At 32.9% G+C, this 72,089-nt stretch overlaps 1 protein-coding gene and 2 long non-coding RNA genes across 3 annotated transcripts; 2 read left to right on the top strand and 1 right to left on the bottom strand.

Moving 5' to 3' along the window:
- The first annotated feature begins 16,397 nt into the window (after positions 1 to 16,397).
- On the top strand, positions 16,398 to 17,234 carry LOC123655539. Its single transcript, XR_006743423.1, has 2 exons — positions 16,398 to 16,506; positions 17,203 to 17,234. It is a non-coding gene; the product is annotated as an uncharacterized LOC123655539 (long non-coding RNA).
- Positions 17,235 to 17,473: 239 nt separating this feature from the next.
- On the top strand, positions 17,474 to 33,427 carry LOC123655622. The gene is made up of 3 exons (XR_006743435.1): positions 17,474 to 17,688; positions 25,965 to 25,977; positions 33,418 to 33,427. It is a non-coding gene; the product is annotated as an uncharacterized LOC123655622 (long non-coding RNA).
- A 2,382-nt stretch (positions 33,428 to 35,809) lies between these two features.
- LOC123656089 lies at positions 35,810 to 38,413 on the bottom strand. The gene has a single exon (XM_045591812.1). It carries the CDS (start codon positions 38,411 to 38,413, stop codon positions 36,101 to 36,103), a length of 2,313 nt encoding a protein of 770 aa, XP_045447768.1. The 3' UTR covers positions 35,810 to 36,100.
- Between the last annotated feature and the right edge of the window lie 33,676 nt (positions 38,414 to 72,089).

Below are 72,089 nucleotides of genomic sequence, written 5' to 3' on the forward strand. Positions count from 1 at the left end.
AGTAACCGACATAGCCCACAGAATTAGCAAGTTGAAGTGGCAGTGGGCTGGCCATCTGTGTTGCAGGACCGATGGTCGTTGGACCAGACGGGTCCTGGAGTGGAGACCGCATCTTGGCAAACGTAGCGTGGGACGTCCTCCGGCCCGTTGGACCGACGATCTACGTAAGATTGCCGGTGTAAGCTGGATGAGGATTGCGGAAAACCGGGATGTCTGGCGCGAGCTTGGGGAGGCCTATGTCCAGCAGTGGGCTGCAATAGGCTGAGCTGACCCTGAATTATATTAATGAAACATTATTATTATTTTTATGTAACTAGATCGGCAAATAAGCGTACAGCTCACCTGATGGTAAGCGATTATCGTAGCTTATTAGTCTGCAACACTAGAAGCATCGCAAGCGCATTACCGATCCATCCCCAGTCCCCCCCAGGAAATATCTGTAGTTTATGAAAGTATCAAATGGAGTATATCACACGGTGCATGCTGAATTGTAAAGATTGTTTATACCTGTTTCGTGGTTATTTGTCCAAATCGTTTTTTTTAATAACAAATTTTGATTATGTGTGTATTCAAAAATCAAATTCGTTAAGTCGTTCGTAGTTAAGTAACAGTACGCCAATTATATTTTTGCATCTAAATACAGCCTTACTTTTTTTAAAGATACAAAATTTGTTAATTAATCAAATAACATTAATCCAACTCCAGTTTATCATAAAAATGATCTCTTACAAAGCAATCAGGTCTTTTTAATGAGTTTTTAATGTAGATGTTAAATTTAGGAAATGGAAAGAGTAAATTATTTGAATTTTATTATATACGGTACGGTACGATACGGTAGGTACGGTATACGGTGTAGGCTGGATGAGGATTGCGGAAGACCGGGATGTGTGGCGCGAACTTGGGGAGGCCTATGTCCAGCAGTGGACTGCGATAGGCTGAAGTGATATTATATACTAGCTGTGCCCCGCCTTCCTCGATAAATGGGCTATCTGACACTAAAATAATTTTTCATATTTGACCAATAGTTCCTGAGATTAGCGCGTTCAAACAAACAAACAAACAAACTCTTCAGCTTTACAATATTAATATAGACTAGCGGTGTCCGCGATTTCGTCACATCAATTATTCAATTATTACTCATTAAATTGATTATTAAGGGCACTTAAGATGAGACATGCGTTGGTAGAATTTTGTGAATCCCGGTTCTAAACTATTTTTTATTCTTGAGGCTATAAATTACGTAACATGAGAACTAAGAAACTAAAAAACAAAAAACATAATAAAGAAATGAGCTACGCTTTTATGAATCCCTATTAAATACACACCATTATTCTCCACTGTGTGGCTGTGTTTACTCTCACAAAAATGAAAAATAGTGGGAAGCGCTAACTCTTAAACCTCTATATTTTTATAACAATACATTATTATTTACACACAATACATGTACATGTTAAAATGCACACATTTATAATATATATAAAACTATAAATTAAATATTATTTGAAGTTTTTTTTTTGAATACTATTGCAGTAAAAATAATCGGTTAAAAATTATTATGTTGGACATCAACGTTTTAGATGTACGATGTAATAAGCAAATTATTGCGAGATTTATTTGACGAAATAAGCTGTTTTTTTTTTCATTGTGTCAAAAAACTATTAACTAAGACTATAATACATAAGATCTAAAATATTCTTCAATTTATTACAATATTTTTACGTTTCTATCATAATAATATAGTCATCATTATCACTTCATCAGCTATCGTTAGTCATAGCGAACATGTCCACCAACCCAGCACAGTAGCGTGGTGGATTAAGTTCCTTTCCTTCTCATACATGGAGATGACCAACAGTGGGATTTTACACGCTGATTGCGATGCGACACACAAAATGTTTAAGATTACAATATTTGTATTTACAATAAAATATAAATTATAACATTTACATAATAAAATGAAGATAGCGCTTAAATAATAAATCCAAACTCCTAAATAATTTGTAAATTTTTAATAATTGTTTTACTCGAGATACTGTGTCCTTTTAATCCTTAATTATTTATCAACGAAACATAAATCTCTTTTTGAGGCTTAAGCAAAAAGTTGAGCAAGATTAAATTACTGAATTCGTGAGTAGATGATATTCAGGAATGAGCCACGTTTTTATTTATTTCACAATAAAATTCGAATTGCAATGTTTCTGCGAATGTGAACACGATTTTAACCTTATAATACTGTGCTCTGAAAATGTATTTCAGGTTACATGATTATTTTTTATAGAAAAAAAATTTGGTTGTCCGTAGAGTTAATATAAATATTAAAATAGTTTTACGTGATAAAATCATAGAGAAACATTGATTAAATTGCATAATTTTATGAATTAAGCTGAATTATCATCACTGAATTGTTTCGAATGGCTAGCTCTGACATCACGCGACAAGTGAGATAAATGTGTCACAAGCCAACGCTTGGGCCGATCGTGCATCTCTATCGCTTGTTCCGCGCTCTCGCTTGCACGCTCAGGCTCAGCAGAACGTGACACTTTTTCGTGCGTGCAGTACAATATTGTACATAAAAAATTTTAAATAAATAAATAAATAAGTGATATAAATACAGTCGAATTAAGAACCTCCTCTTTTTCCTTGAAGTTGGTTAAAAAAAAACAATCGTGCCGCTTGTGTTTATTTGGAGATCAGGTTGGCTTGATGGTTATGTTAACTGGCTCTTGTGTTAGTGGTCGCAGTTTATCTCATCATCATCTCAGGACGGACATTTGCTGTAATCTTAGCGTTTCTATTTGGGTAGTAACAAACTTTAAATGGTACTTTGTGAATTTACCAGCGGCGCGTTGGCGTAACGGTCACAGCCATGGATTGTACCCGTTGTGCTGGCGGTTGCGGGTTCGATCCACGCACACGACAAACATTTGTATTGGCCATACAGGTGTTTGCCGTGGTCTGGGTGTTTGTGCAGTCCTTGTGGATCTCCCCACCGTGCCTCGGAGAGCACGTTATGTCGTCGGTCCCGGTTGTTATCATATACACCTGATAGCGATCGTTACTCATAGTAGGGAATATATCCGCCAACCCGCATTGGAGCAGCGTGGTGGATTAAGCTCTGATCCTTCTCCTACATGGGGAAAGAGGCCTATGCCCAACAGTGTGATATTACAGGCTGAAGCGAATTTACCAGCATCCAACATATATTTTTCATACCCCTAAGTTAAAGGGCGAGGGGTAATTAAGGGGGTTAATAACAGGCACAGGGGGCATAATCATTAAGCATTTAATATGTAAAACCAATAAAAACAAGCTTATATCTAACGATTGTGTACTCCTTTGATATTGAATTAACATTCAAAAGACATACACTTTTTATCAGGATATCATTAAACCTTATTTTTTTATAAAAGAAAGAGAGATCACAAATGGAGTCCATTTTTCGAATCTACATTTGTTCCAGACAAGGTATAAATTTAATTGTATCTGTTTATTCGATTGAACAAAATACCTCTATCGCGTGCTGTGCTGTGTGGCTACGGCACTAAAGAATTTAGCCACCCCCTCTCTTCCCGTGGGTGTCGTAAGAGGCGACTAAGGGATAACAAGGTTCCACAACCACCTTGGAGCTTAAGAAGCCGACCGGTGGCGGGATATCCATCCAACTGCTGGCTTTGAAATACACAGGCCGAAGACGGGCAGCAACGTCTTCGGTGCGACAAAGCCAGTACTGCGGTCACCAACCCGCCTGCCCAGCGTGGTGACTATGGGCAAAACACATGGGTTCACGTTATTTTTGGCGTAAACTTGTGGAGGTCTATGTCCAGCAGTGGACTGTATAGGCTGTAATGATGACCTCTATCGCGAGAAATATTTATTAATTTATCAGGATAATTAATGTAAATTTATAAAAAATAAACAATAAAATAAAAAATAGATATTTTACCTCGATTCTTTTTGACTCTTGATGAGGAATGTTTTGTTATTTTTAAATTATTATTTATTAATTTGAAAGATTTTTTTTTGTATAATGCAATAATACCTCTACTTAATGAACTTAACGTTTACGAGTGTAAGTTTAAATAGGTTTACTGCCTCTTCATGTTAGCGTCAATAATGAATACTCGCTTAAGCGAGTATAAGAATGGATTTGCTGAGAATACTAAATTGAGAAACCTCTTAGCGATAAATAAAATTAAAAAAAAATATATGAATGTAACAAACTTTTTTAAGAATCAAGCTATTTTTTTAAAATTCGCTAAAAAGAAAGAATAGAATAAACTTTTCGTTTAAAAGTTTTAATCAATATATAACGTCTTCTGTTCCTAACTAAGACAACGTAATGCATATACTAAGTATGAGCCGACTGATACATGGTTTTTTTGTAATAAATATGCATATAAATAAATACAAATAGTGCCCAGACTTTGAAAGATCATTTCCAAAAAAATCTGCTCTCAAGATATATCGTAATCCTCACAGGATGATGGTGAGTAAGATAGCCAGGAACTTCCACGGATGGTAGCGGGTGTACTGATGTCAATAAAACTTTCAATCCTAAGTGGAGTAGGATAGGAATGAGGTTGAAGGCAGGACACTTGTTTGCTATCCTAGTCGTATAAAATTTTTTAGTTTGGACCCACAACCCTGTAGCAGAAAGCAGGATCACTGTCAACTATGTCAAGAGGCTCCTCATATAGAAGCAAGAATGTTGTTAAATTATTATATAGTTTTGCATAGCTTTGAAATCGCTGAATAGTACAGGTTGCATTACAGATGATTTAACACTGTGGTGTGGATGCGGGTCGATCTAACCTCCTTAAGAGACAAACTTAAACTTTGTTCAGGTGTGTTCAACTTAGTGTTTAATGTCTCATCTCTAATCTACTCTAAAATTAATACAACGGAACTCGAATTATATAAACACCCTTCTATTAAATGTGTGTTTCAATAGGAACTTTAATATGAACCAAATAAGTTTTTCGATCTGTATTTTATATATATTATTTTTTTAAAGTCAATATTTCAGAAACTGAGGTAGAACACAGCAGGAAACTGCCTTCTCAAAATATGAAGTAGCCCGACTGGTGTAGTACCTCGGTCTTACAGAAGATCAGAGCTACATAATACTATTTTCAAGCAGTGTTTTGTTCCTATTGGTGAGTAAGGTGACCAGAGCAAAGAGAATGGGGATAGGGTCGGCAACACGCTTTCGATGCTTCTGGTGTTGCAGACATCTATAGGCTACGGTAATCTCTTACCATCAGGTGAGCCGTAAGCTTGCTTACCAACTTCGTTATATAAAAAAATAATGCTAAAATTACTAAAAAAAAATGTAGTAACTTTTCAAGGTTAGGCGTTGCAAGTCTTCTTTAGAACACCTGAGGTAATATCGATACCACATTATTTAATCACCCACATAAAACTATATTTTTAAAGTGTTTTCATCAGTATTCATTAAAATTTATTGTATTAAGGAGTTCTATCCCTGTACTCAAGTGCAATATGAGTACAACAAAAAAGACAGCAGCACAAAAGCACACATCAATAAGCCAAAACAAATGAGCCACTAAAGCTATACGCACATTTGTGTGAGTTACGTGATTACGTACTACATTTTTAGTGTTTAATTAGAGGTTGAGAATAGAATAAAACCTTCGTAGCCCCTCGACGCAATGAAAGATATAATTGTCGAGATAGTGAAAAAGGTTTAGCAAAAACTATCTTAGCATCAAATCTAATTCTGTTGTACTCAGGACCCACATCACAGCTGTGTCGTTACAATTTCGAGTAATGTCGAGCCTTCGTAACAATGAAGCCGTTTATATTATATAAGGCTAAAGCTATATATACGTTTTAAGATTTAATTGAAAGTTCTAAAAGAGTAACCGAGTAGTTACTTGCCGAGTGTTCTCTGCAGAATTCATCGGAATAAAGATTCTACAGGGAACATGTTTCTGTTTTTTGAGCTCAACATTAAACCTAGTTAAGTTCTTGTGCTGTGTGGCTACGGCACCAAAGAATATAGCCACCCCCTCTCTTCCAGTGGGTGTCGTAAGAGGCGACTAAGAGATAACAAGGTTCCACTACCACTTTGAAAATTGAGAAGCCGACCGATGGCGGGATAACCACCTAACCGCTGGCTTTGAAAGACACAGGCCGAAGATGGGCGGCAGCATCTTAGGTGTGACAAAGCCAGTCCGCCTGCCCAGCGTGATGACTATGGGCAACACACATGAGTTCGCGCATTTTTGGCGCGAACTTGTGGAGGCCTATGCCAGCAGTGGACTGCAATAGGCTGGAATGATGATGATGATGAAGTTTTTGTAGTAACGTTAGAGTAATAGTGACAATCCGAAAGTGCTTTGGAAACCTATTTGAATACAGCGAAATTGGATTGTAGTTTGATATGACCAGTTACAAATTACATCCAGCTTGAAAATACTACATTTGGGTTTAAGCCTCTATTGTGTAGGGGGCCACATTGGGGTCTATTGTGTAGGGGGCCGCTCATTAATCATGTTTTTTTTGGCATTATTACCTCCTCCCTTGGTGACACGTGATGAGGTTTAAGACTAAAATCACGTGAATTTTTTAGTACTTATGAAGAATCATAAAATTTTTAGAATATTATTTTTAAATAAAGGTATAAAATATGATCTAATTTTATTCTGAAATTAAGGACCATGATAAAAATATTGCCGGCATAACTGACGGCTGGCAAGCGAGGACTTCGTTCGTTGCTTGGCAACGGCGAGTCAAGGTCACACTACTCGCCACTTTTCGGTTTATAAATCGCGCGTTTGAAGAGAAAATAAATATACGTGATATCTTATTACACCCCCCCCCTGTAATATTTCGTGATTTTTACCTTCCCCCACGTGATTGATAGACGGCCCCTAGGAGAATCATTAGAGTATAAAAAGCATTATTGCTCCACTGTGCTTTAAAAATACCATTAGTTATCTCAATATTCACTTGAGCTACCATTAATTAGTTCTGCGATCTGTATTTGATTGACAAGTTCTGTTCAATTTATCTTATCTCAAACACATGATAATTATTTAGTAACTTGTAACCATTGGGTGTAAAATAATTAACTTCAGATAATGTTTTTTAAATAGTGCATAAATAGATATACAAAGGAAGGAAGGAGTCATCGCACAGTCAGTTACATACACTAAAGGTTTAGTATGGAGTAGAAGTTAACTTAGTAGTTGATAGATAGGTTGGTAGGTAGGTTGATAGTATACAAAATCGAAATCAAAATTAAAAACAGCTTTATTCAAATAGGCCCCAAGAGCATTTTCGAATCGCCATTTTACAAATTAAAACTTTAAAAATAAATTCTTATTTTTGTAGAAGTAAAGCTACCAACAATTCGGAATGTAGATTCTGCAGAGAAGAATTGGCAAGAAACTCCGCAGTTACTCTTTTGAAAAATAATATATAAAATGTGTTTTAGCACAAAATTAGTAACATTTTGCATAAAACACAGCGTCACCAAGCCCACACATCTTTATCAACTATGTAATCCTGCACCGAGTAATAAGCTTTATCTATTTTTTTAATACAAACTTTAAATTTATGTTGAGAAAATCCCAAAATTGTTTGTGGGATTTTATTTTACATGCGAATACCATGACCCAGAAAGGAAGCGCTTACTTTGCGCAGTCGGAAACTTGGAGTTACAATTTTGTTATTCCTTCTCGTGTTTACAATGCGATTATTACTTTTTCATTCAAAACTTTCTTAAATGTGAAAAACATATCTAAGAATATAATATTTTCTCGCCTCATTACTAACAAGTGTAAAAACGAGTGAGATTTAGACTACAAGACTGAAGTAAAACTGCTTTAGTTGTACAGTAATATACTCAATTTGTTACTCAGTTCGACCTATATATATATACCTATATATATATATATATATATATATATATATATATATATATAGATATATATATATTACGTATGTTCGGGGATAACTCTGTCGTTTATGAATCGATTTTGATAATTCTTTTTTTGTTGAAAAGAAGATATTTCTAGTTTGGTACCATGATAAGGAAACCAGGATCTGATGATGGGATCCCAGAGGAATCGAGAGAAACTCTCAAAAATCCGCATACTGGGTGTACCGATTTTGATGATTTTTAATTTAATCGAAAGCCGATGTTTATCGTGTGGTCATATTTAAATTTCATCGAGGTCTGATTACAACTTTTGGAGTAATCTTTGATATGCGGAATACTTGACTATTTTTTTTGTCTACCTACGTTGTATTACTTTTCAATATAATAGAAGTCGGTTTTTCTTCGTTTGCCTGCAAACACAATTATTATCTTCACTGACTTATATTTCTCTCAACTTCTGTTCGCCTCACCCGGTCACACTTTCCGTAACGCTCTCGCCACGCATTCACCAGCTTACTCCCCAAGTCAACAAGTACTCAGTAAATATTACTCAATAAAAACTATATTTATTTGACCAAACTAATTGGTTCAAGATATCATTTTACGACTACTATATTTTTTGGGTCACAGAGAAAGTAAAAACAGGATAATCGTTACATATAATTGAAGTAGCGAAGTAAACACGGCTTCTAGCTGTAAACATATAAAATGATATGTGAACCAAAACCCTACAAATGATGATAACACTTTATTATTTTTAGTGATGTCGTTGTTTGTAGGTCAACGATTACAGGTTGTATAAGGGCTTAACATGGGTAATACAGAGTATTCAATTTGAATCATCTTTGAGTAGTAAGCAGAGTTTTAGTAAGATTAATATTGTTACACGTTCAAGCCACTTCTAAAAAATATTTCATATAATATTTATTGTATGTAAGGTATTTACATATTTTCTCATATAACTAGGTCGGCAAACTAGCGTACAACTCATCTCATGATAAACGATTACTGCAGCTTAAAGACGTCTCTAACAACAGAAACATCGCAAGCGCGTTGCTGATCCTATCCCCATTTTCTCTACTCTGGTCATCTTATTCACCAATATGTACATAAAACTGCTTCAAAACAGTATTATTTAGCTGTGGTCTTCTGTAAGATCGAGGTGAACCCCAGTCGGGCTGCTCCATATTTTGAGCAGGAAATTTCCTGCTGTGCCATACCTAAAACATTACATTGTTATAGCTCTAGCCTTAAAGGACTACATCCTTTGTAAGAAAACCTTGCATATTATGTTCCTCTGTGTATATAACAATCATATTTTGCTATGCAATAAGTAATCAAGTTTGAATAAATACTAGAATAAATAAACGCTTTATCTATAGTCCGGAAACTCACAAAATACACAAGCACAAACGCCCAGACCACGACAAACATCTATACGGCCAATACAAATGATTGTCATGCGCGGGGATCGAACCCGCGATCACTAGCGCAACAACCAGCGACGAGACCGCTGCGCCAACGCGTCATCAAAAATCTGTCATATATTATGAGAACGTGTTTTACTGTGATTTTTATGGTTGTATATTTATGGCTGACGAAAGTAATTAAGGCTATGTAGTCACTTATGAGCATTTTCAATTAAAACACAAAAAAAAAAGTACAAAGAATAATTTATAATACAAAAATAAGAAAAACTTCAAAGGTATCTTCTCGATTAGAAAGCTTTAATTATCATTCCTTATACAAATGCTACATTAATTTCTTGAGACAATACGAATTAAAACTCTATATTGAACTCAAACAACGATACGGATGTTATATTTCAAAGGCCTCTTAGATACTTGGAGTGGCATAAATTAAAAATATACGCAAGTCAAACATTGAAGCGAAATTTGAAACACAGCTATTTCATTGTTTAGCGCTTTGTTTAAATATACGTAAAATAATATTAATTCACTTTGAACATAAATTTTGATGTTACGTTTAAGGCGTAATATTTAAACGTTACATAATTGTGTTTGATCTAAAACAAAAAAAAAAAAAAACGTGTCAGCTCCGACGTACGACTGGAGTTTACTCCTTCAGAGTGCCTAGTGCGAGTTTTGTTTAATCCGTCTCGCAATAACAGGCGTAAATTTTAACTTCATTTTGTATCGGAAATTCGGCATTTCAACCTAGTTCTCGCGTTTGCCGCTAGATGACTCTGTATCGATTGTTTCGTATACTATTCTCTATCGTCAAGGCTGCAGTGTTTAAATTCCCATGCAAAATAATCTTCACGTATAAACGCGTTTTCTCGTTTCTGTGAATAAAACTCGCACTAGGTACTCTGATCGACTGTCTAAAGAGGCACAAAAAAGGCTTACTAGTCTAAAAAAAAGATTAATACCATATCAAATGGTAAATAAACGAATCAAATAAAAAACGTAACGAGGTGATTAGTTAAGTAGATTTTACTGCTCATATTTTTTTCATAACTGGTACCTTATATGAAAATCGATTCTTAAAGAGTAAACTCCAGAACACAAATATAGTTAAAAAAAAACTTATTAGTGATAATTCAAAAATTACTCGTCAGATCTCGCTGATATCATGGACCATACGATAATCACCACTTTAAGAATAAATAAAAGAATCGCTAAAATCGGTATACCCATTAAAAAGTTATGACGTTAAATATTATAAATAAAAAATACACTCGAATCGAAGACTGCTTTTTTTGAAGTCGTTTAAAATTGTTTTATTCTGTTTTTGAAATTAAAATTTAAATTATTGGAATTTTGATAACTAATTAAATTGTGACTCATAATAAGTTTTTAGCTTATACAGTTTTTTTGTCATGGCTTGAACATTTATGTTTTGTGTGTTTCCAGACTACCGTGGGGAGTAGGATTTTTGTCCTACTGAAAGCCGCTAAGTATAAACCTTTTATAATTATTCTTATTATAATGATAATTACATATCTCAAATACACACTCAAGACATATTCAACAAGCGAATTATAAAAAGACAGACTAAGTAATAATAATTGAAATCAAGTGTTTCATACACCTAATAAAATAAAAATGCCAAAATAACAAGTAGCTTGTGTTGTAGTATTATATTTAAGTTTTTCATAAAATTTTGTGTTCCGCAGACTATAAAAATGTCCATATTGACACGGTGGATATTTAAAATAATTATTATGATTTTAAATACACGAATCTAAAAATAAGCATTTCACTGCTGGGCTTACGTCTCTTTCTCCATGTAGGAGTAGAATCAGAGCTTAATCCACCACGCTGCTCTAATGCGGGTTGGCGGATGTATCTCCGACCATAAGTAACGATCGCTATCAGGTATATATGATACTAGCGGACCCGGCAGACGTTGTTCTGCCCGGAAAACAGCTACCAAATTTGATAGCTTACATACCGATAGCAGCACCACCTAGCGGGTCCAATTGAGATAAAATACATAAACATATCTTCCAAGTTAGACAAAATTACAGATGTTTACAAAATTTGATAAAAATTGGTTCAGTAGTTTCGGAGTTACATACTGATAGCAGCGCCACCTACCAGGTCCGATTGAGATAAAAACTACCCTATCTCCCAAGTTGGACAAAATTACAGATGTTTACAAAATTTGATAAGAATTGGTTCAGTAGTTTCGGAGCTACATACATTTAAAATTTTCATTGTTAACGCCGTAATCTTTATTGGGCATGAGTTATGCTAAAATCCGCTCATCGATCATTTCTACATCACATATGATAGGAGATTCGTACCAAATTTGGAGTCGATAGTTTAAAAACGAGAATTTTCCATTGTTAACGCCCCCGCAACAATATAATAGGTAATGTGAAATAGCTAGCTAATACCATTTTTACTGTATGTAAATTAAATTAAAATGCGGTCTACGAGTAAGATCAATTTAATCATTAATAACTTACGTAAAATGCGCCCTAATATATTATTTAACATGAACTTTATTGAATAGCAATAAAGTTCAAATTGACTATATTTTATTTAGAAAACGTTTATATGGGAAAAAGAAAAGGGCTGTTTTTAGGGTTTTCCCGGCAATTATTCGGATTTTTCTCACCTTTAAAGGTTCTGTTGAAACCAATACGCCTGAATGTCTGACAACTAAAATGTAAATAAAAAAAGGCATGGGCACTTAAGAGCCTATGGATGCTCATGTTATGTATTAAAAAAAAAAAACGCCGGTATTTAAGCGCGTTCATGGCAGACGCTCTACTACACCAGAGCGTTGTTCTTGGCTAAGTAAACTAAACGACGCTATGATATAAAGACAAAGAACTTCGGACATACATTTCAATATTGTCATCAGTCAATATTAACCGGAGTCTGTAATATCCGGTTCAAGGAAGGAACTTTTTCGAATCTTATATTTACTTACAGCTTCAGGGACTGGAGACTTCTGAGATGAAAGGTATGGAAAAAAGGTGTCGTTTTCCTGCTGTTGGTATTTGGTAAGAGGGTAGTTTGATATTTGATCATGTTAAAATTCTGTTTTTGATTGAGAACATTTTAGAATTTAGTTAGTAATATCTAGTACTTTTAACACAAATATATATATATTACATATATATTTTTATCTATATTTTTATCTATATTTAATAATATTATTTGATAGTCTGGGACGCCCGTCGGCCCAGTGGACCGACGATCTATGTAAGATTTGCGATGGAGGCTGGATAAGGTTTGTCCAGCAGTGGAATGAGATAGGCTAAATTAGTAGTAGTTATAATTTTATTCGGGTATAACAAATATTATTTAAGGAGTAGCATCACTTTTAATCATATAGAAGAATTATTGATTGATTGATTAATTTAGTCTAACATCGGACCCCTGGACAAAGGTCTCTTTCTCCACGTTGTAGTAAGTTGGAGCTAATCCACTACGGTATTCCACTATATTACAGGGGTTTTCAAATTTATTTTGTCTGCTGCCTACTAAGAGAATAAATTATTTTATAGTGCCCCCTTTGGGCAATCTTTTATTGAATATTAGTTGATGTTCACAAGTTGTAGTCGAGACTCCTTATAGATTAAATGACCAATCGCCCCCCAAGCCTCTACACAACGCCACCATTTTTTTCCTAGCTCTCTTACCCTTTAGTACTGCAGCGCCCACAAGGGGGCGTTATCGCCCACTTTGGGAAATACTGCACTATTGCTTGGAAAATAATTATATTATACTTATGCCTATATACCTACTATGAGTTACAATGAATCTCGGGTACCTATGATATTGTTATCCGGGCCAGCTTAATTGCTCTCCGAGGCACAATGGGGTGATTCACGCTATACAGCACCAAAAATATCTACGATTATACCTTTTAAAATAACATTCAATTACTCGTTTCTTCTTTAAATTTCATATCTACAGAAAAATTTTCATAGATGGCGCTGCTTTAAAATTGTCTTGTCTACTTATATTCATTTAATTATGTTTATCGACTTAGTTACTTATATTGCGTGATTTTTATAGTGTGAAGCTAGCTTACATAGCATGGTTATTAACATAATAACAACAACATTCAAATATGCGTCGTTAGATTACACGTTGTTACAGAATGCGTTGAGGAAATAAAGGTTCACTGCTAGTTCCCGGTAGGTGATAGCATGATAATATGTAGCCTATATGTTGAACCGGCTTCTTAATAATATTCGTGCCAAATTTGAAGTAAATCCATGCGGTACTTTTTGAGTTTATCCCGGACATACATACAGACAAACAGACAAACAGACAAAAATTCTAAAAACTATATTTTTGGCTTCGGTATCGATTGTAGATCACACCGCAAGTATTCTTTAAAAAAAATATTCAATGTACAGTTTTGACTTTCCTACCATTTTATTATATGTAATAAATAGATTTTGTTGCAATTACAATTAAGTTCATGAGAATTGACCTACTTAAATCAATGTTCAGATACGTCTTGCAATGCTGAGATACGTTCATGTTTACATCACTCGATCACCACTTACTGTCGTGACCTTTTTGACTTTTCTTTTAACCCATCTCTCGTCAATACTAGCTAAGAGGTGCTCTCAACCGGCTTTTTATTTTGTCAGACTTACACAACTAAACACAGAATAGTAGTGATTACTATTAGAATTAAAGACAAATATCACATTTGCTGATATCACATATAATGAAGAAGCCCTGGAGTTTTTCACATCCGCTGTAGTAACAGAATTTCGAAGTCAGACAGTCAATCTTTCGTTTTAAGCTTGATACGATTAATTATTGTTTGTTCAAGGGTTAGTTTAAGGATGTATTAATAAAAAATATGACCGAAGCAAAGACAGTTTTCCAGTTACATTTTTTTAATTATATCAACAAATGTAATTGCACAAAGCGCTATTAATTTTAATAAATAAGTGACTGAAAAATCCACTTTCTTTCACATTATAACTCTATAATGTTTGTTGTCAACTCAAAATTTACTAAGTTGTTTAAGTTTTCTAATCAATTATAAACAAACGAACACAAGAATTATTCTCTTTATATTATTTATACAAAATTATCCTAATGAAATTTTATCTTAAGCTTATAGCAATAAGTACGCTCTGGTTTAGTTATCGAAAGTTTAATATTGGTTTTTGGAAATGTTACTAAACGTTATTAAAAGACAACAAAAGCAAGACAATCGATCGAATACGATCGGTTCAAGCTATAAGTCACTTTATATTTGAAATGCTTGAATTTTTTGAATTTAACACTGATAGTTTTAGAGGTTTCTAATGAGATGTCGTAAATAAACATTTTTTTGCGCTTACATTGCTAATATATATTTTATATTTAGTATCAGCATTGCACCTCTGCAAAGCCGGGGCGGGTCGCTAGTATTACTATAATTTGCTTTCACTCTGGGAGCGAGTAAGTCTTTTATAATAACCATTTAACAAAATACAAAGATATAAAGAAATGCTTCATACTCCACGACCCCATTAGGGTATGAGTCCTGTGTCAGTGGTCTAAAAACACATATAACGCAATAGGTAACGCCCAGACCAACAAGAGAATTTTTATAATCTATAGAATCATTTGTCATATGCTTGGATTGATTATAACTCTCTATTATACCGTTTCTGTAACCACGGTACTGTTTTGTCAATATCGACACAGTTATTTAAAAACAAATCAATGTTTGAATTATTCTTGCTGCACGCTCATAATAGCGTTGCTAGGCAACCATTTTCATGAAATTGACCTCGGTTATTCACAGCGTAATGTTATAATAATGTAACCATGGTAACCGTATCATTTCAATATTGACCAATAATTAAATGAATTAATCAAAACAATGCTTTGAACATTAAATTTAATTAATAATTGTAAAATGGACAACGTTTTCTCTATTTTATCTGTAACGACTTTTGTCATTTAATTTACAATTTTTTTTTTAAACTTGTATAACGTAAGTATGATGGTGATGCGAGAAGTGACATTCACATCAGCTAGCTTAGTCTTAGCTCAGAATAATTATGTGTTTGAAAAAAAAAATTTTTTTTTTTATTTCGATTATGTCTTCGTGAGCAAGACATGACGAGGAAACGTACAAGTACTAAAACCCAAATCAGAAAAAAATTGTATATTTATCTATATTTTTGTAATTTTATACATTTTTTTGTACATTAATAATATTATAATAATAGTTTGTTATTCTAATTCACGATTCTAGTTTTTAATTCAATTAAAAAAAAATGTTATAATTCATAAAACGTTGCAACGACTATCTATTTTACGTAATTTTGAACACTACCCTCACATTTCTACGCAAATGTCAACAGTTCTATTTTATGTTTTATTCGGTTGATGTTTATAACTAATAAGCGGATAATTTTGCTATCTGATGTTTTTTATGTATAACTTACATTTTTACTAACTACTAAACTACTTTACTAATTACTAAATAAATTATAGAATTTATTTAGTTACGTAAACAAAATAAAACTAACAGGAAAATCGGTAGATTGGATTGCGTTGATTTAAATCGTTGTTACTTTGTACTTCTATATTATTATGCATGATGTATTCACCTTAAAAGGCAGCACATTTAGTTTTAAGTTTATAATAATAAATAAATACTTTTTATTGTACACCACAAAGAAACATTGCAAAAAAAGTGATACATGCAAAGAAAGATGTACAAAGGCGGTCTTATCGCTAAGAGCGATTTCTTCCAGACAACCTTTGGGCATAGGATATGGCGTAGAAAAAGAGAAGCGGTAGGGAAGTGTACAAAAAGTTGATAAAGAATTGGCATATAGTTAACAAGCAGTATGATATTAAAAGAAGTAAATAAATATACATACATATACATATACATGTGGCGACATCTATCGCGCGAAATACGAACGACTACAAACTACGTAATTAGAGAAAACTGACGTATGCTACATCGCGCTATCAGAGTTTTCAAAGTGATTAAGTATATATACAAGATCCCGACAATAACCGTCGGGGCGTTAGCCCGCCAGACACAACACCCGTCTGGTCGGAGGATCCTCCCTTTTCGGTGGCGGAGGTGATTCTTCACACCATGTTCCTCCACACTTCTAAGCTGGTGACCCCGACGTGAACATCAGCGCAGCCTTCGCAAGCTACGTCATCATCACTTGACACCGAGCATGAACATCGGCGCAACCTTCATCGTCATCATCACTTCCTCAAGCTTTCGAGCAGCGAGAAGCATCCAGCATCTACGGCTTCAGCCAGCCAGCATATATACACGGCTACTACGGGTATCCTGACCACCAGCATGCAGCGGACGCGCATTCCTGGTCATCGCCCACAGCCTTCTCAGCGACTTTGGCACAGCACACTGCACTTCGGCCGGTCAGCAAGCAGAGACGCACTTCTCTCCTGGTCGACGCAGCAGCCAGCCACTACGCAGCACTGCACCACTCCGACTCACTGGAGCATATGCAGCATCACCGCAGACAGTTTCGACTCACCGTGAACTATGCGGCATCTGGTTCCGACTCACTGGAACATTCCACTGGCCCGGCAAGCATCACAAGATGAATGGACGACTTAACCTGCTATCGACCTCCAGTCTCGGAGGGGAGTGATGTGGCGACATCTATCGCGCGAAATACGAACGACTACAAACTACGTAATTAGAGAAAACTGACGTATGCTACATCGCGCTATCAGAGTTTTCAAAGTGATTAAGTATATATACAAGATCCCGACAATAACCGTCGGGGCGTTAGCCCGCCAGACACAACACCCGTCTGGTCGGAGGATCCTCCCTTTTCGATGGCGGAGGTGATTCTTCACACCATGTTCCTCCACACTTCTAAGCTTGATGTGGAGAACCCTTCATCATTTACATAAATAATATATATGTCACACACACTCACACACACACACACAAACACGCACACACTCATACCTGTATATATAAATGTATATATAAAAATTATTTCATTAAAGTAGAAAATAAAAATAAAAATTATAATATTGATAAATTTAAATATCGTACAATGTAAATGGACTCGGCCTATTATTAACTTCATTACCGATCAATTGTTTTTTCGAATCTACCGACATAGAAATTGTGTTTATACTTGCTTACGTCTCGTTTACGATCTATGTCTTCGCTTGCTAATTATTTAATATTTAAGTGTAATAAGTGTGAATTGTTAGTGTGTCGTTCAATGTACTCTAATCTATTGTGTTGTGTATTAAACTGTCTCTTAGTGCTGTAATTGGACTTTCTTTTTTGTGTACGACGACCCGGCTTGCATAAAGGTACCTACACCGAAAATTACTACACACCCCTTCTGAATTATAATCATAAGATATAGTGTAGTGAGTAATCTCATCATAACCACCACTACCACCATACCATCTAACCCCATATACATATACATATACATATACATATACATATACATATACATATACATATACACAATATACAAGTTTGTTTATGTATTTACATTTATTGCTTTGTATCGATGTAGTTGCCTCTGGTGGATTAAATAAATAAAATAAAATAAAAATAAAATAATAAAAAATATTTGGTTCAAGCAGAAATTGAACTATCAACAGTAAGCGTTAATGGAATTACGTATCCGGCTGAGATAAATGATGATACAAAAATTACGAAACAAGTTTGTCTACCAATTTAGACGAAATTGACCCTTTGAAACTTAAATATATGTTTTGAAGCGGAAATCGTCTTTGTTTTAAGTTAAGGGTTCTTTGATGAACAGGTTCCGTGTTAGGGTTATAAAGGACATGCAATTCTGCGTATTAAAATCCCTTGAACTGGAACATGAAATCAATTATAAATAGTAAATACGTAGTGTGTAATAGTTTATACGTAATGTTTACTTTAAAAATATATTATTGGGATCTGCCCAAATGTTAACACGCTTTTTTTTTCCTTGACTTTTATCTAAATAAAATTTAAAATAAAATTAGCTATCATAGCTGCTATCGAAACATAAATAAAAAATGTCCTTCAAAAATAACCTTATTCAAATAGCCATCAAATCCACCATTGAACTGCGAACAAATCAAAAACATTGAACCATAATTAAAATCAAAATTTTAAATATGATTAAAGATTAAGTTACCGCCTATTCAGAATGTAGATTCTGCAGAGATGAATTGGAAGACATTCCGCAGTTACTTTCGAAAAAAATTGTATTTTTAATATAAGATTGGTAATATCTTGCATGAAATGCGGCTTCACTAAAATCCACGCGTCTTTATCATTATATATCCCAGCACTGAATAATGAGCTTTAGTTATTAATTTCTTTTTACTACAAACTTTAAATCTATCTAAACTAAAGTTTCTAACTTTGTTTGTTTGTAGGAGGTAATCTTCGCAAATACTGATCCGATTCGCAAATATAATAATTGATTTTTAAAGTTTTAATTTGTAACATGACGATTCGAAAGTGCTCTTGAGGCCGATTTTAATAAAGCTGTTTTTGATTTTGATTTTATATCTATAATAATATTATAAAGAGGTAAAGTTTATACCGTTGTTTGTATGTAGCAGGTAATCTTCGCAAATACTGATCCGATCATGAAAATTCTTTCACTAACAGAAAGCTACACTATTCAGGAGTATTATAGGCTACATTTTATTGTTATTGAGCATAAAATTCAGTGAAAAATAATAGTAGGTATCATACGTAAATCAAGTCGGAGAAATAAATAGTAAATAAATATTTTATACACATACGGTCATCTGTTCCTAAATTAAGCACTTTAAAACTTGTGTTATAGGTAACAGCCGACTGGTATAGCTACATTTTTTTTCAATAAAAATTCATATATAAATAAATATATATATTACACCCAGACTCGGTTTGGGAATCGAACCCATAACCTCCGGAGCAGAAATGAAAAATGAAATGAAATGAAAATGCGAGAAATGCGAGCGAGATGAAAACTACTAGGAGTTTATATTTGCATCACAAAAATAATTTACGCCCGACGAAGTGGGCACGGGTCTACTTTAATACAAAATTAAAATAATAATCTTTTTAATATAAATATAAAATTAAAATATAAAAGGAAAGCAAATCATTCAAACCTTTGGCTTCAATTAAAACCTTTGGCCTATGCGTGATCGACTTCATTTGTGAATTTTTCATTAAATTCAAATTACTGGATCGTATTTAATTACTATGTAAATCGCACGAGCTAGAATCAGAAGCATCTGGGCTGAAGTGTGACGGCAGTCACGCTTACTATTGCAATTAAAAGCGCCGACACGACTTCTCGATCATTTATCAAGATTATAAATGAACTAGATTGAAATCAGTTCAAGGTGATATAGAAAGCGAACATTTTTCTTAACTTTTTTTACTGATGTAGGGCACAGTAGACAATATTCTGCTCAAAATCTGCCCGGCTGGGGGGGGGGGGGTACTTCAAAGCAGTGTTGAGTTCCTGAGGTGATTAAGGTAACCGGAGCTCGTACTGGGGAATTCGGGGTAGAGTTGTAAACGCGCTTGCGATGCTTCTGGTGTTGCAGGCGTCTAAGAGCTACGATAATTGCTTATCATCAGGCCGTACGCTTGTTTAAAGGTTTTCTACAAACTTAAGGTATATGAAACTAAGGATTTATTTATCTTCGAAAATATTTCTGCAATTTTAAATTGAAAAAAAAAAACCTGTTCTGATTTCTACTTCCAGTATAAAGTGTCCCATGATGTATCAATTAAAAACATAAATATAAATACAGATAATAAAACAAGTTAAGGATACCAAACATCAAATAAAACCTCCCATAGGGAAGATGTCTCCTTTGAGAGGGATAGTGTCCAATATAACGATTGAATCTAAGGGTCAACTGTGGAATTGCTTCTTAAACATATACATAGTTTTATATGGACATCTACGAGTATAATAAAACCGAGACCAAGAATTTTGTACATACATTTTGTTTACATTTGATTTTGTTTAGTGTTATGGACATCACGGCAACATGATTAGTCTTAGTATTTGATTTTATCGTTTCGCTTCAATGTAATAGCAGCAGGGATCCTGGGCATAGGCCTCTTTTCCCATGTAAGAGAAAGATCAAAGCTTAATCCACCACGCTGCTTCAATGCTGGTTGATGGATATTGTATCGTTAATTTGATTTTAATTGAAATAATATCATTTTCTTAAACAATTTAATAAAGAGGTTTCTTTGCTCTTTTTTCTTTGTAATTAAAAAGTTATAATCAAAGAAAAATCAAGCAAGTCTAGACTTATATTATTTAAAAAGCAACTAAAACTCTTTTGTGTCATTTTCCTAGTTGAATCGTAAAATTTATTCGGATTTAAATCAAGATTATTATAAAAGAAATTTCAACCTCGTTATTGTTCTTTTGTAAACTTTGCCAAATTCACGGAAAACATTTCGGCTGTCTTAAAACTATTTCGACAATTTCCATGTTACGAGTATGCATAGTTTTGAAAATTGAATAAAAAAAAAGTAACATTAAACAATCTTCTTATTAAATTTAATACGACCTTTGTTATTGGAATATTTTAGGATATCTGCTAGTTAGTAAAGATATTTAATTCATTGTTTTTAACGTTTAAATCTAAAGAAAACTATATGCAAAAAAAAAAATTGAAAATCTAAAACTTGATAACGTAAATTTAACAATTCGACAAGTTCATGTTTTATTCAGTAAGTCACTGAGTTGTGAAGCCGTAGGTGGTGTTTTCGTAGACATCAAAATATCGATGCCTTAAATAATCTGCAATGTCATAACAAGATAACACCTACGATTTTACGATTCAGTGACGTTATTAGAAACGGACATTTGTTAAAAAATTGTTTCAGGACTGAAAAATTGTTTCACTTTTTTAAAAAAATATGCAGACATACTTGTAGATTATTAGTAATGATTCTTATCTGTTGTATTGTAGTTGATGTAAAAATATAAAAAAAAAAATGCGAGTGTTTGTCGTTGGAGTTTTCTCGTTGCATTGTTAATTTTATTTGATTATTTTCTTTGAATTTAAGGTAATTTAGTGATCTTGGATCATTGTATTATTATTTTCTTTTACTTGGCGCCGATTCAAAATTACTTAGGTTTACCTAGACTAGTTTAGAACTTAGTTAGGCTCCACGGTTCGCTTAAACTGAAAATAAAAAATCATCATGTGGACCAAGAAATCAAAGTTAAAATGGTTGATAATTTAAGAAAGTATATTTTTAACACTCTTTTCTTATTTTGTTTCAGAAAAAAAAATCTCTAACTTCGTTTCAGTAAAAAACAAATCCTTATTCAATTACCTTAAAATTGAAGACAGTTTTCTACATGAATGTCCTACTTTGTGGTCAAATAAAACTTTGTTTCAAGAAACTAGGAACAAAATTTTCACACTGAGGGTAGTAAACGATGTAGCTGAAAGAACAGTTAAGTTGATGCAAGACTTTAATGGATTAATCACAGTTGAAGAGCTATAATAACAATATTTAATACGTTGCCTACAAGGACACCGGAAAATTTATCCTGACTGTAAAAAACAAATGTTAAAAGGAAAATTTAAACAATAATATTATTTTTTAACGTTAATAAGTGAATAATATACTATTCAGGTGTATTGGAGTCTTAGTTAAGTAAAAAAAATTAAATTCTTAATTCCTCCTATACTAAGTCGGTACAAATTTTCATGCCAAAACTTTGGCATCATGACGTCGGCACGGCTTATCCATTGTTCAATTGCAATAATATTTATTAATTGAGTCAATGAGATCAAACGGAATAAAAATAGAGGGTATGCGTATTTGGTTTCGCGAAAAAAAATTTTTCCTTATGTCTTGGGACACCCTAATATATATGTATATACCGATATACCCATGCTCCCCAGGTGTACAAAAATGCTGCTCGAATAAGAAAAATTATATTTAGGAGATTCTAATAATAAGTAAAAAATACACAACTAAGCATTAAAATCTGTGAGTAAACAATACACCATCCCTCTTCTCTCGCCCTTAGGATATTTTTTTTAATTTAAATGGAACCAACTATGATACCATATCTAATAAAAAAATAATTGAAAAACGGACTAATCTGTACAAAGTTATGCGTGGTCATACATAAAAAAATATACGCTTGGACTTGAAAAATGTCCGGTTTTCGTCAGTTAAAAATATTGAATGTAAAACGATTAAAAAAATCAACAAATTGCTTGAATACTTTTTAAAATCACCCTTTTTACCACCATTATCTATTCCTATAATAAAATTTAAAGAGTTCATTTCTGTATATTGAGAATATTTTTAATTTGTTTAAGTGAGTCTTCACTCTGTTACGAACAATGAAGATATATTTTTTTCTGTCTGCCTAGGTCTTGTATAGGTTGCGTATTATACAATACTCAATACGAAATACTAACGTGATACTTCCACAAAATTAGAAATAATTTCCGGAAATTTTTTGAGCCTTATCACACTAAAACTACTTTCGAACTCTAACGGTTGCTTAAATAAAGATTATCACGAAAGATCTAATAAATTAACATCCAATGACATTACTTTTCGAAGACCAATTAAAAAATCTTCAATTTTTATTATTATATTTGTATAAAAAAAGAACCTCATATATAAATTTGAAAGAATCGTTATCAAAACGAGGACAGTCTTAATACGATTATTTAAGCAAGTTATATTCTAGTGGGACCACTTAGAGTTTTAAATTCTATCGTAGAAAGTTACTCAGGCATATGGATTGTAATCCACCTGCCTTTCTTTCCTCTTAGGGCACTGAAGTTTGAACGACGTTAACTTTAGGCTCCGAATGAAATGAAATATACGGGATTAAAATTTGAGCGGAAATAAAGTGATCGATTTGGTGCTGGTTATTTTTAATTGACTTAAATAAGAGGAGGAGGTTCTCGATTCGACTGTATTTTTTATATATTACCTCATACATTTTTACGAAGTGTACCGATTTTGATTACATTCTAGGCAAGCTTGCATTATTATAGGGCGGTATCTTCACTTACCACCAGGTGAGATCGCAGTCAAGCGTTAGTATATAGATTTAAAAAAAAAATAGTGCAATCTGACGAGTACTTTTTGAAGTAGTCGTCGTTTATCTTTCCTAATGATGCGTTTTAATCAACAATTCTTTCGACTAATTTCTTTGTATTACTTGTCTATGTAAATTGAAGTCGGTTTTACTTTCGTTTACGAGCAAACACAATTATTAACATATTTGACTGTTGACATCTTGACAGAGTCGCATTTAAAACAGGAAGAAACTGCGCGTCAGAAGCTCGTCCATAGACGCAAGTACTGGCATTCAAGAATTGATATTGAATTTAGAAAAATGTAAATGTTGACAATTATTGCTAATTTACATATTACTGGGAGTAGTGTGCATTGCAATGTTTTTACGTTTATACTCGAAATTTAAAAAGCAATCATGGGTTAATTTGAGCTTTGGCAAAGGCAACGCAAAGGCTCTTTACCTTGTTAACCATATAAATCACCAAATGTTCTTTAGTCTTCCGCTGAATTCTGACCTTAATCAGTTGATTGATGATCTTAATCAGACGTCGATTTCGAAACATTTGTCTACAAGTATCACGTATCATCAACGTTACGGTTGCTAATAAATGGTTACTCTTTTTTCTCTTTTCAGTTTTAAGGCCTTGGGTTCAATCTTCGTCTGGGTGCAATATTTATTAAAAAGTAAAGTAAGTATGGATAGTTGGTTGTTACTTATAACAAAAACATTAAGTTTCCTGCCTTAGAAATAGACACTTGTGGATATAAGTTTTTACTGAAAAGTTCAAAAGCGAAATATATTATTATGAGAATAACGCGACGTGTGTTTACATTTTGACCTTTTTTATCTTAAATTTCCATTAAATTCGTGCACTACGTTTGTTTGATACTTCTTTCTTAATTTGTCAAGAACTTTCTCTTTGTGATAAAAGTTCCGTCGTTAAGTGTTCTGCACGCGATATTTTCATTACTCACGGCTATTTTCCATTCCGAAGAGAAATAGGGAATTCTGTAGATGTTTCAAAACATTCTTACTCTTTTAGATTTGATTTTTGATCGAAATATTTGCGTCTGTGATAAAATTTCGATTATCTTTACAGTTTGCCTCTTCTTAAAATTACTTGTTTATTTAATGTTTTGCAAAACTATACAAAACATATAGATCAAAAGACGCTCTTAACTTTTAGTCAGTCTAAGGCTACGAACAAAGAAAAAAAAAACAATAAAATTAGTAAAAGATAACTTAAGTAATTAATAAATATTACAAAGTGGGGAGAACTTATATAATAAAATAATCTATACATATAAATAAAAATGAATGTTACTAAGCGCATAAGTCGTTACTAAGCGAATGGCTCGATCAATTCGGCTAATTTATTTTTTGTATGTTCCATAAGGCACACGGAATTTTTTAATACTAATAAAAAAAATCTATTAACTTTTGACAGAACAAAGTCTGTCCGGGTAGCTAGTACATAAATACAATTTTATTAGCGATTTTTTTTAAAAGAGGTAGACTAAAGCAAAATATGGCTGTTGTTGTAGCATAATACTCTAACATAATGACCTAAATCTTATTTGTTAAACGGTTAAGGAATCCAATTCTAGCTGAGTATGCAATCGCGTACCATTTGTAGACTACGCTCTAAGCAATTTCGTCACAAAAAGGGTCAAAGCGGGTCGACCAAGGTGACCTAACGGAAGACTTGATCTAATAGTAATCTAAATCCTTTTGTATCTTGGATTCGAATACATATATCTAGACTAGCAGATGCCCACGACTTCGCTCTCGTAGAAAATCATAATAGGCTCAAAGAGCGGCTAAAGTAGCGTATAATCATTATATTACAACAATTTAGGACTTCTTTGTATAACTCATCACCTTTTGTGCGCTAAAGCCAGTATGCTTCCAGAGCTCGGCCTCGATCACGCTTCACGGAACAGTCGTGCTAAATAGTATTTATGTGTCCAACGGTTTTTGAGATTTTGTCATAAGTAAATGATTAAACAATTTTATGTAACACCAATTACACCACATATTTATTTCAAGTCTAGGTTTATTTCCTTGTGAGTCTAGATGAACCTTCACACCATACCTAGATGAGTCAGATGTTAGTCCCGGTTGTTAACATAGATGACTTCTAAGAGACTTTTCCTCAAAACAAGGAAATTATCCGTCAGCCTTAAGTAGATTTTTTCAAGGTACAGTAGCAAAAAAATAGGTAAATAAATATATTTTGATATATTAGACTAATAGGCTCGAGTAACGAGTGTTTTTTTATTTCATAGTGTGACCATAGCCTACGGATGTCTGCACCACCAGGAGTTTTGAACCTAATCCCGAGACCTTGCTTACCACAGAAACATAACACTACTGAAGATCAATGTTATTTAGCTGTTATCTTCTGCAAGATTAACATAGCTCTTTAAATAATTATTACATTTCACACAAGATCCGAAAACCCGCATTGGAACACCGCGGTGGATTAAGCTCTGATCCTTCTCCTACAAGAGGCCTATGCCCAGCTTTGGGATATTAGAGGCTGAAGCGTAGCGTAAGCGTACACAAGAGTTGTCTTTTATGGTCTTGATGTTTTGGTATGATGGATAGTGATGTTTGGTTGGTTGGACGCGTTAGCGCAACGGTAATAGCACTGGCTGTTGAGCTCGATTCCCGTTCACGACAGATTCTACCGACCATATAGATGTTAGTCGTGGTCTAGGCGTTGTGTTTGTGTATTGTATGTTTCCAGACCCACAACACTGGAGAAAATCCTACCCGAGGATCCGTTGAGTGTGAAGAGCTTATTAATTATTTATTTGGTATACAGATATTCTTATTGTTAAACCCAGACGTATTCACTGGATATTTTTTTTGACAACAATTCTTTTACAGTTCGTAAGTACGCAAGTACAAATAGCCCTTAAAGTATGACAATTTACGGCTTTAGGGTGCGGTAATAAAACAGAAACGTTTATGACCGCTATCTCTGTAACTTCGTATTACCAGTCACCGTTTTCTGCGGTTCGGATTTTTGATGTTTCAAATTATTCGCGGAAATCAACTCTATTGTTGTAGGATAATATTTTATCTTTTATTATTTCTTGGTCGAAGTTTTGATATCTTATTTTTTATACAATACATATGTTTAGTAATAATTGTGTTTGCTCGCAAACGAAAAAATACCGACTTCAATTACATAGACGTATTGTCAAAAAAGCATCCTGTCTCCAGACTTTAATACACCTTCAGCACTTTTCATTGGCAAAATCATCGGCGAAAAGCTGATGGAGCCATAGTCTTTAAAGAAAAAGAAGAATTACATAGACAAATAATACAACATAAGTTGTCGAAAAAAATTAACAAACGCACTAGTCGTCTCTACGATTTTCGAGGATTCCCATCGACTTATCTGGTATTCCATCATCAAATCCTGGTTTCCTTACCATCCTTGAGATACCCCCTTTCCAACAAAAAAATAATTATCAAAATAGGTTCATAAACGACGAAGTTATCCCCAAATATATATAAAAATAAAAACAGATATATTTATTTATTATTTATATAAAATTAATCAGTACGGATTTACTACTTACACTAATTAACATTTCAAAAAAAATAATAATTACATTAATTAATCATAATAATAAGCATAAAAACAAAACAAAGAAAAAACAAAAAAAAATAATAGTAACATTAAAATCAGTCAAAAATTAAACAAAAATATAAACAAAAAAAAGATAATTACACGTCAGTTCATATAAACAATAAAAAAAAGCTCGAATAACGAGTCCTCCTCCTTTTTTGAATTCGGTTAAAAAAGTATTTGTGTGCAATTCACGCATGGCAGAAATGAAACTTCTCCTCAAAAGCACTTTTGTATGGTCATTTTACAAATTAAAACTTTAAAAGTAATCACTATTTTTAAAAGTGGATCTAGATATCGAACTTAACCCCCAGAGCAGAGTATATCAATGGGCTAGCGTAACATTACCAATATTAAAGATCAACGCCGGTGTATCATTCCGATGTAAATGAATGCTTACTATGAAAGCTCGGCATACCCCTATTACTTTCTTCCTGTCCTACTTTTTAATTACAAAAAATGTGAACTAGTCTAAGAAAACCCTCAAAGAAAAGTCCCGAAGAAAAATCTACGGCCTTCACCATTTCGTCATGTACAAACTCATCTGTCTATATACATCATTTATATATCATCCTGTCTATACATATTCTGAGATACCGCTCTGTTCATACCAGTGGTTGCAGGTTCGATTCTCGTTCGGTATGGAAATTTTTCAGAACAAATTATTTCTTTTACTTTGAGAATCTATCTTTGCAGGTCTCTAAGCTGTGCCCCGAAGAACACGGTAAGCTGTTGGTCCTGGTTGTCTTCATAAATACCTGATAGCAATCGTCACTCATAGTAGGGAATATATCCGCCAACCCAGCGGATGTTACAGACTTTATCAAGCAATCAAAGTACTAGTCATTACATTAAAAAATCTCTTTGTTTACTAAAAAATGGTTGGCAAGTATGGCTGAAAAAGCTTACCTGAAGTTGTTCTAGACTATATAAATAGTTTTGATAATCAATTATTCAAAAAAGATTTCTTATTAGATAAGGTTAAAGACACTATACCAACCTGATGTGTGGTAGCGCAGCAAACTAGGCAGCTGTTTTCCTTAACAGAAGAAATGACACAAATATGATGATGTTTGAAGGATACTCCACAAAGAACTCTATCTATCTGACACTTTATGTCAAATATAAGATCAGTAATACTTAAAGGTGCTGTGTGGTTACGGCATCTAAGAATAAGAGGCGACTAAGGGATAATACAGTTCCACTACCACCTTGGAATTTAAAAAGCCGACCGATGGCGGGATAACCATCCAACTGCTGGCTTTGAAATACACAGGCCGAAGACGGGCAGCAGCGTCTTCGGTGCGACAAAGCCAGCTCTGCGGTCACCAACCCGCCTGCCCAGCGTGGTGACTATGGGCAAAATACATGAGTACACGCCATTTTTGGCGTGAACTTATGGAGGCCTATGTCCAGCAGTGGACTGCGAAAGGCGGCTATGACGAAGATGATGATGTGATGAATACTTTTAGGTACATCTACGTTAGTGTTTATTTTACTCCGATTTTTTTTTTAATAAACAGTTCACAATCAACGGCCCTGAATAGGATTTTTTCCTGTGCCAAGGGTCCGGACACACGTAACATACAAGCACAAACGTGTTCTGGACCACGACAAATATACATATATGGCCAATATAAATGTTTGTCATGTGCGGGTACAGCCAATGCTGTGCCAATGCATCGTCTATAAAAATATACTTTTCTCTTATTTGTTATTCAAAAACGTTACATAAAAACACTTTTAAAAGGCAAAGCAAGTAGGTAAAGGCAAATAAAAGTTGATAGGTCAAACGTCGAACAGACTTGATTGCGAGGAAAATAAAAGAAAATACATCACAAGGAACCGTCTCGACGCTCTTTGTCAAAATGAAATGAAAGACGATAATAAAAATACACTTTTATTCCAAAGTCATGCACACCTACATTTTGTTTTCTAAGAGTAACATTGTGATATTGTGCTATTTATCATCGAAGAATCTATCCAGTCCGCCGTATATCAAATATAATGGGTTTAGGAGTTGATCGCACTAAATACGATGCGTTGCAATACCACCGATGACTTGAATTTTCTTTTGCATTTGACGACTTTTGTCTAAAATTCCTAAAATGTTATTTAACGCAACGCATTCAGTGTGGAGAATTCCTTAGTCAGCTGAGTTATATTATGATTTACAATCAACCTCAAAAATATGACGATACCAAGAAAACGCATACCTTTTGTTCTACAATGTTCTATCATCAACATCCTTTGTTACAATCGAGGTGAAATAGTTTGATGTGATTTTATGTTCACAGTTTCATATTATGTACAAAAAATTATTTGTTTGTTTGAGGCTTATAAAATAAATTATTAATAATTATAAAAAATTATAATGGTTAATTGTCACTTCATCAATGTACAATAATGAAAATGAAAAAAAATATAAAATATTTTATAAAATAGAAATCTTTTGCAATTTATTTTTGTAATCAGGTTTATTTAAAATTACACAGCCTACATTAAAATTAAAATTTCCGACACGGTTTTATATTTTAATCATATTAAATTTATGTAAATCCTTTTATTTATATACATTATACTCAATGTCAATTTAAAATAAAATAAATTTGTCGAACAAAAACAAGCCGGGTATTATTTATATAACGAGTATCTTTACATTAATATAAACAAGGGAGAAATTCATCGCGTAAAGTATTAGTGGCGTTTTATTGAATCTAGTCGCGTCAATTCTTGTCGTTTTCCGTGAACTACGCGACGTGACACGCAGTTATACGACGTGACTCGTCGTAACGCGACAAATAATTAACGTCGCGAGAACAAAAGCGACAATATTAAACTTATTATGAGTGGAATGTCTATTTGATGATTTCTAGTGTCACGTCACATAGCATTGTCACATTTATCGCTCACTAAATGTGACATGTGTCACGTAGGACAACTATAGTATCTCAGAAAATAGTGAGTCGTCGCTGTCGCTCAACCTAGCAAATCCCTTGAGCTATAAAATCGTAGTAAGTTAGAACACTGAATCGTTTAATGGTACTCGGTAACGGTAAACGGGTGTGGCTACGCTAAGTGACATCGACTAGTCATTATTATCTTAACGCTATTAAACTATAGTAATAGTGTGTATAATATCAGTGGATCAGTATCTGATCGTTTTAGAGCATACGGGAATTTCAAATATGAGATGATTGACGTATGATTTCATATATGAAAAGTTATATTTTTTGTTATTTTATTTTACACCACAACTACATTTTACACATTAAACATATTTTAAGATAGTTACAGACCGTGAAGTACAGTTGGCGGACTTATGGCTATTTAGCCATTTCTTACAACCCAAAAGTGTTTTTTACTTCAAATTTTTATTTTACAAAATATAGTGAAAAATAACGTTCATAATTAAACCTAAACAAACAAACTTCGGCGAATGAAAAACAGATGTTGGTCAATTCACAAACCTAACCCGGTATGCACACAAAATTTCAAAAATATCTCAATAACTCAAAAAACAACTCTAAAGTCAACTCAATCAAATGTTATGCAATTGTCATTTTTTTTTTTTTTCGACTTTAATAAAATCTTAATTTTATTAAAGTCGAAATAAAAAAAATGACAATTGCATACCATTTTATGATTTAACTTTGGAAGAACAATTATTTAAAAAATATAATATTAATAATTGTTTTATGCAAAAAAAAATAATTAAAGATGTATATTAAATAAAATTAATTTAAAGATTTAAACGTAATGATCAAAATATAAAACCTTTTAAACATCTCTTGACGAACAATGACGTAATATCATTTAATCGTATCGAAAACGGTTAAATTTACAAAGGAATAAAGAACAATTATAATCAATAAGTTTACCGTTTTCCATTAAAATAAATGAAAACTATTGTTAATGATAATTGGTAGGAAATGTATCATTTTAATGATAATGTGTCAATAATAAAAAGTCATTATTCACTCATAAAACTGTAAAGATATTTAAAGATATTATACGTGTATAAGTGTACGTATTGGTAGAAATTTTTATAGTTACAATAATATGCTAGTTGTATTTATTGAATCAAATTATTTTCACTCATTTTTATCTAATATAATGGTGTAATTCATTAATAAGTTTCTAAATAAAATGATACAATTAATATTTTTTGATTAAGGGTGCTAATGTTATTTCTCTACGACTAAGAGTCTAGACCAAGTTTTATCGTCAAAACAACGTAATACCATCAAACGAATATGGGATTTAAAATTAAATTCGTAAACCAATACGTATAATTTACAAAATATAATTAAAGTAATTAATAATATAGTTAATGAAGCAATTTTGTGCCATAACTATGTCCAGCACAGGTATGGTACAGACAGTACAGATGTAGTACAAATATTGTACAGATGTGATGCATTTACAATACAGTAGACGGAATACATACTACTGGTACTACATTCACAAACTTCAGATGTCGAAGAAATAAAACAGTAATCTTTACCAATGCATTAACTCAGCTGACTGAACCCGCTCTGAGATTTAACCAATAATAACTTATTGCTATGCATTACAAAAGGAAATCACAAAAGAAAACCATACGTCCTTACAAAAGATAGACACATTATTATATTTCCCTATAGGTGGTCCTGACAACTGCTTCGTAATAATTGTGTTCGATGAAGTTGTTTGGATTCAGTGAATTACAAGTTATTTTTATTACTAAAATATATATTATACAATAAAACAAAACACATGACAGTTTAAAACGATATTCACAAAAAGGTAGTCCTTTGTTTTAACGTATATCATATTTTAGGTGTTTTTGTCAATGTGATTAAAAAGTAGTTCGTGGTTCGTTTAAACAGTCAATAACAAACAAAGTATGTTTTAATTAGTTAAAATCCTACAACTATTTTATTTTTAAGTCTGTCGAAATTCTTATTATTTAAATAATGTGTATTTTGTGAATGAGGATAAAAAACTTTACCTTCTTTTAAGGTGAAAAGTAAAAAGTCATTACTTAAATACTCCTCTTTGTTATGAGGTTCTGGCCTATTTTACTTCGTCCCGCTTACATTAAACCGTAATGATAAAAGTGTATCCTTTCCCACAACTGGGCACATTCCTTTCTCCAATGACTTTCATAGAAAAAAATTGTTAGGATTCTCTGTGTATGTGCAAACGAGGGTGACAATTTATTTGTGCGCACGTGTGTAAGTAAAATCACGTGTCAGATATTTTGACGCGTAATACATTACATAAAAGTAAATTAAATAAAAAAGAAACAACAGAAAAATTAATTTCTCATATAAACAAATCTGCAAATTTACACCCGTATCATTATTATAATGTCAATAAATAAATAACAATTAAATTAATTAATATTTTACATTCATGCCCTGGTAATTAAAACTATAATTACTCAGCTTCATACAACACAAAACTATATTTATTTTCAAATACAAGTTTGTTTCAAGAATTACCGAAGGATAAATATAGAAAAAAACAAAATAATAAAACCTTTAAGAACATATACAAAGACATTCTATTTTTATTTTAAAAATTACCCGAATCCATTCCAAAATGAGGGTAGACAAACGAAGCAGATGTCAGTACCGCCGCGTCTATTTAAAGGGGAATACCCTGATAAAGGTTTTATTCTTTATTTCAGACATTTTGCAACAGAAAATATATCTTATTTATTTCTGGAATACTTCCAGAATTTTCTTTCAAACATATTACTTTAAGAATGATTGAAATGTACAATATTTTCTTAGTTTTAAACGCCTATCGTATTTCAAATTAAACTTATAGTTTAACTTGAATTGGATTAGTTTGTAGCTGACCTAGTATAAAGAAAACAAATATATTTTTACTGCTTTATTTATATTAACATATAATTAAACTGTGGTAGTTCTAATTCTGTAATTTGAAGACATTTTAATATTACCAACTCCTTGAAGAGAAATCTATAAATAATCGACACAGAGACAAAACTATAACTTACGGGGATAAATCCTATATCTGTCCATATTTTGTTAAAATCGTGTGTTTGTGTACTACTACAGGACACTTAATTTTCTCTGTGTTGGCGCAAATGACTATTTCAATTGATTATAATAAAATAAATATAAGCCATCCTTTACCTTACTAAATTAAAACAACATTACTTAAATATTTTTAGCTAAAAATTTACTTAAATTGTATTTTATTTTATTTTTGTATTTATTTGTGACATTACAAATGATTTTCGTATTTTTGTTAATATTTTAATTATTGAAAGAGAATTCGAACATTGTCTGTGACCGTTAATAAATAATGATTGTGTATAATTAGACTAAGATAAAGGTTGAAACCTTGGTGGTTTTTTGATGCTATTTTTTATTATTTTGTATAATTTTATTGTTAATTTTATAAACGATAAAAATGAAAAAAAAATGTTTTGAAATGCAACTTTATTTATTAATCTTTGAAACGTTTCATTAAAACTTTCAGTTTAGGATCGTACTTGTAACGTAATAAGGTATGACAATACATTGAATACAATAAAGAAATGTGTAATTAATTTGAAATTAAAAAAGTAATGATTAGTAGATTAGTTTAATGAAAATTGCGTTTTAAAATACAATAGCTTTACTTAGAAATACCGTGAAATTTTTCTTGTTAAATTAGATAAATTTAATTAAGAAAAACTCCAACTTACACGAATAGAATTTCACTTGTTACTTTTATATTCGAAATTTAATTTCAAAAGAAAATTATAACTATTTTATCAAAAACAGTCCGACGTTTTTGCCTAAAATAATCGTATAATTGTCGACTAAAAAGCAACTCGGGGAAACATTTTAATTTTGTATTTTACATTTAAAAATGATTCCAAAAAAGTTTTTTTTTAAGAAAGTAATAATTACAATAATTGGCCATTTTAATATTTTATGAATAACACTGACACTTCTTTTAGAGACCATTTTTTATAGAAGTTTATTAACGTAATTACGTTTTACGTAAAAACTTTCGGTTTAAATGAATTATTTTATGAAGAACAAAGCTAATAAGAAGACAGTACCAATCATTAAACACAAATTTTTGTGTGTGTTTAAATGTGAACTTTTAATATTCACGTCTAAGTGTGATTAACTAATAATAAATGACTCAAATTAATATGCTAATATTAATATAACTTACACAAGAGCTAGCTACCAGAAACGAACACCGGTAAACCACACCAGTCGACTATAGCCACGCTTCTATATATAAACATATAAATGTACATACATAGCTTAATCAAAAGATCAATTTCTAGTTAATAGAAAGATTAAGACGCTCTATTTTACATGACAATCAATTGATTAGTTATTTCACATATGTATATTCAACAACCCAAGATGGCCTATCACGTGTGTGTGTGTGTGAGTTAATATTATGAGTAGGTTTTCTTTTGTGTTAGAAGTCAGTTATATAATGTCTTTTGAAAGAGAATGTTGTCCAATATGTATAATAATACCTTATAGAAGACAGAATTAATATGTTTGTAAAACTTTTTCTATTCAATATAGTCTTCTTTTTAACCAACTTCAAAAAAGGAGGAGGTTACTAAATTTGACCGTATATATATATATATATAATGTATGTTCGGGGATAACTTCGTCGTTTATGAACCGATTTGATGATTCTTTTTTTTTTTTGGAAAGGAAATATCCCAAGTGTGGTACCGTGATAAGGAAACCAGGATCTGATGATGGAATCCCAGATAAATCGTGGGAAACTCTCGAAAATCGTAGTGACGACTAGCGCGTTTGATATTTTTTTTCTACTTACGTTTAATTACTTGTCGGTGTAATTAAAGTCGGTTTTTTTCGTTTGCGAGCAAACACAATTATTATTATCAGAGATACTTTTCTGTATAAATGTACATCTTCAATTATATGTCCGTTGCAAAATGTCTGAATTAATTACGTACTAAATTTCACCACGTGGAAATATTTGATAAAATCTAATATTTACATTATTATTTACAAGTTTAACAACTACTTATATTAAGAAAACTTAGTGACTTAAATTATAAAATTACGTAGAAAATTTAACATAGCTTTAGATTGTAGAAGATTATTGCGTTTAATTTTAACAATTCTATTTTTAAATACGTAAATAAAATCATACAAATTATTTCTTAAAATCCTAACAAATTACATAAAAATAAATATACAATAATATTACAATACATATTTAGTAAAAAAATGTTCACATCGTTTTAAAATTTATAATCAGACTTTCTAATAACAGCTAGGAGTTTATTAAAACGTCAAGATTTTATACGTCATAAATTTCCGTCGTGAGACGTTATTTCTAAATTACGAAAGGGCGTAAGTTGTTAAAATCTGTGTCGAATATATTTAATTTAAACTTACGACTTGCAATATTACGAATTTTATTCGTCGTTTTGTAATTAAGTCGCTTGTACTGTGGCAAAATTTCGGTTCAAAATGTATTTAGTATTTACTGACAATATATATCTGTTTAGATTGGCACATTAACGGGTTTTAAAGTATAAAAATTTACTTAACTTATATTTTGTGGTGAGCGGTTAGTTTTATTATAATGGAATGTATAACAAAATTATTTGTATTTTAAAGTTTACTTCTTTATTATGACTAGAACGATTACTACTGTAAATATAATGTAATATATATATATATATTTTATTTAATGGTGCTTTTATCAATTTTTTTTATGAATGAAATAAAATCTTGTTAGTTCGACAGGGAGTTATTGGGTCGGGACATTACAGCTTAATATTTAATCGCCTATAAAAATATAATAGAAACGGGTACGTACAAAACATTACGATTTACATAATTTTTAATTCTAAATTCGAATGATTGTGCACGATACACAGAAGTTCTATCCGCGTAATTTCATTTAGCTTATATTAATTCTTACTTGCTTATATTTTCATATCAGTCGCTTTATCACTTTGTTAGCGTCTAGACAGCCCTGTTTACGCGTTATCGTTCCGGCGACGACGTCAGATGTCGTTAGCATCGCCGACGTAACCCTCGTCGGGGCTTTCGGAACACATATCAGAAACACACTTCGCGTTTGACACTTGAGGCAGTGGTTTCAGAACGCTCTCCGTCCCCTCGCCCGGCATCCGAGCGTCCGTTGTCTGCGTGTCGACACACCTAGTTTCCACCTGGTAACACCTCCCGGGACCCTCTGGCATACCCATCGGAACCATCACAGCACACGTTCCTTTCGGATTCCAGTTCGAACATGTCTCGGTCGGTACGCAGCACTGGACAGACTCAGTTTTGTATCCTTCCGGCGGAGAAGGTACGAACTCTTCGTTATAATACACGGTCCCATTTCCAACAAATGCTATCTGACGATTTCTCGGAACTGGGTAACCTTCTAAAGTGCGTCTTACATTCGTGGCGTTGAACACTTCGAAATTAGGGCATGTCGGCGGCGTCGCGTTGAACTCGTTATCTTTCGCGAATTTACACACTAACTTTTGTCCTTTCGGTCTGTTATGAGGTAACGTTTGATAAAATGGTCCAACGACTGAGTAATTTGACATCATTCCTGGTCGACACGGGTGTTTCGGAAGACCATAATCGTAAGGATAGCCTTCGTTGTCTAAAAAACAACCCGGGTTGAGGTGAACGTCCGCTGAGTGTTGATACATTGCATTAGGTGGCATACTCATGGGAGGCATGCTCGTCAAATTCTGTTGATCTTGCCACGTGACCTGTCGTGGCACCGCCGGTGTGTTAAATGCGGTCTCTTCTTCGAAAGTGTCATTTCCAGTGTGCGTTTTGTATACCGAAAGAGCGGTGTTCTCATTTTGTGTATTGTTAGCGACAGTTTCTGCGTCACTAATTAGGTCAGGATTTCTGTCGACAAAGCCTTTCATATTATTGCTTTGGTATGCATCGCTCGACTCGTAATCTCGGTTCGTCTGCACTGTGTAGTGCAGGGCGTGATGTGAATGAGCGTTCACTATTACGCTACCGTTATTCTTTGGTAATGATCCATTGCTTCTACTAGAAGGTAAGATTTGGTTGCATAAAGCCACATCCTTACCACTCTCTTTCTTCTTACGACTTCTAGTGTCTGTCTTAAATTTTAACAACACAACTGCTATTATTGCTATTAATAATACAATTATTAGAAATATAACAGTTATTATCACGACTAAATGCCGATGTGGGAACGTGACTACAATAACGACGGGTTCCTCTTTCACGAGGATTTTAATCGTGTAGTTCGCACGAACTTTGCCAGCGGAATTTTCCGCGATACACGCGTAAGTGCCATTATCATCGTTGCCGATATTGAATATGTACAATTCACTCTTTTTATCTATGACACCGTTCTCAACGTAAAATACGTGATGCGGTTCGGCGGCGGAAGTTGAATAATTCCGAATAAGTTGGCCTTGATAGAACCATTGTATTTTGGCCTCCGGCACGGCTTTGACGATACACTCGAGGGACACATTATTCCCGACGTTAGTCTCTAGATACACAGATGTAGGGGTCAGTTTCGGCAAGCAAGCCAGATCAAATTCATTTATGCTCGTGATGGTCCTTTTTTTTAAACGTTCAGGTAGTGAGCAGATGGGCTCAACGGTATGCGGCATATTGAAGTTGGATAGCCAGTTATGTAAATCTCGTAAATTACAATCGCAATTCCAATTATTGTTTTGGAGATCAATACCCCGGAGCGTATCGGGAAATAAATTATCACCTTGAATATTTGATAATCTATTATCGTTCAACCTCAGCCATTCCAAATGTTTCAGTCCTGAGAACGCCTCGGGTTCGATAGTCTCGATCTTACAGCTGCTCAATTCTAATGTATTCAAATAAGAGAGATGTTGGAAGCAGTGAGTCTTTATGGCGGTGATAGGATTGTTATTTAAAGAAAGTCGCATTAGTGATGGGAAGAAGATGAAGTTGCTCGACGGAATCACTGTAATGTAATTATTCGACAGGTCCAACTCGACAAGATTCGCGAGACCCCTAAAGGCGTGGTTATCGATTTTCTGCAATCGACATTTCTGCAGATAAATTTTCTGTAAGTCTAATAATCCCAATTTATGGAAAGTCTCCTTTTGTAAAACTTGCAAATCATTGCCGGTGAAGTCGAGCACTTGAGTTTCTGTATCCAGCGAATTAGGGATCGCCTTTAGATCCTTATCCGTACATTCGACGTATCGTTTTCCATTTTTCCACTTGCATACGCATTGATTTGGGCATGCGATTGCGGGTAGGAGTAGACAAGTAGTATACAAGGCTACGAGCCTCACGTCTAGACTCCGTTTGACTTTCATATTGCCTTAAGGCATCCAAGTATCAGCGAAGGTGGCGAGCATTATCTGGAACAAAAGAAAATCGAAGTTGAATTATTACTATTCTTTTATGCGTTCTTTCGCTGTAATATTATTCAGTTCGAGCCGTCTCTTTGTTCGGTAAGATCAATAAACTTATCGAATTGTATTGTAATTTATTAAAGTTTGAGTTGTGAACATTATTCGAAGAATACGTATATTTTCATTTTAATATTAAAACGTGTCGAGAAGATCAATTGTTGTCATGAACTAACGTTTCGCTATCCGATATTTTACAGTTTCAATATTTATTTCGTAACGAAATAAATGTTCTATTTGTAAATGTCGTTACAAAAAATTCACAGCTGTGAAATATGCCAGACACAATACGAGAATATATTTCACATTTTGATTTTTACTTTTATAACTCATTTGCTTTCGTGCTTTGTAAAAACTTTGGAAGGTTAAAAATTCATTTAACAAAACGTAGGTATTTTACCAACAATTTGATGGGTGGCATATTTTTTTTGCGTAATTGAACAAGACTGTGTCAATATTGGTGATATGATTGCCTGAAATTAAAACCGATAATTATTACTTTATTTTCCAAATTAACTTCGAAATTGATTAAATTAAGCAAAAGTAAACATTGAAACAATTAAGAGATCCCGTTATAAATTTAAACGGAAGTGTTTATTTTAATTTGGCTTCGTGTACGGCGTCTGTCGGTGATGTGTTGTTATTTCCTTGTTCGCAAGGCTTGTACATTAATATCGTGAAGTGGTTCACGTAACGTGAATCCGGAAGTGAATATATGTATAGAAGTAAAAAGCAACGGTCGACGCAACTTCGACTACTCATAATATTTCATAAAACGTTTGGTCTGTATTTGATATTTTCTCGGGAAATCTTTACGAAAATATCGCGAGGAAATGTGTATTGGTAGAAATTGTTGGACAAGTATGTATGGCGTCTAATAATCCAGCAGTGAAGCTGTCGTGGATTGAAGATAATTCATGTAACCTTCTGCGAAAGAAATATATTGGTAAAATTGTGAATCTTATACCTAAATATACATATTAGTTGAATAGTTCTAATATTATTTGGACTTTATTATCATTTATTATTTAATTTACTTTTGATCTATGAACAATTTCTGTACATTTAAAATTCATATATTTAATACAATAACACATAATTAATGTAAATAAATAAATATCTTATAACTCACACATAGTCGTCTGTTCCTATGGTAAGCAAGTTAATGCTTTTGTTATGTATCGGTTGTATGGTCGGCTGTATAGGTAACAGCCGATTGTTATAATTATTTTTTTTTTTATAAATATACATAGAAATAATACACATATAAATACAAATATTACACCCAGACGCAGGCGGGAATCGAACGATATCGTTATAGATATGAACAAATCTCTGTTCTAATATTCTCGATATCGAGATAAATCAAACCAATTAAGAACTTTTTTTGTATTACAACAAAGAATAGTTATTATTATTATTATATTAATTATTAAGATAGATACTTGAATGTTCTTTTTGCCCCAGAGACCCAGCTATGTACAAACAGGTCCCCAGACTGGCTGTGATATATTTATTACTAAATATTAATAATATATTCTACGTCATAGAAGCTCAGAAAAGCTTAATGTAGCCATGAATGGGTTATATTGACGCTATATAAATTTTCAACCTCCACTTCATCAACCTACATAGTACTCGTATATTTAATATTAAATTTGTATTAACTTCTTTGTATACGTTTACTTCATACAAGGCTTCTGTATTAAGTTTTAGGTTATTTTGACGCTGATGGTTTTTTTTTCTTTCTATAAATGACTTTCTGTCTGTCTTTCAAGTGTCAAATTTGTAACATTCTTTTAATAATCTCTTTACAACATTTTACTTCAAGTATTATTTATTCCTGGCAATTGTTACGTGAAATAATTTTAATTTTATATAATTCTAGCTGACTCGGCAAACGTTGTCTTGCCGCTAAACGCTATTTAAAAATAGAGGTTGGTGGTAGAAGGGTGAAAATTTAGGATTGCATGTCATTTTTAACGCCGAAACATAATAAAATAAAAAATAAATAATTTATTTGCAAAATTAAAAAAAAATATGAAGTGGACTACCCTTAACATTTAGGGGGATGAAAAATAGATGTTGTTCGATTCTCAGACCTACCCGATATGCACACAAAATTTCATGAGAATCGGTCGAGCCGTTTCGGAGGAGTTCAACTAGAAACACCGCGACACGAGAATTTTATATATTATACTAGCCGACCCGTGCACACTTCGTTGGGCGTTAATTATTATTTTTGTGATGCAAATATACAGTAAAGATTTCATCTCACTCGTAGAAATTAGAAATAGTCATAAATAAATCAGTGTTCTGTTATATTTTGAGTCGCATAATATTTTATATTTCATTATGTACATATAAATGCTACAGTATATTATTGTTCTTTCACAATACTAACAATATTTATTTAAAATAATTTTTATATAAAACTTGAAAGTTATACTAGAATACAGATCCCGTGTTTGCTCTATTATAGGTATTATATAGTTCAGTTCAAACATATTATTAATTTAGGCTTGTTACATACATCTTGGGTTTACTCCGATATCAGTTCGAAATACTTGATAGTTGGGTCATTAGAGGCTTACTTTAGACTGTTTCTCTTTGTAAGGTCTCCTTGGTGACAATAAGTTGTTTCAAAATAGATCTATATTAAACACAAAAACATTTGTTATGTCATATGCTTAAGTTAATAATTTATAAACGCGGTACAAATCATGTCTACCATCAGACGTTTACTTACAATTCTGATTTAGTGTAAAAAATATTTGTATACTAGCTGTGCCCGCGACTTCGTCCACGTGGAATTAAAAAAATATATTGTTCAGCTCGCAGAGTAACAAAATAAATATATTTTTAAATAAAAATAGCCTAAGTTACTCCTTATTACATCTGCTATTTGCCAGTAAAAGTCCAGTCAAAATCGGTACAGCCGTTTCAGAGATTAGCCGGAACAAAAAGACAGACAGACAGAGATACAGACCAAAATCGTAAAAAATGTCATTTTGGTATATATACTGTGTATGTATCCATATGCATTAAGTAAAAAGCGATTATTTTAATACTATAAACAGACACTTCCATTTTATTTATTTTTATAGATGAGCGTTTATATTTGTATACATATAGTTCTAAATGGGAATCAAACTTCTAACTATCAGCTATAATGATCAACTAAACCAAAAGGAATCGGTAGTTAATCTACCACGCTGCTCCACTGCGGGTTTAGAAATATATTCCCTACTATGATTAACGAATATACGTGCTCACCGAGGTATGGTGGAGAGACCCACGAAGACAGACGACCGGAAAGAAATATTGGAAGAAAAGAAATATCAATCCCGACCGAAAATTCCACACACATTGAAACTCCAGAAGGTAACCATGTTATTCTACATCTGTCGCTAAGGAAGGTAATAAAAAGGCAATACATGAGTATAACAAATGCTCGTTGTTGGCTCACATAATAATTCAATTTATTTACGACATACATCGGTTATTACGGATACAAAAAAGTAGGTACTGGGTTATTTATAAAGGAGAATTGGAGAGAAGGCTAAAAATTCTAAATTTAAAATTTAAATACCGTCAATAAGGTAATTGTTTTTTTTTTTTATAACTCGGTCATCTAACAAGTGTACGGTTCACCTGATAGTAAGTGACAGACTAGAGTTAAACTGTTAGGAAGCAGTATTATTTAGCTGTGATCTTTGGTAAGGTCGAGGTATACTTCCCCAGTCGGGCTGCTACATATTTTGAGCAGGATACTCAACGGCAAGTTTCAATATTCTATTTGTCTCTGAATTTGCTTATAAAAGATAAAATTATGACGTGAGCTACATAAAAATTGTGTCACAAATCTAGAAGGCAAAAACCAGAGATAGATTACTGTAAACAGTCGAAAGTGTTGTTTTCATGAACATGGACATTTGTTGCTAAATTTCAATGCTATTGGATATTTAGTTACATCTTAAATTTAATTATAAAGTACTTCGAAATTTCGCTTCGGCTTGTAATATCCTACTGCTGGGCTTTCCCCGTTTAGGAGAAGGATCAGAGCTTACTCCACCACGCTGCTCTAATACGGGTTGGCGAATATATTTCCTACCATGGGAAACGGTGTACATGATAACAACCAGGAACGACGGTTTAACGTGCTCTTCGAGGCACGGTGGAGAGACCCACAAGGACTGCACAAGCACCCAGATCAAGGCAAACATCAGTGTAGCCAATACAAATGTTTGTCATGTGCGGTGATTGAGACCGCAACTGCTAGCTCAACAGCCACAAACCAGTGCTGTGACCATTACGCCAACGCGTCAAATTTTAACGATGTTAAAATAAAGGTACATAATTCGTTACAGCTCTTTTTTAATAACATATATGTCATCTTTGTACGAAATGCATAACTGTCTGTGTTGATTGTGCAATTAAGGTCATCCCGTCCCGTTCTACCCAGTTCTATCATATTCCATACCATTCCATTTACCTTCTTTTTTGGTTTCGCAGGGGAACCCATTTACGGGTGATATCCAGGACGCCCGGGTAGGCAGTTCTAGACCGTGTGTCGGCTTCAGCACTTGGGGGTGCAATACCACCCCGTTTACCTGTATTTGTCTATCTATCTGTAATCAAATCTGGTCACCTAAATTCGACTAAGTTTCGAGATTCCAATTTATGCATAACTAAGTAAACCTATCAGTAATCATTTGAAGATTACCAGCTTTAAACAAATACTGGTAAATTAAGGAAACCTATTACTGGATCTACCTTAATTATTATTACGATATTGAAATTTTTATGCTACTCAATAATGTAATCATTCCATAAATTATTGCAAAAATAAAACCTTAAAATGGAATACATTTTAAAAAACCAAAAATGCACATTGTAAGAATATGCTTAGGATAAATAAACATGCTTATAAAATAATATTTATGAATCTAAGCCACAATAGTTATTTAATATATTTTAATTTACTCGACAAACAAAGTGACACATCTTGCTTTGAGCACGTCTCACGCCCTACTGACACACAAATCAAAATTCTGAAATCACAAACACACCCACATATAGATGATACGTCGAGACTTGAAAGATCTACAGGGTTATGTTGTAGTTATTGTTAATTAATTATATTGTATTATTATTAAGTAGACCAATTATTTTATTTAGCTATGAGTTTGTCCAGCATTTACAGTTATTACGATGTACAGAACAGTATGTACTAGCTGATACGTTAGTGATTGTAGGTATGATCACCGCTTTTATTAAATATTTGTACGAGGCGTAGAGTTTTTTGGCCTTAGTCAGTACTGTCAAACTATAAGCAAAATTAATATTCTCCTTCCTTTCATTCCCAATAAATTATTGTATTTTTTAATATTAAAACAGATTATTGTAACAATATATATTTAAACTGTATTTCGTTTCTTTATATAAATTATATTTTAAAAAGGCTTCCGGAAAATTCCACGAAATTATTTAACTTGAGAAAGAAATATAGAATTAATATTTAATTTATAGAATTAGCATTATTATTAAAATTGCATTTATTTCAATCTTCTTTTCAAAGTCTTTCCGTGTGGAATTAAACGGTGTAATTATAAATACAAGATAACAAATTAAATTTATACAATCTTTTCTACTATAATAGAGATTAAGATTTTATTGAACGTATTCTCAGTAACTTGTATTTCAATTCGATTTATTTTTTCGTAAGAAATTCTATTTATTTGATAAGACTTATAAAAGCAAAGTCAAGTAACCTGATTGAATCAGATCTAAACGAAAATAAAACTAATCGAAACGTCTAATCTATACAAATAAAATTGGAGTGTCTGTTTGTAATATTAAAATAACCGCTTTTTAAGTTTAGTATATATCTGTAGGAGCAACTAAAGATTTTTACTTCAATCATATGGTTTAAAGCACACTCGTTTTTATTATGGTTTTGTTTTATAATTACCGAGACATTTTAAGACAGTAAGGTAGCTCTTATAATGCTGTTTTGAAAAAAGAAATGCAAATATCATTGTTTTTATTCATCATTATTATTATCATTGTTGTTATTTATCATTATTATTATCATTGTTGTATCATTTTGTGGATCACAAACAATTAAATTTAAATCTGAGCTCACAACTCTCTTTAAATGTCGATGGGCGAATATACATCGTAAAGTTTCTTAGTAGGTGGGAGGAGGTAATTTTCACCCACTGCTCCCTAAGACTCAGAATTGGCAGTTCGCGAGGGCAAAGGAATAAACATTTACACATATGTAATAACATTATCAATATTTACTTTGTTGATGTTATTATCTTCAGACGGAACAATTTCCAAGAGGACTATTTGGATTACAAGTGCCTCAACATTGTCTATATTTTCTAATATTTCTTCAATAGTTCTTGATATATCTTTTTACACATGTCGGTTGCCTAAGATATTTTCTTTTAGAGACAAATATGAAAAAAATTAAGTAATCTACCTGTATTTGGATTAATTAACGTCTTTTATTTAAAATTCAAGTTTTTTGTCTACTGAACAAGTTTGGCCAAAGCATCTAAACGTTTTCGTATAGTCCTGATGTGGTTCTATGATTTTAGACTTCTAAATCTTAAAAGAATATGTCAACTGATTCATAGTAACACTTCCAGCTATTTATCTTACAAAAGGTTACTAAAAATATAAGATATACATACAAAGATAAATACATATGCTCGAATAACACAATCCTCCATCGACAGGTAAAAACATATTGCTATTTTCGACGAACGGTCAAAAACTCACACTTGAACGTTCCAAATTTGTAAACCCATATCTTACCGAAGCATGCATTATGTATTCTATGCATTATTTATTTCTCTCGGTCGCCCCTTTTCATTCTATATTCGTTCACTTGTTTCTTATTTCTTGTTTCCCGATCTATTGTTTACCCGAAAAACTGCTGTAACCAAAAAAACTACCGTATTCCACAAAAGATGTTTTTCAGTTCATTTCAGTCTTGCTTATTTCAGCCCGGTAAATTTCTGTGTAGTATTTTGTACGAGTTTTATGGATGCTCGGTAGGACTTGTGCGATAAAAATAGCTTAAATACATTTAATAAATATTATAACTAGCCCGTTGCAGTTTGTAGTGCTTTCTGCTCCGAGGGTTGTGGGTTCGATTCCCACCCCGAGTCTGGGTGTAATATAAATATTTATTTATATATTTATATACGTATTATTTATAAGTAGGTTTGTCGAAAAAAAAAGTAGTTATTTACCAGTCGGCTGTTACCTATAACACAAGCATTAAGTTGTGTTTTCAGGAACAGACGACCGTGTGTGTATTCTGTAGATATTTATTTATTTATTTTTGATATTTTTTTTGTTAAATTTTCAGACAGTTTGTTAATATTTTCGAAGTTATACTTCTTTTGGCACGTTAGGGAAAAAAGGGAAAATTTTTACGATGCGCGCGCACACCGTCACAAAAAACCGACACCCTGGAGTTAGCTAGTCAACGAAGAAGAAGTTAGTAGCGTGAAACTTCTGACTTGCGTACATAAGGAAGGTCGGGTCACACACACTTTTTTTAAATTTTAATTTGTATTTCATTTTTGTTTTATTTTATAATTTTATTTACAGAACTGTACTGATGTATAATATTTCTTGTAAGGAAAATAATTACTTGTGAAAGCGACAATTTTGGATGAATATTTATTTGAAAATAAATTTGGAGAAGAAAAAATAATTAGGTATAAATTATCCCGAATCAATTGTTTACTTATATTCTTTTACTGTCTTTTATTTCATCTACATTGCATTTAGTGCTACTGTTAACATAACTCGTCCAAAATCAGACGCAATATAATATCGTCAATATTTAGACAATATTTGAAGTTTGAGATGTCGATTAGGCCAGAGCGGTGCAGATATACTGTCAATCCCCTGTGACCTGTTACAGCTTATAGTTGGGTTGACACCATTAAATTTATTTGCCTTAAAATTGTAGGTTTTACTGAAGGCTTTCAAACAGAATATTCTTAGTAACTCTAATGTTACATAAAATCTCTTATTGATAATCAAAATGGGATAATTAGTATTCATAGGTATCATTGATAAGGTGTATCAACATGGCAGTACCCTTATGGAAAAATCAAGAGTTTATCAAGAATTACGGAATGTATTGCATCTATGTAAAACCTAAGGTGGAATATTTACCGTTTTTGGAATAATAGAAACTGTTTTGGGTAAAATTAAAAATAAAAAATAAAAAAAAATATATTGTTAATCTGGAGTAGAGTATTCGTTACCATAGGACTTGTAACAGCGCTGAAATATCATCATGCATCACGATTTCAATAATAATAATAAAAAAAAACTATTTTAAAAATAATGAACATAAGAAAAATATACATTAAAAAGGTAGTCATATAAGGTAAGATACGAAATTATGTACTACAAACAATTCGTTCGGAAATTTCGAATATATTTCACAGCCGTACATAAAGCGCCATTACATCGACATCCCTCCGCGACCTTCAATCCGTCCCGCAGATAACATCAAAGCCGAACGTATCTAAGGAAATATTTGCCTCCATTTAATATATGTTTGTTTGAATGGGTTAAAACGTTATTCTACAAACCGAAAACGTAAATGGTAGGTTTTTGATTTATCTTGTAAAATTGGCTAATAATGACTCAATGGATGGAACGTTAATTCAGAACGATGGTTGTAATGTCAAACCCGGATTGGGTAAAAAAAAATTTGATGGTAATAGTATAATTTTACGGTGCAGTTCTAATAACATATCTTGAATGGACCTGATAACCGAGAGAGCGCTGTATATCTTGTTGAAGATATGGCATTTGACAGGCTATATTAAAATGAAGACACTAATGTAAACAACGAGATCTAAGTGTAGACGGTGATTTTATTATTTGTCAATATTTCACAATAATCTGAAGTATAGAAAATCGATAGTTGTGCGAAATTAAGAATAACTTTCACGAGTCAGGAGAAATTTTCAAATGTGACTTCTTCATTGTTGACCACCAATGACGTTTTCAGGTCAGTCCAGTGGAATATATGTTTTTGATTATTTTTATTATTTTGATGACGAGTATGGATGAATTTTGTACGAAATAAACGTCAAAATATTAATGTCTAAGTTTTATTCTGGAAATTCTCGCAAAAACATCAACGATACATACAATCGTTTCAAATAAAACCATCAAATATATTTGTAAAGAAATCCAAGAAGTAGTTCCACACAAGTCAGTTCAATCCTTATTTCACATGAGTTTTATTATTTCTGCAAGAAAAAATTTTGGCAAAAGATACAAATAAAGTCTGACGGTGCTCGTTTCGAACGAAACGAGAAACTTGCTTCGTATCTAGTTTTATACGATAATAAATTAAAGAAGATTTAATATCACTCAATGTTAATGTTTAGTGAACATTACTCTGTTCTTTACGACTGTTACAGAACATCTCGATTGTGAGATTACTTTCATGTCTGCATCGCTTGAAAGCCTTAGAAGTATCACTATTTTATAATATTGATATATTTTTAGTGATAGTTCTGAGTGCTTTTTGTAGTAATCTTTTATGATTTCGCTGTCGCTTTTAAATACCGTGATCTGTATGATATGATAGCCTTTATACTAGAAGCGTAAAATATCATAAAAAATATTAATATCGAATAACCCATAATAAACAGTATCGATTACATAATTTAAAAAAGAAAAAAAGAAAGTCTTACTTTTTTTACTAGCTGTACCCTGCGCGCGTTGCTACGCTTTTTTTATTTATTTTTTTGGTCATACCAACTAGGAAACCTTTGTGGGCTCATGAACAACACTTTGAGAAGATGACATAATCATCGACAAGTAATACAACGTAGGTAAACGAATAAGTAGTCAAGCAAATACGTGTTATCAAGGATTACATAAAAAATTTTAATCAGATCTCGATAAAAATTTAAATGTGACCACATGATTGTTTATCATTAGCTTTTGATTAAATTAAAAATCATCAACATCGGTCTACCCAGTCAAAAGTTCTGAAGTAACATACATAGAAAAAAATACAATCGAATTGAGAATCTCCTCTTTTTTTGGAAGTCGGTTAAAAAGGAATTGAAATTGGGCTATTAAAAATAAAATCTAATTATATTCTATTTTTGTTTTATTTGTTTACTGTTGCTTAAAAATTAAAAAAACAAAATAAAATAAAAGGATTTGGCCTATTATATTTTATTCTATATTTATTGCCAAAAAGATTAAGGTTTAATTTTTCATGCTGATCTATCACACATTGGCATAAATATAGTCAAGGAGCTTCAGTCACCTTTCTCACCATAGGAACACAACACTGCTTGAAAGCAGTGTCATTTAGCTGTGATCTATACAACCAATTATTTACATTTTCTCAACTTCTTTCCCACCCCTCACACACGATTCAATGATCATCGCGTAAAAATAGAACATAGCTATCGAAAACAATAAAGATCTTACACAAAAAATTATATTGTATCCTCTAAAGCATAAAGTCAACAAACCGTGCACGGTACCGGGGCTTAATTCAGATGTTTGCACTTGTGTACAACAATGGAGTCTGCGGCGTACCCCCGGGGCGCCCGCCCGGCGCGTGTTCCATCTTGTTTTTATTAGAATAATATTTGTATTTTTATATGACAATATATTCCCCTTTATTAAATATAATATATGTGTGTAGATTTAAAGGATTCTTTTGTGGTGTGGATATGTTCCCTACTATGAGTAACGATCGCTATAAGGTATTTATGAAAATAACCGGGTCCAACAGTTTAACGTGTTCTCCGAGGTCGCACCTACATGTAATACCTAATGTAGTGACATTAAAACGGTTGTTGCACTTTTTCTGATTTCGGTTGCTAGTCCAAAATTATTTATAACATTAATATAAGTGTTGTGTGCGTTTTTATAATGAGAAATCTGTACTGGTGTAAATTCGAATTTTCGCTAGTTCCTTTTTTAAAATAAATGCAATAAAGTCACGTGATACGCAAATAAGGTACTATTCAAATGTTAATAATAATCTTTTTTTAAATAAATATAATCCATCATCACATCATCACATCAGCCTATCGCAGTCCACTACTGGACATAGGCCTCCACAAGTTCGAGCCAAAATGGCGTGAACTCATGTGTTTTGCCCATAGTCACCACGCTGGGTAGGCGAGTTGGTGACCGCAGGGCTGGCTTTGTCGCACCGAAGACGCTGTTGCCCGTCTTTGGCCTCGTAATCCACTATCGATAAAATATTTGAATATTATTTTTGAAACTACCACTATCGTGGCTGTGATAGTTTCAAAAATAATTTCAAAAATAATATAATATAGATGAATAGATAGAAATAATGATAGTTTTAAAATGATAATCAATATAATACGTCTCGTATAGTAGAAGTGTAAGTCGAATATTATGAATGATAATTTTAAAACAAATTCATTTAATATTTTAATAAAACGGTAATAATATTAATTTGCATACAATTAAAAGAGCTCAACGAAATTAAATACTATAGCATTCAATAATTTGTATACAATCAGCTTTAAAGTAATTATAAACATTGACATACCACAACTATCAGTTACAGCTAGCTACAGCAGCTAGTTACAGCTCCTTTTTTTTTTTTTTTTTTGATATCGCAGGGTAACCCATTTACGGGTGATATCCAGGATGCCCGGGTAGGCATTCCTAGACCGTATGTCGGCTTAGCACTTGGGGGTGCACTACCGACCAAAACCCCTGCGGGAGCCTTCAGCCGCTTTAATTGGAGGGTCCCGGAACTGCAGGCAACAGGATCCCTCCAGCGACAGGCTGGCCTCGGCGAAAAGACCAGACTTCTCCTCCATGGGACTGTCCGGCTCACCTCTGAACAATCCCGACGACGCCATGTCTAGCAGGACCGGGTTCCCATCCCGGCCCGACATGGGCACAGGGGCGTTACTGGAGACGCATTAAGTAGCGCCTCCTACGCACCCCCGTTCGTCGCCTGCGGACGGAGGCCTCGTCGGCGGCCCCCTCTCTCATCCGCTCGTCGTTCTCCTTCTGGGACATTACTGTCTCGCAGAAGGAGACCATCGCCTTCCAGGACTCGTCGTCACCGAGCATCGCGGTGATAACGCTCGGCAGTGACAAGTCCCCTCCGAGGATCTAGTTACAGCTCCCAGTTAGCAGCTAGCAACTGGGAATATGTGCTAGAATCAATTTATTAATTGTTTATTATTAATGATATCTAGAGCGATAAGCTCCGGTAATGGAATGGCCGTGTTCTTATCTCAACGCTGAAAAGATTAACGGCACTGATAAATTGTCTAGAAGCAGAATTAATCTTCACAATCTGTCTAACTTCAGTACTATCAACTATTTAATTCGAAACGTGAGTTCATAACGTTAATTCAGATTAATCTTTGTGTAACTGAGATAAGGATTTGATTTTTTTGTTCAATTTATATGAGCTAGAAGTTTCTTTATTTTAATTTTTTCTTTTATATTTTATATACTCTTTGTCGTATGTATTAATCATATATTAATCTGTATTAACCTATAAATGATTGTAATGTACAGATTTTCAAATACAAAACATTTTCTAAATGGACTGATAGATGCTCAGATAACAAGACTCAAACAAATGGAGAATGTTCTATTTTTTTAGCATTAATATATACTGTAATTTTATATCAATAATAAAGTCCACAAAGATTTAATTTCCATGATTTAAAAATGGAACTTAGAATTTTAATACAGCGTACAGATCAGTCAGCGTCGATTTAATTAACAGTTCGTTATCAGTGAAAGCAATACTCAAAACTTCTACAATACAGGGCGAGAACATAGAGAATTCAAGCAACAAAAGAAGAAAGCGTATTCCAGCCGCTGAAAAAGTTCAAATGAAACGAGCGAACCTCAGGAGCCATAGAGTAAAATTCAAACATGTGGCGACGGTGCAAAACAATCGCTACGAGGTTTTTTAAATTCTTAATAGGTGGGACTACGCTCCATTACCCGTTTTCCGACGTCTCCGTGAGGCGAATACTTGATATTTTTTTCCTACCCGTTGAATGCCGAACAAAAGGAACCATTTAAGCGAAAAAAAATTATACCTGAAAAATTCGGACGACTCAACTGTGGAGTTCTTAAATGGATTTTTCATGCCTCTTTAAGACATAAATATAAATTTTACTTTTAAATAAGTCGAAGATATTTTGCATTATACACAAACTCTCAAAGGTATTACCGGTAATTCTCATCGAGAAGTTTCGCCATTACAGACTCACGGTAAAGTCAACGAGAAAATTTTAAATTCTACGCCAGCGCTTAAGATACTAGGTCATAAATATATAGATGAAAATAAACAAGATATTGTGGCAGAGCCGTCGCGAAATATGTTTGGCGAGGTTTCACACGTACAAGGAGTTCACGTACGATTGTGAGCGGCAAATGTATTCCGGAATAGTGCTCTGGCCCATTCTCATCTAATGGGATATTTATCACAATAGACTAACGTTTTTGTTATCTTCCTCACTCGATTTGTAACATCTTTACAATTTTATAATTAATATTATAATTTTATACGTTATTTTTATTTATTATAGTGTTTTTGTTACCTACAACTGTTATATCAAAAAATACTATCCTAGGAATCCGTCGAGTCGTCTCGATATTAATCGATTCGTCAACAACTTAGGGTTACAGTAGGTATGAGGAAAGTTGGAAGATTAAAATACGGTTCTCCCTCTCAGATTTCTGATCACGCAAGTCGCCGTCGGCCCAGCTTAAGTTATTGAGGGTGGATCTGACATCGCAACGAGTGTTTTGTGCCAAAATTTTTATTAGTAAAACTTCTAGCGTCGATTTATATTTTTCTTGTTAAATCCAATGTTGGAGAAAAGGGATTGAGATTACTTTCATAAGTAACCTTTCCGATATTTTTTTCTGGTTACCTTTTTATTAATAAAATTGATATAAAATATTAATATTAAATGAAGTAATATTATAGTCATAATCAATAAAGTCATATTCATATTATAAATCATTAAAAATATTGAAAGAAAAAACGATGTCTGTAAAAAAAAAAAAAAAAAAAAAATTATAGTAAGAATTAAACGGTAAAAAAACTCGTATACTACGTGGTTTGAAAATTCCACCGAGGTGTAAATATGCAATCCTATGCAAAGGATTCACCTCAAAGAGGCGCTACAAACGATTTATCGTCGCTTTTGACATTTGGAGCGGATTTCATCGATTCCATTTGCGTTAGGATAAGGTTGAAGATTACTGGTGATTGGAATTGGAATAACTCGGACGGTTTGATAAGGCTCCACAGATTCAGATTCGATAGGCGTGAAATAGCAAACCAAAATTGCAACCACTATGACCTTGTAAAAGATAAATATTTGACGACGCGTTAACGCAGCGGCAATAGCATATGACTGTTGCGCTAGCGGTTTGCAAGTTCCAACCCCGTACACATGCCATTCTAGTTCGATCCGTTGAGAGAGAATGTTTTGTTATTAGTATTTATTTATATTTAAAGAAATGTGAATAAATACGATTTAATAAATATACCATTTTTAAAACAAATAAAGTACAATTTCAAAAACTGTTGATTACAAAAGCATAAACTAAATTATATTGCAGTTAATTGTAAATATTTGAGTGTATTTATGACAAAATAATAATACATTTTCAATATCGAGTAAATATAAAATGTTTCTCAGTAATATTCTGGAACGACTGCAGGCAATTTGAAATTATGAAAACTACATAAATTGTAACTCTGAAAACGATTACCGACGCGAATAATTCTAACTACGTTCTATTATTATTATTGAGTTGTAAATTTTAGACCGTAAATTACAATTTAAAATGATGCTGGAATATTATGCTTGTAAATAATATTAATCAGCCAATAAAGTATCCTAAATCAAAATAAGTATTTTTATTTATTTATTTATTTATTTATTAATTAATTAATTTATTTATTCTTAATGTACACCAAAATACAGACACATATAAAGAAAAATAAAATACAAGATGTACAAAGGCGATCTTATCGCTAAATAGCGATTTCTTCCAGATAACATTTGGGTAATATAATTATTATATTGAGTAATATAGTTTTGTAATAAGTATGCAGAATATAAATAAATTATTTCAATATTAGTTTAGAGAAAGAAAAGGATGAATTATATTAGTAGGTATTGTCAAATAAAATGCAAATGAAGTCATCAATTCAGAGAACTAATAAAATTTATGAACGCGTTATGTGAAGCCTAGTACATACCTATATTCAATTATTATTAGGTTTGAAAGAGGCTGACAAAGATTAATAACGTCATTATAAAACTCTCATAAAGAATCGTCTATCCGGTAGTCGGCTACCAGATTCGCGCAATTTTCAATGCATTATACAAACAGGCGTAATATGCACTTAATGAAATTCCATTCTTGACTTAATCCGTTCTAGTTGGAACTTTATTTCTCCCATATCATGTTCCCCACTTACATTTTAAACGCTTAATTTAAAAGTCTCCGCTGTAACGAGCCAGCAGATAAGTTTTTCTCATCTGTAATCATCATTCCATTTTAACGTTCACTTCTTTTTTCAAATTAATGTCGTGATTCTGGAGTATATAATGAAATTATTTCATAATGATCTATTATGAACTCAATTTTAATAGGTTCGTGATCTGTATTCTTGTATCTGTATTCTTATTTTATTTTTTACATTGTTCAACTTATAAATACATTAAGTTAGTACCTTGGTAACATTTTATAAAGCAAATTCTAGATAGGGATAAATTTTAATCGGTTCACCTGTTTCCCAGTATCGTTTCTTAAATTGTGTTTTCAGTTTTCTTTCAAAGGAGAGAGCTTCAATTTGAATTCTTGGCATTGTTTGGTTAGATTCCATTCATCTTATTGTGACTAATTGTGAATTCCTCTCGGCGTTCGTGTAATCCTCTCATTTCATTCAGGAATTGCTTCAATCGATATCATTCTGAATTGAGAAGCAACTTTGGAAACGGTTTATATTCGAAATGAATTGTCACTCGATTTAAACGTTGAATATTCGAGAATTAAATAGAATTAAGATTATAAGGTTACTGTACAACGAGACACCATGTTGAATTTTAAGGTAGACACGAGACACTTAAAAGAACAAAGGTAAGCCGAGCATAGTACTTTTACGAATAAGACAATTCTCGAAGAATTTGTATTAAACACCTTTTCTAAAAGTTTAAATATAGAAATGAAAATAAATTGGTATGTACTTGAGTGGCATATCAAAAGGGGTTTTAAGCTTTAAACCACCTACTGACCAAATCCAATACCGCATACAATCGTTAGCAAGCTCTCAAATTTATTGAAACTTAGTTCGATTACATGTTCACATTCTCAATCAAGGTAACCCCGATTGAAATTTCAATATCTCAATTTTCTAAATGGAAATTTGGGTTACATGAATATAAATCAAACACTCATCCCGCGAAAGAATATGGAAGATGGTATAAAATTCAAATATTCTCTAAAATTTTAACGCATTATGTTTACTATGGAAACGATTTTGCATGCTAATCAAAACGTTAGATTAAAAACTGAATAATTCAATCACCTAAACAATCATAACAAACGTATAAACAATTTCAAAATTATAAATAATAATCGTCAATTCTGATATTTAACCTGCGTTATAATATTAACAATTCCTAATTTATTTCATCAAGTTAATACCGTTTTGAATAATAAATCACCCAGCCGTCGTAACTCATAATCGCGAATCCATTCACGTGTTTTCCGTTTGATTTATCAAACATTATAGCGTTTATATCAAGTGGAAATGATTTCGACGCTACGGCAGCAATTGCTGAAACTAATTTTAGGTGTAAAATACTCAAGCTCGCTTTCAGATTTGTAATTTCTGCATCATTATTAATGTTGTGGTATTGCTGTTAAATCTAATGATGGTTTTGTAATTTCATTTATGACTTGTGCAATCTATGTCTATAAATCTGTTTTTGTTCAAGCTGTTAAACTGAATTCAAAATGATTTCTTTGCTACTTAGTAGAAATGATCACAATTTCCTAACTTTTTAAGTACCTACCTATTACTTCAAAGCGGTTTCTTAAACAGGTTCTACAGTTACAAAATACTTGTCTGGTTTATTCTTTATGAAAAATTTCAATTTGTCGTTGAAATTGTCTCGAACTTTTCATGTTTTTTTTTATTTGTTTAGATTGTTTTGGACAAAATATTACTCGTGGTTTTATTTTTGCTTAAAGCTACTGATTTGATATTATGCTTCACAGAGTGATTTTCCAGTATACATCACTTCCAAATAATGTATTGCCTGATGATAAATAAATATTAATCGATGTTTTTTTTACCATTAGGACAGCAAACAAATATACGGTCTTTCTGATGATAAGCGGTCACCGCAGCCTATGTTTGCTAGCTGTATTAAAAAAGTCACTAAGGCGTAACATGACCCTCACCAAGAGTTCTAGCTACCTTAATAACCATAGGAACGTAAAGTTGAAAGGAGTATTGTTTGGCTGCAATCTCCGCGAATGTTGATGCCCCTACCAATTCTAAGATAAATATATCGTACAGCATTGTAAGTTAAATTGAGAAAGCATGATCAACAACGTGTTTATCAGATTATCCTGCGGCTTAATATCTCAAGGTATGAGTATGTTTTAAACTGTACTCCTTCCCATCATTATAACCATAATCATTTTATTATTATTCATGAGATTAATCTTATTTTCATTTACTAGCGACCCGCTTCGAATTCGCGTAGGCTTTATACCAAATAGGGTTGTGTGTTCGCATAATTTATTTTAATTCATACTAATATTATCGCTGTAATATTTTACCACACTACATTTTAAACATTAAACACATTTAAAGACAGTTACAGACTGTGAAGTAATGTGGCGAATTTATGCCTACGGGCGGACTTATGGCTATTTAGCCACTGTTTCCAGACAATCCAAATATTTTTCTAATAGTACAATGAAAATTATGATTGTCTAATTTATTTATGAAGAAATTTAATGAGTACACCACATCGTTGAGTTATATATATATATATTTTTAAGCGACTTCCAAAAATAATCAATAATCGAAAGGTGGTGTGTGCCAATTGGTCCCATTTAAATTTATTTGAGATCTAACAACTACTTTTCGAGCTATATCTAATAATGTGTTTTTACTTGACGCTTTTTTCGTCGACCTACGTTGTATTATACCGCATAACTTTCTACTGGATGTACCGATTTTGATAATTCTTTTTTTGTTGGAAAGGAGATATCCCTAGCTTAGTATCATGATAAGGAAATCAGGATCTGATGATGGGATCCCAGAGAAATTGATGGAAATTCTTGAAAATCCGCAATAACTTTTTACTGGGTGTACTGATTTTGATAATTCTTTTTTTGTTAGAAAGAAGATATCCTTAGTTTAGTACCATGATAAGGAAACCAGGATCTGATAATGGAATCCCAGAGAAATCGAGGGAACTTCTTGAAAATCCGCAATAACTTTTTACTGGGTGTACCGATTTTAATAATTTTTAATTTAATCGAAAGCTGATGTTTGTCATGTGGTCACATATAAATTTCATTGAGATCTGATAACTAATTTTTGAGTAATCTTTGATAACGCGCAGTTACTTAAGTATTTTTTCGTCGATTCTACGTTGTATTACTCGTCGATGTAATTGAAGTTGGTTTTTTTTTCGTTTGCGAGCAAACACAAATATTGTATGTATGCTTAAAATTACGGTTATATTCTGGTTACAATTTTGAATTTAATAATCATTCATACTGGATGCATAAATATTCGTCATGAGCTGGATTTTTAGTTTTCATCCTCGACATTCTTTAAGTTAATTTAATGTGTGGGTAACAAAAAAATAAAATCGTACAAATTTCATCCTAGACTTTGATAGAGAGAAAGCTAATTAAGGTTGGTAAATAACGTTAGAAAAAATCTAGCTCCTATTATTATACAGAGTTTCGAACATTTATAATTATTACTTAGGAAATATCTATAAAAAATGAAAATTAATACTAAGATTTTGTTACGTAGTACATTTTTACATACAAATTGGGTTAAATCCAGTAAGCATAACTCACCATTGGCGGTTCTATGTCACAAACTGCTTGTAATAATTATGCAGAAAGTAATAATTTGACACTTAGCAGGGACAGTCTGACGCCTGACGATATCTTAGACGTGCAGCCCTTACTTTATATCGTCTGGTCTCCTATTATTGAGGTTTAATCCACTACCCGTCTACATAGACAAGTATTTGTAAATTTATGTTACAGTATAAGTATTAACATTTATTCATTTAAACTATAAATAAATAAAAACAAATAAGTATATATATCCTATCCTTAGTTGTTAGTAGTTTGTAGGTATCTAGCAGTGGAATGAGATAGCTGAATATATATCCTACATGGAAAAAGAGGCTTATGCTCAGCAGGCTTGAATAGTCATTTTATCAATTATATTTTGATTGGTCTTTGATAAATTAGTTATGATTAATGAGAAGCTTCATCTGACTGGAAATTTTCAATTTTTTCTTTTTTGAGAATAGTGGGAAAGAAACTCAGCACCTACTCTTATAAAAACAGTCATTTATTATAAGTTAAGTAATTTTTGGGATGAAAAGCTGCGCGCCTAAACCAACACATCTTTGGTATTGATATAATCTTGAAACCAAAAGCAAAGCTTAACTATTTTTAAGATTAATTAGAAAATATTAAGACCATGCTATATTACTCAAAAAAGTTACTTGGATTATAAAACTCACATAAAAATTACAAAATCTGTAACTTCCTAGTATCAGTAAATTGTAAAAATCAAAGAAATTAAATTAAGTGACAAATGGGACGGAGCCCACAAGGCAACGTGGTCTCCTTTAAATAAGCAACTGAAAAATTACCCTCGCGTAATAATTGTGGAATGAATGAATTGGATTTGTCACCGCCTTTATATTCTATTGTTCCGCTCAACGCCTTTTTAAATTTTGTTTCTTTATCAGCTTTAATTTGCTGCTTTTTAAACTAGCGTAATTATATTATTCTCGGCGACAAAGTAATTGTCTATTCATTTCTTGTATCCTTATCCAATTTTTTTGTTGTTTCATTTAAAGTAAGCGATGTATATAGTGAAACATATACATGTATAGTAATACTTTTTATTATTAATAATAAAATAATATGTTAGTAATTAACACAATTAGTGAAATAATAAAAATAAATTATTAGGAAACGAAATTGAATGGTTATATTGTCTTTTGTTGTTCAATTCAGATGCAAAAGAATCATTTTGTAGTTTAGCATATAGTTAAAGTTTTTTATTAATTTTATTATGATCTGAACTAAATTAATACCTAAGTGTCGCAACTGGACAGAATTTAAAGATTCGCCCTGCTCTGTTGCGGTTTGGAGTATTGTACAGTAAGGACAAGGTAAGCTGGACACAGAAATTGAATGTTCTATCGTAATATATAAATAATACTAAACATAATTTTTTAATCATGATGTACTGTACCCGACTGCACCCGAGCGATTAAATAATTAATTTATAAGATAAAAATTATTTACTGCCATCTAGGAATGCATACTACACACTACATAATATGCTTTTATATTCATATAAAATGTGAATTTTAAAATTAATCTACACTAATATTATAAAGAGGAAAGATTCGATTGTTTGTTTGTTTGCATTGAATAGGCTCCGGAAATACTGAACCAATTTTAAAAATTCTTTCACTGTTGGGTAGCTACACTATCCGCAGTTGACATAGGTTATATTACATTTTCGAAAAAGAAAATAGGCAAAAAATAAAATTATTTTGAAATTTTTGTTAAATACCCGTGCGAAGCTGGGACGGGATGCTAGTTTATTACAAAACTTTAGTCGTCTTGTGATGAAGTCTAGTAACTGTCGTCTATTGTAAAAAGTTAGTGTAACGTAAAAGATAATCGTCTAAAGGAATTTCTGAAACGCGCGTGTGTCACAGTAAACTTGTGATTTCCTTCTTATCGTATTGTTTGCGTTAAAGGATGTGTATTGTTAGAGAATTTATAGCGTGGATTTGTGTCAAATGTGCTGTGTGGCGACGGCACCAAAGAATATAGCCACCCCCTCTCTTCCCGTGGGTGTCGTAAGAGGCGACTAGGGGATAACAAGGTTCCACTACCACCTTGGAACTTAAGAAGCCGACCGATAGCGAGATAACTATCTAACCGCTGGCTTTGAAACACACAGGCCGAAGACGGGCAGCAGCGTCTTAGGTGCGATAAAGCCAGCCCTGCAGTCACCAACCCGCCTGCCCAGCGTGGTGACAATGGGCAACACACATGAGTTCACGCATATTTGGCGCGAACTTGTGGAGGCCTATGTCCAGCAGTAGACTGTAATAGGCTGGAATGATGAATGACGATGTGTCAAATATCGGATAAAAACACATTTTATATTGTTTTTGAGGCGCATGAGGGTAAAATGTTTACGGATGAAACGCAATAATAATAATATTACGGTCATGAAGATGTGCAACATTTTTGTCGAACATCAGAGCCATCTAGCGTGTACTATAGAAACTACAAAGGTGGTTACATTACGATCGATAGTATTACATTGCAAAATAACTAGATGGCGCTGGAACTCTAAAGCTTTAGATTTATATAAACATAAACAAGACTTAAAAATTAGTTTAGCCAAAGAAGTTTCACTTCAGACATGTGTACTTTGCGCGCATGCACTTTTTTTACTTTTGACTGTCAGGCTGAGCTAAAAAGCTATCATAAGTTTTTTTTTTCTCTACTACCATTTTTTCGCAAACCAAAACAATGTAGTCAGAAAAAAAAATTAATTCCCAAATTTATACATTAAACACGAAAATAATAATGGAACACATTCAAAACATAGCAATAGACACAATTTATTATAATAATCAAACAGTATACAATTATACTAAAATTCAGACACAAGATAAATAACAATAAAATATTCCTATAAAAATAAAATCTCGTATAAAATATAAGATTTTTCAACAAAAAAAAAATGGAGTGTGAGAAAACTTGGTACCATGTTTTAATACGACCAATCGTGAACATTTTATTATTAGACAAAGGCTTCGACTCAAGAGATACTAAACTTTTTATTACGTAACTCTGTTACAGATTGGCGGGTATACATTTCTTAGAATTTCCTCCGATACAATTAGGTTTCGTCACGAAGTTCTCTTTCAACGCTGAACATGGAATGAATTTTAAGCATTTCGGCCCCGAAAAATGATGTTCTAACAAGGATAATCCATAATCTTTACTTAAAATGCGGCCTCCTCGTGGGATTTTATTTTATAATTGAACTTCTTTTAACATATTTTCGAAACCTTTCTTATAAATTCTGTCAAGTATCACATTATTTTCAATCGAAGCGATAAAAATAAAAATTCGTTTTATCGAAAAAACCTTTTAACCCTTTTCCAGTTCTTTGCACATCCTACGGAATAGAATGAAGTCTTTACGGTTATGATAATGATTTGCAAATGTTGGTACACCATTTAATTTAATTTTTATCTAGGTTAGTTTGGTTCATCTCGGACGCGCGGAGGGTTATAATGGAATTTAGGCAAATTTTAAGCTACGAAACCGTATTATAAGAATAAATATTTGAGAAAAAATTTTGTTCGTTAGTCGATATAAATCTATAATATTTTGAAACGCCATTTTTTTGTTTCAAGATGGCAATGGTTAAGACGTAAAAGAAGATATGGTCATGTAATAAATAACAATAAAAACAGTATTTTTGACTCGTATTAACCCCACGAGCGTATTTTAGGCGTAGCACATTACCAAAATAAATCGATCAACCCCTTAACACCGAATTGTTATTATGATCTGTGTGTCTGAGTAGATAAGATGCGCGAAAGAGCAAGGAGGCATCGATTGTCATCGATTCGCCGATGTTGGGTGTGATATACCCACCTTAGGCTCCGTGTAGCAAATTGAAATAAATTTATTTTATTTTCTTTCTTTTTGTTCCTGTTTTGTATTGTCTTATTTTCAGGTTACTAATTTAGAATATCGCACAAAGATAACCAAAGCAGGTTATGAAGTTATAGCCTTCTTCTGACGGATCCAGTAGTAATAACGATTTTGATAAATAGCTTCCCTCATTTCGTTGCTGTTGCAGTTTTCGCCCGTATATACCGAATAATCAATCAAATATAGTTTTTAATTATACTAATAATCTTGTAATTTTCTCAGAAAAAAATCTAACAAGTCCCTACGCACTCAGCAATAAAGTCATCGAAAACAAAAAATCAATAAAATATTAAATTTATTAAGTAATAAAAATAATACTGTTTTAAAACCACACGATTACTATCAGAGTGTACTAGACCTACATGTCGCTTTGCGTTGCACATTCTAACCTTACGTTCAAAGGGTTAATGTGTACAAAGAGCCAAAAGAAAACTACAATTACTAAACTAATCTTTTATATAGAAAAATCAAGTATAAAATTCTTAAAGATTTCTGGAAAATCGTAGTTTTTAATGATCGAGAAATTTCAAAATTTATATCTGAACGATATGAAATCCCAGCAGGCAGACGATATTGTATAATAATTTATTTCACTAACAGGTTGCCGGAAGTGCCTCCATGACACATGACCATAATGTCAGATTACATTAATGGTGTTCCTTTACATGGCATTGGCTTTGTTCCAAACGCATCCCTAAGATCTGCGTCAAGTTTTATTACGAGATACTGACCAGAAAAGGATTGTATCAAATTTATAGTAACTAAAACATACATTTAATAGAACAAATATCTTAATATGAGGTACTTTGTTAGTATCTTTTTAACTGCCTCCAAAAAGAGGAGGAGGTTTTCAAGGTAATCTATAGACAATCGGGCTCCGATTTATGGGTATTTGGGGCATGGGTTACCCTCTGGTACCACTCCCACAGTTTGAAACTCCATCTTTATGGAGATATCGTGGTTAAAGTTTTGAGCTTAGAATTGTTTTATTTAGAGCTATCACAATACCTTGGAGCTCCGCGTCTGACTCCACCATCCGGCGCTGCGGGAAGTGAACTCATACTCCGTTTCGCAACTTTAACATGTTATTTTGTACGATTTATTTTTGTGTTACCCACACATTAGGAATTCTAAACATTTTTTAATATCATATCAAAATTCAACCGATCCAGCGGGGATCGATCCTGCATCTCCGACTGACCGTGTCGGTGCTCTAGCCAATTAAGCTATGGAACGATGTACCCGTTAGATCGAAATTTTTAATATGATGATTTTTATATTCGGTTTAAGTGAACCTTGGCGCTTTAAATAGCATGTGTCGTCTCCTGTCAAAGTGTTTATTTCAATAGTAGTTCATTGTAATATGAAACTTTGAATAGTTACGGGTTTCTGTAAAGAACTCACTATAGACGGCGCCAAACTGAATTCTTGATTAAAATTATAAATGACTGATGTAAGCTCATGTGTTTTGCCCATAGTCATCCCGCCTGTCCAGCGTGATAACTATGGGCAAAACACATGAGTTCACGCTATTTTTGGCGTGAACTTGTGGAGGCCTATGTCCAGCAGTGCGATAGGCTGAAGTGTGTCTGTGTGTGTGATGTATTAAAATGTAATGATTTCTAGGAATAACATAGCAAAAATATGTGATGTCATGGTACGTAGGGGGTCTAATATATGTGACCGACTGTGACAAGGACGGAAAAGGGGTCAAAGATCGGGAAATTAATGTGACGTAATTTATGGACTGCCCCTTTTCTGTATATATTACTTAAAATGTACACATACAATATACACATATTTTAAATATTTTTACACCTAAGTAACTCCTTTATACCTAATAATATAGCTTCAAAGTAGTATAAAGGATAAAAAAAGGATTATTTCGTAATTTTTAAAGATTTTTACACGTTTTTTTAAACTAGTTTTTAACAAAATTATTTGAAACGTATATTTGAAATAATCGGTCAAAATGTTTCTTGCGACAAACTCAGAGCGAAGATCGATTGGGTTGGTTATTTTATTTTGGGAAGAGAATAGTCTGTTGGGTTGACTCGTTGAGATAGTTTTTGTATCTCCAGGGAACCTTTTTATTTTCTGTGATAAAAAGCCTCACAGAGCCGAGCTGAGATATACACTGAATTACATTAATAATAATAAATCTCCGGTAGCTTATATGTGATATAAAACCGTCCCTAAAATGTTTGTGTTGTGTCTCTTAAGCTATTATAGCAAGACACTTATAGGTCACACTGAAATTTCATGAAAATATGTTGTGATTTAGCTGCAATAATCTGAATCTATACTAATATTATAAAGCATAAGTGTAAATATAATAAAAATAATTAGTATATAAGAATATAAAAAAGCAATATGTAGAATAGTCTTGGTCAGTGGACTCACGTCGACTTTTAGAAGTTTGAAATTTTAAGACTAGTCATTATGGCTTCTAGATTCTAAGTTGCGGTGAAGTACTGATGATGTTAAAAAAAAAATAATAATATATGGAATAACAAAAGCACTGGCATAATAAGCCTGTGGATATATCACATAATTAAAAAATATATATTATAAAGCCGAAGAGTTTGTTTGTTTGTTTTGCTGTTTGTTTGAACGCGCTAATCTTACGAACTACTGGTCAGATTTGAAAAATTCTTTCAGTGTTAGATAGCCCATTTATTGAGGAAGGCTATAGGCTATATATAATCACGCTAAGATTTATGGGAGCAGCACACTAATAAAGAATGTTTCGAAATCGGGTTTTTTGCAAATAACTATTCAACGCGGACGAAGTCGCGGACAGTAGCTAGTCGTCTAATAAAAGGAAAAATATGTAATAATTAAAAAGATAGCATTATTTTTTCGGCATCTGAAATATTACTCTATCGCAGAGAAGCCTAAAAAAATAAATATGACTTATATGTGATAAGTTATGCACTTAAAGTTAGTAAGATAATTGTTTGCTTATAAAAAAAACAACTTTAATTACATCGACAAGTGATACAACGTAGGTTGACGAAAAAATAATCAAGTAAATACGGGTTATCAAAGATTACTTATAGCGTAGTCATCAAATTTTCATCAAATTATATGATTTAAATGGGATAAGACAAAAGCACAAAAAAAGAATAATCGTAATCGGTCCCCCCAGTCAAAAGTTCTGAGGTAATTAATATACATTTAAAAAAAAAAACTGTCAAATTGATAACTCCTCCTTTCTTTTGAAGTCGTTTAATAATTTTTTTTAAAATAAAGTCTGTAAATGTTGAAATGTCTAATAAAATTCTAAAGTACCTTCATTTAATAGGAATTCATATTTTGGGCAAAGAAAACTATAAGGAAATATTACAGCAATGGATAATTTAAAAGTATATTAAAAAATTTCTTAAAATATAAGAAGTTTTCCTCACTATACATAAATATTTCATCGCTTTCAAGTACTCTATTTTACTATATTCATAAAACTGATTACTGAACTGTAAAATATCGAAATATCACTAGAACATTCTAGCATATCCAGTAAACCTATAAGCGAGTAAGAAAACGACTCCCGCGATATTTATAAAGTACACAAAATACTACAAACACATTCATAAAATGATATTTCAGTCAATTTTTCCATTTCAATATTTCCAAAATATATTACGTAGGATATAACACATCCGCCTTGTAAGTTCCTGTACGACATCTACGCGATCTGTCAGCATAGCAGACGCTGTGACGTCAGCCTCGTGATGGATGGTGTAATGCATACTGAGCAAGAAATGAATGATTGATGCGGACCACACTATTATGGGGATGTGGGGCTTTTCGATGTATTGTGTGTATTTTGTATACGTTCAGTTAGTTCGTTTTCGAACTGTAAAAGTGAGTGATTAATGATCGTTTCGTTTAATGAGTTTTTTAATCTATTTTTTTTTGTGTACCCAAATTTAAAATACATTTTAATCTACTTTATTTACCGCTTTTGAACTGTTGTACACATTGTTTTAATTAAAATTTGATTTTATTGATCTAGGTCAAAGCACGAAATATCCTGTTCAAATCTGGAGCCCGACTGGAGAAGTACCACGACCTTACAGAAGATCCATGCGATCTTGCGATGCCTCTGGTGTTGCAGGCGGCTACGGTAATCGCTTACCTCAGGTGTACTGTACACTTCTTTGCCGACTAAGATTTATCTCAAAATACGAACTAGATTTATCTCAAAATAATACTACATAATTACAGATTTATAATTGAATATGATAAATAGGTAAGCTTTATTTGAAACGTCAATTTGAATCAATGTGTTTATTAAGAAAAGGAAAAATTCATTACTTGCATTTATAAATAAATGATCATGTTTCCTTGAAAACGAAAAAACAAACCGACTTCAATTACGTCGACAAGTAATACAACGTAAGTAGACGAAAAATAGTAAAGTAAATACGCATTATCAAAGACTACTCACACCCACACACACACACAGACGCACACGCACACACACTTCAGACTATCACAGTCCAGTGCTGGACATAGGCCTCCACAAGTTCGTTCCAAAAATTGGGCGAACTCATGTGTTTTGCCCATAGTCACCACGCAGGGCAGGCGGGCTGGTGAACTAAAAAAGCTTGTAATCAGATTTCGATCAAATTTAAATAGGTCTACAAGAAAAGCATCAGCCTTCGATTAAAAAATCGATCATAGAAATCAGTCCACCCAGTCAAAAGTTCTGAGGCTGTTACCTGTTACATATAGACACACAATATACATAATTATCAACAGATATATTAAAAAATACAATAAAATTGAGATCCTGCACGTTTTTTGGAAGTCAGTAGTAAACAGTTTAAAATACATACGATCCCCTCTCCCTAAGGTAGGTAAGGTAGATAGGTAATTTAATGCCTGGGTTTTAGGTACCTGACGGCTGTCATTGATAACTACTCGTACAATATTTTTTAGAGTGACACATAAATAATACACGTATAAATAAATAATATTACACCCAGACTGGGGACGGGAATCGACCTTATCTCTTGGAGCAGAATTCAGGGTCAGTGTTAACTGCGACAACGGGCTTGTGGAATATACGGCGATTACCATTTTTTTTCTCTTTTACGGTTTGAACTTCCGACGTCATTTAAATTATAAGTGAAAGTTATTTCTTTATCATTAACAATAAAAAAAAAAATCAGTACATCATGTAACTAATTTTTTTTTAGACGACATTATTGATAGCCGTCAACAGCATAAAGCGAAAAAATCTTTATAAAAATATTCGAATAAAAAATTTAATCTCGCATCTGCTCTTTATCTTTCACCGATAATTAGAAATAAATATAAAGTATCAAATAATAGAAATTGATGAATATCATTTTTGATAATTGAAAGATAAGCTGATAGCATTAATTAATTAATTGGGATTTATAACTTTTTTATCCTATATTGTACAAAAAATATTAAATATTTAAAGGAGATTGACAGCTTAAAGGAGACAATGTGTCAAGCGGAGAAAATGTACAGATTAAAAAAATAATATAATTAATAACAATATTATATTAATTTAATTATCTTTATATTTCTAAATGTCTGTTTAATCCCTCTTTTCTAAATTTCTCAACTAAGATTATAAATGCGAAAGCAATGCCTTAAGAATGATTTATAGTCCACGTAGATGCACAGATGTTCACGAACTCAAAAATGTAAATCAACGAAAAATTATACATTCATATACATTTATACACTAAATACGAAATGTATAATTTGAATTTTGGTAAAACTTTTAAATATCTCATATTTATTCCCGGCAATGCGTCTAATTTGAATTCGGAAACGTGAAACTATAGTTTGACCGAGTTCTCAGTGCCAAACGTCGTTGTTTGAACAGAAGCCAGTTTTATTATTAAAATATCTTAGAATTTTAAGCAAGGATGCTGTTGTACATTAGCGCATATAAGTGTAACACCAAACTTTATATGTAAACAATGTATATTTATACAGTTGTACATAAGTGATTCTACTGGTTTTCGGAAATACACAATTTAAACATTCTTTTTAGTATTTTGTTTTTATTTGTGTTCTACAGAAGCCAGAAGTCAGCTAAATAAAGTCATAATATTTTATTCTCATTGCTTTTGATAAACTAATATCTAAAACCCATTTGTATTTATTGTACACCTTTCATAAAAACAAATTAGAAATAAATTTTAAATATCCTTCCGTTTATTTCCGTTCCTGTACGTCGATTCATTGAAATAATTTAACACGTGTCAGAGAAACGCCAGAATTTCCTTAACACTACTTGCTTAATTAAATTTATAGAATACTAGCTGACCCCGCAAACGTTGTTTTGCCATATATGTTATTAACCCTCTTAATCCCACTCCCTTGTAACTTAGGGGTATGAAAAATAGATGTTGGAAGATTCTCTGACTTACCCAGTATGCACACAAAATTTTATAAAAATTGTCCAGCCGTTTCGGAGAAGTATTGTAACTAATATTGTGACCCAACGGCCAACCCGCATTGGAGCAGCGTGGTTGATTAAGCTCTGATCCTTCTCCTACATGGGGAAAGAGGCCTATGCCCAGTAGTGGGATATTACAGGTTGAAGCGTAATATTGTGACACGAGAATTTTCTATATAAAAGAAAAATATTCATAATGAGCACTAACAATGCATTGATATTTTATATTTTCATCGTTGGAAAATATTAAGGATCCAATGGAAAGAATTCATTATTCATTAGCTTCAATGAGCCTTGGTAAAACTCAATTTCATACCATGAAAATATTGGTTGTGATGGTCATTTGGTTGGTTGTTGTGCATGAGCCCAGAAAGGTTTCTGATTTGGTACGACCAAAAAAAAGCGTAACAATGCGCGCAGGGTACAGCTAGGCAGGGAACAGCTATATTAATACCGAAATAAAAACCTTTGTACCCCTATTTTACGAAAATTGCGCAGACGGAGGAATATGAAAGAATTATTTCGCACATTTATAGTTTATATAGAGAAGAAGTGCAGAATGCTATTTTTTTTGACTACGCACACTACCATGTATTTGACACACACACGCGCGTATATACTCGTTTGTTTATTATTATAGAAGTATAATCTTTGACAACAGAACCATGTTTCAAATTATAATTTTAATTTAGTTGTGGTCGAATTTCAACTACTGGGCGTCCACTAGTTTTGAGTTATCACTCATGTGACAGACTTGAATACGAATCGATGCCAAAGTACAACAACAGAGCTTACAATGTAGAACTAATAAAAAAGTGCGTGCGTACAAAGTACACATGTCAGAAGTGAAACCTCTTTGGCAAACTAATTTTTATGTCTCGTTTTTATTTATACAAATCTAAAGATTTAGGTTTTCCTTCCAGCGTCATCTAGTTAGTTTGCACTGTAATAGTATCGATATTAATGTAACAAACTTTGTGGTTTCTACAGTACACGACACGCTAGGTGGCTCTATTGTTCGACAAAAACCTTGCACATCTTCGTGGCGCTAATATTATTATTATTGCGTTTCATCCGTGAAAATTTCACCCTCATGCGCCCAAAGAAGTTTTACTTTGTGGCGACATCTATCACGCAACATACTAACTACGTCATTAGAGAAAACTGACATATGCTACATCGCGCTATCAGAGTTTTCAAAGTGATTGAGTATATAAATTCTATCGTCACCTTCTGATCGAGACTTTTATTTCGACACAACAATAGTCCCTAAAACTTCAAAATATAAATAACGCAAGCTAAATAAATTTAACAAGACTGAGCATGAATAAAGTTCACGAGACAATATATACTTTTTACCTCAAAATTCTCGTAGAAGTCAAAATGTTTACCTAGTTGTAAGCTATCTATTCGCTGATGAATGAAATCATAAGTTAAGTTAGATTAAATATAACTAATACATAATATGAATCCCTAAATTCACAATAATACCTTTACGTCTGATTGATCTGTTCGTAGAAAAGAGGTACAGGAAAAAAGTTAATTATCCGGTCCTTTAAATAGCGTAGCGGATCGAGATTTCTCATTGACGTAGTATGATTCTGAAATATGAGCACAATTGGATTGAAAGTCGAGGAGAAGGGTATTCAATCTAAAGCGGTGTTTTGTAAGCGCCATCTGTCGTTATGAATTAAAAACTCAAACGTAACTGAAATTTATTTAAGTGCCGTAATCGATGACAGCTTTATGTATATGTCATTGATGATATTTTGTTTTCCATATACAATTAAGTCGGCAAACAGGTGTACGGCTCACCTGATGATAAGCAATTACCATAGCTGCCTACCATATACCATACCTGCAACACAAGAAGACAACACTGTTTGCAAGCAGTATTATTTTGCCGTGATCTTCTGTAAGGACGAGGTAAGTCCCCAGTCGGGCAGTTACAGATTTTGAGCAGGATCTTTCCTGCTGTGCTGCATACCTCAGTTTTATATAGATACCGTTTTATTGATTTTAATAATACTTTACAAGTGTTTATTTTAGACATTATTCGTACACAACCGTACGTTACTACAAGTTGATATTTTTTTATTATTATTATTTTATGGAGAATCACATGCTGAAACTTGACCGTTATGACTCATATCATTTTCATATTTTTACTGTTTTATACGGTTATACAATTAACTACTACTAACCATACTTTACAATAGATTTGAATTAACAACTCACAAAACTTGAATACCTAAATTTTTAACACTTATTCAAGTTGCTAGCTAAATCAGATTAAGATGGTGCTATTATGGGACAAGATAGGAGTGTCTCAGCATCTTGTAGCCATTTGTTCTGTTCCATTTAATTTACGTTTAAGTTCGTACTAAGCTCGACTCTGTGAACTCACTTGTAAGCCTTGACGGACACTTATCTCGGGCTATATTTTAGTGCGAAGATCCTAGAATGGCAAACCGTCCATTTGACATTTTTCTAAGAAGTTCACTTAAAATGTTAATCGCAATATTTATACATCTGGGTCGTAAATCTGTACAAGCTACGCTTATCATCATCATCACTTGAGTCTATGGCAGTCCACTGCTGGACATAGGTCTCCCCAAGACAGCCAGACATCCCGGTTTTCCGCAATCCTCATCCAGCCTACACCGGTAATCTTATGTAAATCGTCGGTCCAACGGGCCGGAGGACGTCCCACGCTGCGCTTATATAAATATTCAATTCACGTTTTTTAATAATCAAATAAATACGGATTATTAGATATAACTCGCAAAAGTACTTGTTAGATCACAATCAAATTTATTGGGACCACATGACAAGCGCCAACTTTCGATTAAAAAATGAATCGTAGAAATTAGTCCACCCAGTAAAAAGTTCAGAGGATACATAAAAATACAGTCGAATTAAGAACCTCCTCCTTTGTCAGTTAGGTCTTGTTAGTTGGTTTAAAAGCGGAAGGAACTTCGTTCCGACCGGGGTCCATATAACCTATCGCCGTTTAATTTTCCAACTTTATTATCGCGGTATACTGAAATATTTTTACAGTTTAATAGACAATTATAACACACTAAGATTCCAAAACAAATTTCATACGCCATGACTTTTTTTAAAGGTATACATATTTTAGTGTTGTCAGGGGTCCAGAAATACACACAATACACAAGCACAAACGCCCAGACCACGACAAACATCTAAATGCCTCATACAAATCTTCGTCGTATGTGGGGATCATCCCGCGACCACCAGCGCAACAGAAAGTACTGACTTCGCCAACGCGTCGTTAAAATTGATGTCGGGATAAAAGATTGCCTATGTATTATTATGGATCTCCAGCTTTCTGCATAACACGTTTCATGACATTAAGTTCTGTATCTTTTGTGAAAGGGTCACAAAAATCTATCCATTAATTAATAACAATCTGAACTTAAAAACTTTCACATTTATTACAATATTCGTCATTGTATATCATTTGTAAAATTGGGTCTTTATTTCCTTGTTCTATAATTTATTTCTTATACATTTTAAGAGTAAAATATATTATTACTTAAATCAACGTTGATACGAAAACGTGTTTTTGCTTGTATCACTGTTTTGCTCCATTTCCAGTTCCAAATGTGCTTAGCCAACAGTCCTTGGACTTCTACTAAGTTTTTGCTCACCGTGAAATATTAGACCTACAGCTTTACATAATCCCGTATCCACCGTCCTGTACTATAAAGGATTAGGTCCTTTTAGGTCAACTTAGAGTTATTGTTCCGTAACTATCTCGACTAGGGCCTTGTTTAGTATGTTTAATGTTCCATTAGAAATATATGTAGTATTTTATAACCTTTTATTCTGCTCTTTCAGATTGTTCGATGTATGACTTTATTTATGTATTTTTACAATGATATGGATGGATGGATATGATTTTCTTTCTGTGTATTTTAATGCCTAGTACTATCAATCACTCCTTCTTTATTTCTCTGTCTTTCTCTTTCATTTCTTAGTAATTATCTG

Source organism: Melitaea cinxia, chromosome 8 (genome assembly GCF_905220565.1).
Source record: "Melitaea cinxia chromosome 8, ilMelCinx1.1, whole genome shotgun sequence".
Classification (NCBI taxonomy): Eukaryota; Metazoa; Arthropoda; class Insecta; order Lepidoptera; family Nymphalidae; genus Melitaea; species Melitaea cinxia.

What these genes read in the sequence shown, in the direction of transcription:
- LOC123656089 (XM_045591812.1), bottom strand. Translation starts at nt 38,413, where the DNA reads ATGAAAGTCAAACGGAGTCTAGACGTGAGGCTCGTAGCCTTGTATACT.